General features: G+C 58.3%; 5 protein-coding genes and 1 long non-coding RNA gene across 11 annotated transcripts; 5 read left to right on the top strand and 1 right to left on the bottom strand.

Moving 5' to 3' along the window:
- Positions 1-3,874: 3,874 nt before the first annotated feature.
- Positions 3,875-14,397, top strand: ZNF8 (zinc finger protein 8). Its single transcript, XM_080643635.1, has 4 exons — positions 3,875-4,046; positions 8,224-8,350; positions 8,612-8,707; positions 9,945-14,397. The coding sequence occupies exons 1-4, from the start codon at positions 3,981-3,983 to the stop codon at positions 11,276-11,278; spliced, it is 1,623 nt and encodes a 540-aa protein (XP_080499761.1). The 5' UTR covers positions 3,875-3,980; the 3' UTR covers positions 11,279-14,397.
- A 4,826-nt stretch (positions 14,398-19,223) lies between these two features.
- Positions 19,224-29,067, top strand: ZSCAN22 (zinc finger and SCAN domain containing 22). 4 transcript variants are annotated; one of them, XM_080643640.1, is made up of 4 exons: positions 19,224-19,324; positions 20,803-20,986; positions 23,277-23,707; positions 25,779-29,067. In XM_080643640.1, exons 3-4 carry the CDS (start codon positions 23,305-23,307, stop codon positions 26,831-26,833), a joined length of 1,458 nt encoding a protein of 485 aa, XP_080499766.1. In that variant the 5' UTR covers positions 19,224-19,324; positions 20,803-20,986; positions 23,277-23,304; the 3' UTR covers positions 26,834-29,067. The 4 variants fall into 4 exon arrangements, with proteins under 4 accessions (XP_080499766.1, XP_080499767.1, XP_080499769.1 ...); XM_080643641.1 differs by having other exon boundaries at positions 19,312-19,435; XM_080643643.1 differs by lacking the exons at positions 19,224-19,324; positions 20,803-20,986 and adding an exon at positions 22,201-22,238.
- A 1,227-nt stretch (positions 29,068-30,294) lies between these two features.
- On the bottom strand, positions 30,295-32,396 carry LOC308235046. Its single transcript, XR_013959156.1, has 3 exons — positions 32,132-32,396; positions 30,780-31,049; positions 30,295-30,456 (listed from the first exon to the last, which is right to left on the bottom strand). It is a non-coding gene; the product is annotated as an uncharacterized lncRNA (long non-coding RNA).
- A 6,896-nt stretch (positions 32,397-39,292) lies between these two features.
- A1BG (alpha-1-B glycoprotein) lies at positions 39,293-48,308 on the top strand. Of its 2 annotated transcripts, XM_080643638.1 has the most exons (9): positions 39,293-39,660; positions 41,132-41,204; positions 41,288-41,323; positions 41,468-41,752; positions 43,232-43,504; positions 43,689-43,985; positions 44,773-45,069; positions 46,848-47,117; positions 47,439-48,308. In XM_080643638.1, exons 2-9 carry the CDS (start codon positions 41,171-41,173, stop codon positions 47,444-47,446), a joined length of 1,500 nt encoding a protein of 499 aa, XP_080499764.1. In that variant the 5' UTR covers positions 39,293-39,660; positions 41,132-41,170; the 3' UTR covers positions 47,447-48,308. The 2 variants fall into 2 exon arrangements, with proteins under 2 accessions (XP_080499764.1, XP_080499763.1); XM_080643637.1 differs by lacking the exon at positions 39,293-39,660 and having other exon boundaries at positions 41,151-41,204; positions 43,662-43,985.
- A 4,470-nt stretch (positions 48,309-52,778) lies between these two features.
- RPS5 (ribosomal protein S5) lies at positions 52,779-59,830 on the top strand. 2 transcript variants are annotated; one of them, XM_080643658.1, is made up of 7 exons: positions 52,779-53,112; positions 53,375-53,510; positions 54,202-54,310; positions 58,461-58,670; positions 58,768-58,896; positions 59,533-59,631; positions 59,710-59,830. In XM_080643658.1, the coding sequence occupies exons 3-7, from the start codon at positions 54,203-54,205 to the stop codon at positions 59,776-59,778; spliced, it is 615 nt and encodes a 204-aa protein (XP_080499784.1). In that variant the 5' UTR covers positions 52,779-53,112; positions 53,375-53,510; position 54,202; the 3' UTR covers positions 59,779-59,830. The 2 variants fall into 2 exon arrangements, with proteins under 2 accessions (XP_080499784.1, XP_080499785.1); XM_080643659.1 differs by having other exon boundaries at positions 52,785-53,112; positions 53,370-53,510.
- Positions 59,831-60,787: 957 nt separating this feature from the next.
- RNF225 (ring finger protein 225) lies at positions 60,788-61,750 on the top strand (the record flags this gene model as incomplete). Its single annotated transcript, XM_080643654.1, has 1 exon — positions 60,788-61,750. The coding sequence occupies one exon, from the start codon at positions 60,788-60,790 to the stop codon at positions 61,748-61,750; it is 963 nt and encodes a 320-aa protein (XP_080499780.1).
- Positions 61,751-62,264: the final 514 nt, after the last annotated feature.

The following is a 62,264-nucleotide window of genomic DNA, read 5'->3' as shown; positions in this document are numbered from 1 at the left end:
GTATTTCCCCAAGGTCCTTCAGGCAGTAACCTGGTACCTTTCATAAAATCCTTTAGGGAACAGCCCTCATGAAATATCGGGGACCAGGACTTTGTGATGGGCGGTCTGTACAGAGCTGGTGGGGACTCTGCTTCTTGGGACAGTTGGCCCTGCTGTTGCAACCAACACAGCTCTGTAGCTTTCAGAAGATGGAGCCCGGGAGGAAGGACCCGCCCAACAGATTCAGCAAAGTGAATGTTGTTTGACATTCTTCTCCAGACATCTAAGCAAGTTCCACTCGGTAAGTCCTGAGAGTAGCTTTGTTCAGGGAAGGTGCTACTGGAGTCCCAGGATGTGTGTCTGATGTCCCGGGGTACTATTCACGTCCCTGCTCTCCAAAACGGGGAGTCCACACGGGCTCTGTGGCCATGTGCCCCTGGAGACAACACCCAGTGGGAATCACACACAGGATGACATATGTGTGCAGGAAGTGGGAGGACAGCATATGTCTGCAGTGAGTGCACCCGGCCCTGCCCGAGAGGTATTCTGCCCCTTTTTTTTTTTTTTAAATATATTTTATTGATTTTTTACAGAGAGGAAGGGAGAGGGATAGAGAGTTAGAAACATCGATGAGAGAGAAACATCGATCAGCTGCCTCCTGCACACCCCCCACTGAGGATGTGCCCGCAACCAAGGTACATGCCCTTGACCGGAATCGAACCTGGGACCCTTCAGTCCGCAGGCCGACGCTCTATCCACTGAGCCAAACCGGTTAGGGCAGTATTCTGCCCTTAACAAATCATAAACCTGAGGCTCTTCAGGACCCAAGAACTGGGCTCATTTAAAGTGGGAACCTAGCCCTAGCCGGTGTGGCTCGGTGGATAAAGCATCAGCCTGCGGACTGGAGGTTCCTGGCTTCGATTCCAGTCGGGGGCACATGCTCAGGTTGTGGGCTCAATCCCCAGTGGGGAGGTATGCAGAAGGCAGCCAATCGGTGATCTCTATCATCATTGATGTTTCTGTTCCTCTTTCCTCCCTTCCTCTCTGAAATTAATAAAAATATTTTTTTAGCCCTAACCGGTTTGGCTCAGTGAATAGAGCGTCGGCCTACGGACTGAAGGGTCCCAGGTTCAATTCCGGTCAAGGGCATGTACCTTGGTTGCAGGCACATCCCCAGGAGGGGGTGTGCAGGATGCAACTGATCGATGTTTCTCTCTCATCAGTGTTTCTAACTATCCCTCTCCCTTCCTCTCTGTGAAAAAATCAATAGATATTTTTTAAAATATATTTTTAAAAATAAAATGGGAACCTAAGACCTTTCCACCTGAAATGATTCTCATAATGTGCATAGGATCCACCTGAAAAAGGTGTTGGAATTGCAGGTTTGTGGGCCCATCTTCAGAGAGTCCACCTGGTCAGGCTTATATATTTGTGTAGTTTGAGGACACTTTCTGTACCTATATTTGTAAACATTTTGTATTCTCAAAACTGTATATTTATGCTCAGCCAGTGTGGCTCAATGGTTGAGCGCCGACCTATGAACCAGGAGGTCACCGTTTGATTCCCAGTCAGGGCACATGCCCAGGTTGTGGATTCGATCCCCGGTGTTGGGCATGCGGAGGCAGCCGATCATGATTCTGTCTCATCATTGATGTTTCTGTCCCTCCCTCTCCCTTCCTCTCTGAAATCAATAAAAATATACTTTTAAAAATTGTATATTTATGTTTCCTTTTTGTTGGTTTCACTTGAAGTAACTTAGGGAAAAAGAAGACCCAGAAGAGAAATCACACCTATTTTGTATTACCACACGGCTGCTTTTACATATTTCAGAGAGGAAGGGAGAGGGGGGAGAGAAAATTATCAGTGATGAGAGAGAATCACTGATGGGCTGCCTCCTGCACGCCCCACGCTGGGGATCCAGCCCACAACCAGGGCGTGTGCCTTGACCGGGAATTAAACCGAGAACTCCCGGTTCATAGGTTGATGCTCAACCACTGAGCCACACCAGCCTGGAAGCAGGGCTGCTTTTGACAGAACAAATGCATCCTCCTTCCCCACCTATTGAAAATAGATATCAAAATAATCCTACACATAATGTGTGGGGTTTTTTAAATTATAAAGCAACTTAATTTTTGCCTCTATTCAATAGGAGTTCTGTCTCATGACCTTGCTGTTCACTTTTACTTTTTTATTTTCTTTAAATATATATTTTGATTTTTTTACAGAGAGGAAGGGAGAGGGATAGAGAGTTAGAAACATCGATGAAAGAGAAACATCAATCAGCTGCCTCCTGCACACCTCCCACTGGGGATGTGCCCGCAACCAAGGTACATGCCCTTGACTGGAATCGAACCCGGGACCCTTCAGTCCGCAGGCCGACACGACACTCTATCCACTGAGCCAGGCTGGTCAGGGCTCTGTTCACTTTTAGATAACTCAGCCTGGCAAAACACTTTTAGTTAAGGCGCTTAGAGTATCCAGTCCCACGAAATAGCTCATGAACTTCATTCAAAATCACAGCCCCTCTCCCTCCCTCAGCTTCCTGCCAGCCACGTGAGAAGGCACTTCCCTTCCTCTCCCTCCTCTTCCTCCATCTCTCTGGCTGTTGTTTCTGGCTCCACGGGGAATGCTGCCAGGGAAGAACATGGAGAGGAGAAGGGGACGGGATCACTCTTAATGCACTAACACGTGTATACGTTGGTTCTGTGCTTTCTGGGTACTGTAGATGGTTCAAAGTGACTCTTTTTCTCATGAGGGCACTTTTTTTTTTAAAAAAAATGTATTTTTTATTGATTTTTTACAGAGAGGAAAGGAGAAGGATAGAGTTAGAAACATCAATGAGAGAGAAACATGGGTCAGCTGCCTTCTGCACACCTCCTACTGGGGATGTGCCCTCAACCAAGGTACATGCCCTTGACCGGAATCGAACCTGGGACCTTTCAGTCCACAGGCCAACGCTCTATCCAGTGAGGCAAACTGGTTAGGGTTCATGAGGGAACTTTTATGGGTTTCTTAGGAATATTTCATCACTGGGGGGGCGTTTTTTACCTACAATTTTTTTTAAAGTATATTTTATTGGTTTTTTTACAGAGAGGGAGAGGGATAGAGTTAGAAACATCGATGAGAGAGAAACATCAATCAGCTGCCTCCTTCACACCCCCTACTGGGGATGTGCCCACAACCAAGGTACATGCCCTTGACCGGAATCGAACCCGGGACCTCTCAGTCCTCAGGTGGATGCTCCATCCACTGAGCCAAACCAGTCTGGGCCAAAAAATACATTTTTTTAAAAAGAGTGTGGGGGGGGGGGGGGGGCCTGACTGGTGTGGCTCAGTGGATAGAGCATCGGCCTGTGGACTGAAGGGTTCCAGGTTCGATTCCGGTCAAGGGCATGTACCTTGGTTGCAGGCACATCCCCAGTGGAGGGTGTGCAGGAGGCAGCTGATGGATGTTTCTCTCTCATCGATGTTTCTCACTCTCTCTCCCTCTCCCTTCCTCTCTGTAAAATATCAATAAAATATATTTTTAAAAAAGGGGGGGGAAGGGAGGGAGCCCAAGGCCCGACTTATCACCAGCTCATCCAGTCCCAGCGTATAGACTGTTCTGAGGGGTCGCCAGGCGAGAGCCGCTTACCCCGGAGGATGGGACGCCTTCCCCATCCCCCTGCGTCTCCCCGGGGTACACAAGCCCAGGTCGCCCCCCAGCCTCGCGTCACCGCAGCCCCGAGTCGCCTCGGGCCCCATTGGCCGGAAGTCGGTAAGCGGAGGCTCCCATTGGCCCGATGCCAGAAGCCTCCCATTGGCCGAAGACTCAACAAACGGAGATTCCATTGGTTGCGCGCTGCCCACGCGCCGCGCGGCCTTCTGGGAGTTGTAGTCTCGACCTCCCCGGTGCGGCCGCCATTGTCCCGCGGTGGGCGAGCAGTAGCGGACCCTGAGGCGGGGGCGGCTCTCGTGTTTAAGCGTCGCCCCGCGCTCTCGTCCTCGACCTCTAGGCCCGAGATGGACCCTGAGGAGGAAGCGGCCGCCTTGGCGATGGCGACGGGGCCGCCGCCGGGACGGCCTCAGGTAACGGTAACAATAGCCGTAACGACGGCGGCCGCGGGCCCGGCCTGATGGTCTCCCGCCGAGTCTGACCTTTCACCCCCGCAGCGCGCGGTGGGCGAGCAGGGCGCTCCTCCCGGTACCCGCGGGGAAACTGAGGCCAGGTCGGCGGGCGCGGTCTGGCGCGCTGCTAGGGGCCCCCGAGAGCGAAATCTCGGCCGCTCCGCCCGCTTCCCAGGTCTCGGATGCGGCTTGAGGGGTCCTTCCCGGGGACGGGCCGGCCCCGCTCCCCGCCCGGAAGGCTGACCCCGCGGCGACGGGTCCGGGGTCTTGGCGCCTGGAGATGCTCCGATGCGTGCCATCACCGGACACCCGCCGAGGGCCCGGCTCCGCGCATCCCTGGCCTGCGGGCTGGGCAGCACCTCGGGGGGCGAGGAGAGGTCAGGCTGCACCCCGTGAGGGGCGGAGACACCACCAGGGTCCCCGGCGCCCCCCCCCCCCCGGGGCTGGGGGACCGCAGTGCAGGGCGGCCCGCGCCTGCAGGTCGCTGTGGGAAGGCACCCGGCCCTCAGCCCCCGCGATTCCAGGCCAAGTGGCCGCTGCCTGTGTGGAGCGTGACCTATGAACCAGGAGGTCAAGGTTCGATTCCTGGTCAGGGGCGCATGCCCGGTGGCTGGCCCGTTCCCCAGTAGGGGGTGTGCAGGGGTCAGTGGATCCATGATCCTCTCTCATCCATGTTTCTCTCCCTCTCCCTCTCCCTTCCTCTCTCTCAAGTCAATTTAAGCCGAAACCGGTGTGGCTCAGTGGATAGAGCGTCCACCTGCGGACTGAAGGGTCCCGGGTTCGATTCCGGTCAAGGGCAATATATTTTATTGATTTTTTACAGAGAGGAAGGGAGAGAAATAGAGAGTTAGAAACATCGATGAGAGAGAAACATTGATCAGCTGCCTCCTGCACACCCCCCACTGGGGACGTGCCCGCAACCAAGGCACATGCCCTTGAGTGGAATCGAACCCAGGACCCTTCAGTCCGCAGGCCGATGGTCTATCCACTGAGCCACACCGGTCAGGGCTGTTTGTTTATTTTTATTTTTTTTTATTTATTTATTTTTTGTCTAAAGTTTTACATATGTCTCCTTTTTCCCCAATTGTCTCCCTCCTCCCCCAGCCATTCCCACCCCGGGCAAGTCCCCACTGCCCCAGTGTCTTGTGTCCATTGGTTATGCTCATACGCATGTATACAAGTCCTTTGGTTGCTCTTTAAACTACCCTCCCCCCCCCCACCCGCCATTTTTCTCTGGATCTATTCTTGTTCATCAGTTTATGTTGATCATTATATCCCACATACGAGTGAGATCATGTGATATTTATCTTTCTCCGACTGGCTTATTTCGCTTAGCATAATGCTCTCCAGGTCCATCCATGCTGTTGCAAATGGTAAGAATTCCTTGTTTTTTACAGCAGCGTAGTGTTCCATTGTGTAGATGTACCACAGTTTTGCGTTTGTTTGTTTGTTTTTTTTCTCAATATATTTTATTGTTTTTTTTCAGAGAGGAAGGGAGAGGGATAGAGAGTCAGAAACATCGATGAGAGAGAAACATCCATCAGCTGCCTCCTGCACACCTCCCACTGGGGATGTGCCCACAACCAAGGTACATGCCCTTGACCGGAATCAAACCTGGGACCCCCCAGTCTGCAGGCGGATGCTCTATCCACTGAGCCAAACCGGTTAGGGCTGTACCACAGTTTTTTAATCCACTCATCTGCTGATGGGCACTTAGGCTGTTTCCAAATCTTAGCGATGGTGAATGGTGCTGCTGTGAACATAGGGGTGCATATGTCCTTTCTGATGGGTGTTTCTGGGACCTCCTGGTTCTCAGGTCTATGCTCAATCACACTGATTTTTATCGAGAGAGGAAGCAGCAGGAGGGTGGAGATAGAAACATGGGTCAGCTGCCTCCTGCACCGCCTCCCACGGGGCATTGAGCCCCACACCAAGGCACAGGCCCTGAGGGAGGACCCAAGGGGCAGCCCTTCTGCGCAGGGGAGGGCGCCCAACCTGGGGGTGCACTGTCCAGCCCATTGGTGGGTTCTTGCACGTGCCCTGACCTGGGCTCACGCCTGCACCCTCGGCCTGTGGGGTCGGCGCTCTAACCTGAGCTCCCCGGCCAGGGCTCTGTCTCCTTGGCTATTTCCTTATAGCTCCCTCGTTAGTGTTATTATGCTGCCTTCATTATTGAGTTGTAAGAGTTCTTTGTGTCTTCCGGATGCAAATCTTTTATCAGATTAGTGTGTTTTTTCTGATTAGTATCTTCCATTTTTGGGTGTCTGTTCGCTAGTGTGTCCTTTGGAGCACAAAAGTTTTTCATTTTGAGGACGTTTGTTTATTTCTCGCTTGTGCTTTTTGCTGTCCTATCTAAGAATCCTTTGCCAAGTCCAAGGTTGTGGAGATTCATCCCTGTGTTTTCTCCTAAGAGTGTCATCGTTTCCGCTCTTAGTTTATGAGAGGTAGGGGACTGCTTGTCCTGGCGGAAGTGTTTCACAGCCGCTCAGTCCCCGCCACAGCCCCCAAGGAGACAAGGGAACGAGGCAGGTGTGGGTCCCTGCTCTGCTGCCTTTTGTTGTTGTCAGTTCTCCCCCGAGGATATTTTTTCTGTTGATTTTTAGAGAGAGTGGAAGGGCGGGGGAGAGACAGGAAGAGACTCACACCTCGATGGGTTGCCTCTGGCACGCACCCTGACCAGGCCCGGGCATCGAGCCTCTAACCGAGGTACGTGCCCTTGACTAGAATGGAACCTGAGACCCTTCAGTCCACAGGCCGATGCTCTGTCCACTGATCCAAACCGGCCAGGGCTGCTCCGTGCTTCTTGAGGGGTCCCGGATTGCGAGAGGGCGGTTCTCGGGTGACACCCTGGAATCATCCGGCCCCCTCCTCTCTGGCTCCAGGTGCATCACCCGAGAACGGCAGCTCCTGCATTGAGCATCTGCCCCCTGGTGGTCAGTGCGCATCATAGCTGCTGGTCGGACAGTCGCTTAGGCTTTTATATCTATAAAAGGATTATTTTTTAATCCTTATCGGAGGGTATGTTCAATAATTTTTATTTTTTTTATTTTTTTTATACATATTTTATTGATATTTTACAGAGAGGAAGGGAGAGGAACAGAGAGTCAGAAACATCGATGAGAGAGAAACATTGATCAGCTGCCTCCTGCACACCTCCCACTGGGGATGTGCCCGCAACCAAGGTACATGCCCTTGACCGGAATCGAACCCGGGACCTTTCAGTCCGCAGGCCGACGCTCTATCCACTGAGCCACACCGGTTTAGGCTGTTCAGTAATTTTTAGAAAGACAGAGGGGTGGGGAGAGAAAGAGAAATATTGATGGGTTGCCTCCCATACGTGCTTGACTGGGGCCAGGAATCCCACCCCCACTTGAACCCGGGATCTTTGAGTCTGTGAGAAGTCGCTCCAACCAACTGAGCCACATGGCCAGGGCTGTGGGACACATTTTAAGTGCATTGTATCAACTTACAAAAATTAAAAGTCTTCGCTTGAAAACATGACCTGATTTCCAGCTTCTCACCAGAGACTGGCAGTTCTGACCACTTGAGGCCCGTATTTCCCCACCATCAGTTGAGTTCAGCTGCCCCTTTACATGGGGCCCCTTTCCCTGTCCCCTCGAGGGTCACCCCTCAGGTCAAACACCCACACTGGCCACGCCAGCACCGGGGAGCCTGTTGGGTCCGAGGGCAGGGCTGTTTCTGACTCTCACCGGAACCCCCTTGTCAGAGAGGAGGACGGGCCTTGCTCTGAGTGTGAGGGCTCGTGTGTCAGTTAAATGTAGATGCCTGACAACCTGCCCCAGGCCCAGGGCCTTGGGACAGCAGCCGTCTCTGGGGCCCACAGATCTGGGAGTCAGGCGTGCAGACGGTCTCTGTCCGCGTCCTCATCTGTCTGAGATCAGTTGTAGGTCCGCTGTGGGTGGTTCTGATCCTGCTGGCGGCTCTCACACGTCCTCGCTTTGCCATCCACACGGATGTGTAGAAGCCCAGTAGGTGCCAGCAAGACCCGGCTCACATCCCCAGAACGTGCACCGTCTCAGGACCCTGGCTGCCCGTCTTCTTCTTCCCACCCCTCCTCCTCGTCCTGTGAGCGCTGATGGGGCAACCCAGCTGACTGAGCGTGTGTGTGATGTTTCAGGAACCTGTGACCTTCCGGGACGTGGCCGTGGACTTCTCCCCCGAGGAGTGGGGGCGGCTGGGCCCTGCGCAGAGGACCCTGTACCGGGACGTGATGCTGGAGACCTTCGGGCACCTGCTCTCTGTGGGTGAGGCCGCCGCCCGAGCCGAGAGCAGATTCCTGCACTAATTCTTCGTGGGTAACGGGGTCGTAGGGCCTTGGGCTGGTGACCAGGACCTGGTTCTCCTTCTCTGAGGGGCATGTGGACGGGGGGGTGTCTGCCCCATTGCAAAGCCTTCTCCTTGTTGTGAGACTCCCCGTCCTGGCCGTCAGGAGTCCGGGGCTGGGGGCGGGGCTGCTTCTTCGTGTCCCGAGCAGAACCCCACATTCCGTGTCTCCCTGTTTCCAGGGCCTGAGCTTCCCAAACCTGAAGTCATCTCCCAGCTGGAGCGAGGCGCTGAGCTGTGGGTGGTGGAGCGAGGACTCGCCCAGGGCTGCTGTCCAGGTGGGGATCCCTGTCGGGGCGCTGCTGGGAACGGGTGGTGAATCGGGTCCTCCAGACCATCTGCAGATCCAGTGGTCACAGTGAAACGTTAAGGGGAAAGGGCTGGTGAGGCCAAGTCCAGAGGAAGCCAGGCTCCAGGTCACTGTCCCCGTGGGCCGAAGGGCACTGTCCCTGTGGGCTGAAGGGCACTGTCCCCCTGGTGCTGAGTCTGTGGTGGTGGCTGCAGCAGCGAGAGAAAGCGGGTTCACCTTCACCTCAGTGCACTAAGCAGGGGGCCCTCCTGGGCCTGGAGGCCTGGGCACTGCAGCTCCCCAGGTGTCCTGAGACGGCACCCCGCTTGCCTGTGGCCTGTGACTCCGGTTTTCTAAGACGGAGCTGCTCCTCTGCCCTGAGCCCCCAGGCTGCTGCTCCAGGCTTGGTTCAGCGTCCGCCTCCCCGCTCCTGAAGGCAGGCTCTCCACCTGTTGGGGTCACTCCGTGATCTGTGCGTCCCGGGACTGAGGACCCTGGGTCTTTGCAGACCATCGTCCAAGGGCTGTTCTCAGCTCCAGGAGGCACCTGCCCTCCTGACTGATGCCCGCGCACGAGCGCGCCTCCTCCTCCCTCTTCCCGTAGACGCTGAGGGGGTGGCTTTGAGGCCACCCGGGTAACCCAGATTCTTTCTTTGTATTTTTTATTTTAATCCTCACCAGAGGATGTGTTTCCATTGATTTTTAAAGGGAGTAGAAGGGAAGGAGGGGGAAGAGAGAGAGAGAAACATGGATGTGAGAGAGGCACACCGATGGGTTGCTTCCTACATGTTCCCTAAATATGCTTTTATTGATTTCACAGAGAGGAAGGGAGGAGAGAGAAACACTGATCGGTTGCCTCCCTTACGGACCCTGACTAGGAACCACACCCACAGCCCAGGCATGTGCCCTGACGGGGAACCGAACCGGTGACCTTCGGTGCACGGGACGATGCTCAGCCAACAGCCACCCCGCCGGGGCCCATCTCCCTGTTGTAAGGTTTCGGGCCGGTGATGGTGACCTTCCTGTCACCTGCCGCACCCCACGGCAGCACCTCCGTGGCTGTGACTGGACAGCCGGCCAGAGCCTTAGAGTCCTGCCTGTGGGTGTTGGCACGAGAGCGCAGCTTCGCCTGCAGGAGGCGGGCAGGTAGCGGGCTGGAGGCCGAGCTGCTGGGGGCCGTCTCCCCGCTGTTCCTTCCCGGCCCCTCAGAGCCCTGCTTTCTTTCAGGCTGGGAGCCCGGACCTCAAGGGCCCGCGGGGCAGGCCCTTCCTGAGGAAACGCCGTCCGGCGCCCCCGGGGAAGGCTGGGGCTGTGGGGGCCGGGTCCCGGCGCCCGAGGAGGACCAGGGTGGCTCCAGGCCAGCCGAGTTGTGCCTCGAGGAAAACCCAGCTGAAGGGTGGAGCCCCGAGAGCCTCAGACTCGGGGGAAGCTGCGTCCCGAGCTCGGACCTAGCCCTGTTCCCCGAGATTCCTGGCAGCGCCCACTGCTGTGCCTCCGACTCCCAGGTCACAGACTCGGGGGGGCCCTCCCGCGCGGCCAGCCAGCAGGACCCTGGGGCCGGCCCCCTCGCGGAGCTCACAGCGGGCCCCGCCCCGGAGAAGCCCTACAAGTGCACGGACTGTGGGAAGTCCTTCAACCACAACGCGCACCTCACGGTGCACAAGCGGATCCACACGGGGGAGCGGCCGTACATGTGCAAGGAGTGCGGCAAGGCCTTCAGCCAGAACTCCTCGCTGGTGCAGCACGAGCGCATCCACACGGGCGACAAGCCCTACAAGTGCGCCGAGTGCGGCAAGTCCTTCTGCCACAGCACGCACCTCACCGTGCACCGCCGCATCCACACGGGCGAGAAGCCCTACGCCTGCCAGGACTGCGGCCGCGCCTTCAACCAGAACTCCTCGCTGGGCCGGCACCGGCGGACGCACACCGGGGAGAAGCCGTACGCCTGCAGCGTGTGCGGGAAGGCCTTCTCCCGGACCACCTGCCTCTTCCTGCACCTGCGCACGCACACGGAGGAGCGGCCCTACGAGTGCAACCACTGCGGCAAGGGCTTCCGGCACAGCTCGTCGCTGGCGCAGCACCAGCGCAAGCACGCGGGGGAGAAGCCCTACGAGTGCCGCCAGCGGCTCCTCTTCCAGCAGGCGGCCCTCGCGGCGCGCCAGTGGGCGGGCGCCCTGGGCTGCGACCCGGCTCTGGCTCCGGGCGAGAGCGCCCAGCGCAGTGACCGGCCCTTCCGCTGCAGCCAGTGCGGGAAGTGCTTCATCCAGAGCTCGCACCTCATCCGGCACCAGGTAACGCACACGCGGGATGGGCCTCGCGGGCGGAAGCGGCGGCGGCCGGAGCAGCCCCTGGGCCGCAGCTCGCATCCTCACCTGCGCACAGGTGAGCACCCCGGGGACGGGGCCGGGACCGGGACCGGGGCAGGGCCGCCTGCCAGCAAGGCGCTCGCCCTGTTTGACATCCACGAGATCATGCAGGAGAGAAACCCCGTGCACGTGATCGCGGTGGAGGAGCCGCCCGTGGGCGCGCCCGTGGTGTTCGACATCAAAGAGTCCCCCTAGGGAGACGCACCCTGCAGGCCACTGGACCTCGCACAGGCCTCAGAGGCCGCGTGGGGCTCTCCGCTGACACGGAGCTGGGGGGCCTCCCTCTATCGAGCCCGGTGCACCCTTTAACCCATATTTTCTACTGTTGCCTCTAGGACCCCGAAATGGGTTCACAGGTCATGTCAAAAAGCCAACACAGGCCCCGTTTGGTAAAGGAAAACTAAAGAGTGATCATAACGGAGTGACGTGTGCTCAGCGGGTGCGGCGTCTCCTGGCTGAGCCGCTGTGCTGGAGACCGGGCGGGGCCTGCGGGGGGTCGTCTGATCACGGGGTCTGAGGTTGGCCAGGAAGCATTGTGAGGGGCATTCCTGTCCGGGACGTGATTTATTATTATTATTATTATTTTTTTTTAATCCTCACCAGAAGAATGAGAAACAGGAATTTTTCCTATTGATTTTTTTTTTTAAGAGAGTGGAGGGGACGGATGCAGAGGGGAGAGAAAGAGAGAGAAACATGGATGTGTTAGAGAATTGCCCCAACTCGTTCCCCAAAGGGAGCTGCAGATTGAATCTGCAACCAAGGTCCGTGCCCTCGACCAGAACTCTCACCCTCGACCCTTCAGTCCACAGGCCGGTGCCCTGACACTGAGTGCCCGCCAGGGCGGGATGTGAATTTTCAGATTGCTGACTCACTCTTGGAAAAGTTTTGAGCAAAACAAAATGCCATTGCATTTCTGGGAAATTCTGTACAAAATCCTCAGCATGTAGGATTCATGTGCTTACCTGTGAGGTCGGCTGAGGGTCTCCGTTCACGCTTACAAACAGATGGTTTCATACGTACACGCGGGGTCCCCAGGGCCAGTTGGCACTTCACGGGCATTGGGGTAGCTGAGCCCCCTCCCACATCAGCCACTCCCATGCCCAAAGCAGAGGCAGGGCAGCCCCATGAGATGCCACTGCTCCTGGGAAAGCCACTGCCTCTCACCAGCCAGGGCTGCTCTGAGCTGGGGGCTGGTTCTGCACTGGTGACGTCTGGTGGTTATGACTGCGGGAGGGCAGGGACCTGCTCAGCATCCCAGAATGTCCACACGGCAAAGGCAGAGACACCGTGCCAGCACTAGCCGCCATTTCCCGAAATTGCTTGATCAGGGCTGTACTAACAATTTTTTACATTTAATTTTTTTGTTTTGTTTTTATTTCAGAGAGGAAGGGAGAGGGAGAGACGGAAGAAACATCAACGATGAGAGAGAATCATTGATCGGCTGCCTCCTGCATGCCCCCCACTGGGGATCAATCCTGCAACCTGAGCACGTGCCCTTGAGCAGAGTGGAACCTGGGACCCGTGAGTCTGCAGGCCGGTGCTCTATCCACTGAGCCACACCAGCGAGGGCTCTGCTTTAGTCTTATATTCGTTCTGGGGGGGATTTTGTCGTCATCTCCAGCCTGCCCATCAGCTGCTCCTCGCTTTGCCTGGTGGAATGCCCCCTGGTGAGGCCCGGGTGTGCTGGGGCGACTCGTGAATTGTGTGACCCCCACCTTGTATGGGGTCTCTGCTGGAGGCCCCCGATGTCGGTGCCAGACTTCTGAGAACATGGTTGATTTCTGGGTGACGCGGGGCATGCGCACGGGACCATTCGTGTTCACGGTTCCAAACTCCGCCTCGATCGTCTTACCGCGCCTCCAGTTTAAACCTGAGCGAAGCCCAGCACTCCAAGTTGGTCCCGGCTGCTGTTGACATAAAGAACACTGTGATCGCCTGGCTGGTTTGTTCAGTGGTTAGAGCATTGGCCCACAGACCGAAAGGTCACGGGTTCGATTCCTGCTCAAGGGCACGTACCTCAGTTGCAGGTTCCCCAGCCCCAGTAGGGGCATGTGCAGGAGCCAACCAGTCGATGTATCTCTCATGTCAACATTTCTCTCTCCTCCCATCCACTGTCTCTAGAAAGTAATGGAAAATTATCCCCGGGTGAGGATTTAAAAAAGCACGCAGTGTGATCAAGGTGTGATCCTTGCCCTAGCCCCGTGGTCGGCAAACGGCGGCTCGCGAGCCACATGCGGCTCTTTGGCCCCTTGAGTGTGGCTCTTCCACAAAATACCACGGCCTGGGCGAGTCTATTTTGAAGTGGCATTAGAAGAAGTTTAAGTTTAAAAAATGTGGCTCTCAAAAGAAATTTCATTTGTTCTACTGTTGATATTTGGCTCTGTTGACTAATGAGTTTGCTGACCACTGCCCTAGCTGGTTTGGCTCAGTGGATAGCACGTCGGCCTGTGAACTGAAGGATCCCGGGTTCGATTTTCAGTCAGGGTACATGCCTGGGTTGTGGGCTTGATCCCCAGTGGGGGGCGTGCAGGAGGCAGCCGATACATGGTTCTCTCTCATCATTGATGTTTCTATCTCTCTATCCTTCTCCCTTCCTCTCTGAAATCAATAAAAATATATATTTTTAAAAAGGGTGTGATCCTTGGTGTCTCAGAGGCCAGCGTTTATAAAAACCCAGGACTGAGCCCAGCCAGTGTGGCTCAGTGGTCGAGCATCGACCTGTGAACCAGGCGGTCACGGTGTGATTGCGGGTCGTGTTGCGCACTCGATCCCCAGTGGGGGGCGTGCAGGAGGCAGCTGAGCCACGATTCCCATCACTGATGTTTCTATCTCCCTCTTCCTCTCTGCAATCAATAAAACACATTTTTTATAAAGTGGTGACAGGAGATCTTATCCGGCGTGGTGGGCACACGGTGCAGTATATGGCCCACACCCGAAACCTATGTCATCATGCTGACCGTGTCACCCCAGTAAACGTAGTAAAAACACACCCGGGGCTTGGATCTCCCGCTTTCCAACCTAGAGTGAGGCAGAGTGGGCCCTATGGACGCAGCGCCTGCCCCGCGCTGGTTAAGTCCTTTGCTCCGAGATGCAGACGCGGCCTCCTTGTTTGCTGTTCCCCCTGCACGTGCATCGCAGTGAAGTTAGGTACTTCCATGCACATCCACAGGTGGAAGGAAGCAACACTGACCCTGCCAAAGACGGGGCGTCTGGACCCATAGGGCCCACAGGGCAGCCGCCGGGAGCTGGGGTGACGGCACGGCGTGGTGTCCGACTCTGGGTGCTGAGGTCACAGGGTGTGTCCCCGCACGGCCTCCCTGCCTTCTGGGTCACTCGGGCCGGGAGCCTTCCCTTCACCCCGGAGGGAAGGGTGCGTCTTGGGCAGGCGTGGCCTCGGTGTCGGTTCCCTTTCCCAGGGAAGGAAGGTGGGCACAGGGTGAGGAGCTGCCCACCGCTACAGCAGCGATGTCAGCAGCGGCTTCAACAGGTTGGGTTCCTTGGAGGCCGCCTGGGGTCAGAGCCACGTGCCCTGCAGCCTCTCCCCCTCCCTCAGCCTCTCCCCCTCCCTCGGCCTCTCCCCCTCCCTCAGCAGGTGAGACTGTGGCTCCAGCTCTTGCATTCACATCAGGAGAAGGGGAAGGGCGGACCAGCACCCACCCCGGATGAGTTTCAAAGGAAAGGCCTCCAGCTGACGCCCACTGTGTCTCGGGGGCCGAGGTGGGCCCGGGGCCACCCTCAGGACCGGGGGCTCGGAGAGCTGGTCGTTAGCTTCTCCAAGCTCCATGGTGCGGACCTGCACCCCGAGAAACGGGCTTGGGGAGCAGAGTGGGTAACAGGCCGCTGGCGGCCTCTGCGCCTCCAGCCTCACAGGCCCCTGGCCCCGGGCTCAGACGCCGCTGCCTCCCAGCCCATCCACTCACCCCTGGGTGGTCCTACAGGCTCTGTCTGCCCCCTGGCATCCTGGGGTCCTGCCCCTTCCGATCCCTCCCACCTCGAGGGGTCCTTGTCCTCCCCTCCCCTCTTAAATGTTGGGGCCCCAGGACAGTGCCCCGGGCCGTCTTGTGCTCCACACCCTCCCCACCCCACGGGTCCTCTCTACACCCACAGCCTTGGTCCAGGGCCCTTTCTCAGGGTCTGTCTACCCCCCCCCCTGCCCCGCCCCGCCCCCCCCCCAAAGCCAGAAGGTGAATGAGCTTTGGCCTCTGTGGCCTCCTGCTCTGCAGACCTCACCACCTGCTCTCCTCCTGCTCCCACTCCACCACCTCCAGCCCCAGAGGGAAGGGACCGGCCGCCAAGCAGGCCAGCGCCCTGAACCCCCTCAGACAGCCCCTTCTCGCGGCCCCTCAGCTGTGCAGGGTGCAGACCCAGAAAGGCTCCACCGGCCGGCATTCTCCGGAGGGGGACCCAGCTCTGGCTTCGTGTTCTCGGTGGCTCCGGGACTGGCCTGAGGCTGCCCCGTCCCCTCCTCCTGGCCCCCAAATGGCAGCACCTGAAGGGCGGTGTCTCCACGGTTCAGAGTGGGCGCTGGGCGGGCACCCACCTGCCTCCCAGGCAGCCGAGACCTCCGCCAATTCCCCATTTCTCATCTCATGTCACACGTCAAAAGTAAAAATGTGACCTTGACCGGTTTGAGCGTCGGCCTGAGGACTGAAGGGTCCCGGGTTCGATTCCGGTCAAGGGCATGTACCTTGGTGGTGGGCACATCCCCAGTGGGGGGTGTGCAGGAGGCAGCTGATCGCTGTTTCTCTCTCATCGATGTTTCTAACTCTCTATCCCGCTCCCTTCCTCTCTGTAAAAAAATCAATAAAATATATATATTTTTTAAAAAGTAAAAATGTGGAAGCCACCTTCGCGTCGACCATGGGGAGCCTAGCTGAGTGGTCTGTGGTGTACAGTGGAGAACTGCCGGCCTTAAAAATGTCCTCATGTACGAACGTGGGCAGAGCTCCAGGACGCGTGGTTAAGTGAGACGGTGGGAGCCAAGTGTGTTGTGTTTCCTGTTTGTGTTAAGAGGAAATGTTCGCGCTCACACACTCGCTGTGAAAAAGGGTGCAACGTACTAGCTGCTCTTGGGGAGGAGAAACGGGACGGGGTTGGGGGGGAAGGGATGAGGAATAATTTTCACTCTATATCTTTTTAATATATTTTATTGATTTTTTACAGAGAGGAAGGGAGAGGGATAGAGAGTTAGAAACATCGATGAGAGAGAAACATCGATCAGCTGCCTCCTGCACACCTCCCACTGGGGATGTGCCCGCAACCAAGGTACATGCCCTTGACCGGAATCAAACCTGGGACCCTTCAGTCCGCAGGCCGACGCTCTATCCACCGAGCCAAACCGGCTTCGGCATAATTTTCACTCTATATCTTTTGATGCTTTTGGAATTTTGAAACATGGAAAAGTGCTACCAGTTCAAGAAATAAAAAACTTTGCCAAAACCGGTTTGGCTCAGTGGATAGTGTGTCGGCCTGCGGACTGCAGGGTCCCGGGTTCGATTCCGGTCAAAGGCATGTACCTTGGTTATGGGCACATCCCCAGTAGGGGGTGTGCAGGAGGCAGCTGATGGATGTTTCTCTCTCATCGATGTTTCTAACTCTCTATCCCTCTCCCTTCCTCTCTGTAAAAAATCAATAAAATATATTTTTTAAAAAAGAAAGAAAAAACTCTCAAATGAAAGTAAGTTTAACCATGTGTTTCATTGTTTACTCTCTCTCTCGCCCATTGAAACATCCATATGACTGTGTCTTGGCCACACCGGCTCTATCTATACACAGGTGCACGCACGTGTGTGTGTGTGTGTGTGTGTGTGTGTGTGTGTGTGTTTCAGCGGAACCTGGTTCATGTAAAATAGCCACTACTCGCCCTGGCCGTTGAGCAGAGTGGTTAGAACATCAGCCTGCACACCAAAGGGTCTCAGGTTCAGTCCCTGGTCAGCGGCACGTACCTGGGTTGCAAGTTAGGTCCCCAGCCCCCGGTCAGGGTGCTGTGGGGGGCAACCGATCCACATGCACACACTCATCAGCCCTTCCCTCCTGCGAGTCTCGCCAGGACCTGGATGTAGGACAGCTGGGACCGCAGAGCGCTCCCCCACCTGACAGTCCCTGTGAAGAAGCATGATTGGGCCCTAGCCTATTTGGCTCAGTGGATAGACCGCCTGTCTGTGGGCTGAAAGGTCCCGGGTTCGATTTCGGTCAAGGGCACATGCCCAGGTTTCGGGCTCAATCCCCAGTAGGGGGCATGCAGGAGGCCGCCGATCAATGATTCTCACTCATCATTGATATTTCTCTCTCCCTCTCTGAAATCAATAAAAATACATTTTTTTTTAATCTTAAAAAAAAAAAAAAAAAGCATGATTGAGCCTCGACCTATGAACCGGGAGGTCAGGGTTTGATTCCTGGTCAGGGCACATGCCCGGGTTGCAGGCTCCATCCCCAGTAGGGGGTGTGCAGGAGGCAGGCGATGCAATGATTCTCATCATTGATGTTTTTCTCTCCCTTCCTCTCAGAAATCAATAAAAGTAATTTTGTTTTTTTTTAAATTTCTTTATTAAGGTATTATATATGTGTCCTTATTCCCCCCTTACCCCCCACCTCCCATTCATGCCCCCACCCCCCTCTTGTCCGTGTCCATTGGTTAGGCTTATATGCATGCATATAAGTCCTTTGGTTGATCTCTCCCCCTTACCCCCACCCACCCCTACCTTCCCTGAGGTTTGACGTTCTGATTGATGTTTCTCTGTCTCTGGATCTGTTTTTGTTCATCAGTTTATGTTGTTCAAAATTAAAAAGTAATTTTTTTTTAAAGAAGCAGCAGCATGCCCTGACCGGTTTGGCTCAGTGGATAGAGCGTCGGCCTGCGGACTGAAGGGTCCCAGGTTCGATCCCGGTCAAGGGCATGTACCTTGGTTGCGGGCACATCCCCCGTGGAGGGTGTGCAAGAGGCAGCTGATCGATGTTTATCTCTCATTGATGTTTCTAACTATCCCTCTCCCTTCCTCTCTGTAAAAAATAAATAAAATATATTTTTTTTAAAAAAAGAAGCAGCAGCAGCAGCAGCAGCAGGAGCATGCCCACAGGTGTCTGCGTGGAGCGGAGGCCTCTGGCTGTCACTCAGCAGGGCGTTCACTTTGATGTTCAGGAGCAGCTCCCGCAGCGCCGCCCCCAACCCACTGCGGGAGGGGCCGGGCGCTGTCCGAGGTGCTGAAACGTCCCGCGGTGGCTGAAAGGGGACTTGGCTGAAATGACTATTAAAATGACATCCGGTTTCCTGGCCACGCCTGCCTTTCTCCTGCCCGGGAGCCACCGGACTCCACGTTTCCGGGCAGGCAGTCCACGCGAGTTTCAAAGCTGCCAGGGGTCCCTGCTTCCCTGGCGCTTCTCCCGCTCGGGCCTGGTCTGTGGTCGCAGCCGCCAGGGAGCGCGCGTCCGGGGACAGGGAGTGCCCATCCCGGGACGGGGGCCGCGCATTCCGGGACAGGGAGTGCCCATCCCGGGACGGGGACCGCGCATCCGGGCACGGGGACCTTGCATCCCGGGACAGGGATTGCCCATCCCGGGTCGGGGACCGCGCATCCGGGCACGGGGACCGCGCATCCCGGGACCGGGAGCTCGTATTCTGGGACAGAGCCCTTGCCTCTGCCCCGGCAGCTCCTCCCTCTCGCCCTCCTCCTTCTCTTCTCACCTCAGGGTGGGGCTCAGGACGCTGTCACCAAGCGAGGGGGCAGATCTGGGACAAGGCTCCTGTGGCCACAGCTTATCAGCGAAAATCCAGAAAAAGGACGGAGCGGTGACACACACAGCTCACCCTCCAGGTCATGTGCAACCACACGACAGACACGTGGGGTCCTTTGTACATGGTCACAGTGACACACACACACACACACACACACACCCCTCACCCCCTCGCACTATGCATGCTTCAACCTCCCACGCACGGTCCAGCTAGATCCTGCACTCACCATCCCTCTGCCCCCCATAGGCCCACCTGGACTACCACCTGGACTACAACTCCCGGCAGGCCTCGGGCTGCTGGGGGGGCGGTTCTGCGTGGCGCTTTCTATGAACTGTAACCCAGGGCCACGCCCGGCCCGTGTGGCGCGGTGCACTCCGGGAGTTGTGGTCCAGGCGGGCTGCGCGGCGCATTCTGGGAGTTGTTGTTCCGGCGTGCGGACGCGCTGGCGGGCTCCTCCGTCGGGCACCTAGGCGTCCGCTCCCGGAAGTGTCTCCTCGTCCCACAGTGAGGTGGGTCGGAGCGGGGGAGTCCCGCCGGAGTCGGGCCCGGAAGCGCGTGAGCGTCCGCTGCGCCCCAAAGCGAGACGTGCTGGACGCGGCCACGGGCGGGCAGGCGGGCCGGTGTGAGGGGCTGACTGCCGGGCGCGCGATGGGCCTGCCCCAGCCCTGGGCGCGGGCGTCTGTCCGACGGGTGGGGGCGCGGGGTCCGCCCGGGGGACGGGGTCTGACCGTCCGGCCGGGTGTGCGGCGCCGACGGTGGCGGGGGCGTGGGAGGCCGCCGGCGGGGGTGTGACGTGCGAGGCTGGGCGCGTGGCTGACGGCGTGTGACCTCGGGTGACCGCGCCTCCCTTAGGGGCCTGGCGGAGGCGGTGACCAAGAAGGGATGTGACCGACCGTGGAGATGCCCCGAGACTGTGTGTTTATCTATTTCTTTTTAAATATATTTGTTGATTTCAGAGAGAAAGGGAGAGGGGAGAGAGAGAGAGAAACATCAATAATGAGAATCATTGATCCGCTGCCTCCTGCGCGCCCCACTTTGGGGGATGGAGCTCGCAACCCGGGCCTGTACCCTGACCCGGAATCAAACCGGGGACTTCCTGGTTCATAGGTCAAATCTCAACCCCGGGCAGGTTGTGTGTTTAAGGGTCTCGGCTGGTTGGAGCGGCCTCCCCGACACCAAAAGGTTGCAGGTTCGAACCCTGGTCAGGGCACGTCCCTGGGTGGCAGGTTCAGTATCCGCTCGGGGTGAGTTCGGGAGGCAACCAATACATATTTCTCACATCGATGTTTCTCTCTCCACCTCTCTCCAATCAATACATTAAAAAATAAAAATAGCCGAAACCGGTTTGGCTCAGTGGATAGAGCGCCGGCCTGCGGACTGAGGGGTCCCGGGTTCGATTCCGGTCAGGGGCATGTACCTTGGTTGCGGGCACATCCCCAGTGGGGGGTGTGCAGGAGGCAGCTGATCGATGTTTCTAACTCTCTATTCCTCTCCCTTCCTCTCTGTAAAAAAATCAATAAAATATATATATAAAATAAATAAATAAATAAATAAATAAAGAAAAAAGAAAAATAAAAAAGAAATATCCCTAGCCGGTTTGGCTCAGTGGATAGAGCATCGGCCTGCGGACTGAAGGGTCCCGGGTTCGAATCCGGTCAAGGGCACATGACCAGGTTGCGGGCTCGATCCCCCGTCGGGGGCGTGCAGGAGGCAGCCGATCCGTGATTCTCTCTCGTCATTGATGTTTCCATCTCTCTCTCCCTCTCCCTCGCTCTCTGAAATAAATAAAAATATATTTTTTTAAAAAAAGAAAGGAATTGTATGCGCCTGGGAATATTTTGGGGTATGACTGACAGGCCGCCTGAGATAGGGTGTGTGCATACACCTATGCAATGGACTGTCATGTTTCTCAGGGGGGGGACTGAGATGTGAAGGATTAGCAGTGTTTATCAAGTGTACAAAGAATTTGTGTTTGCCTTGTCTGCAGCTGAAATTGTGTGGCCCGTGGTTTATGGATATGTCCCCCCGCCCCCTGCCTTCTGGGAGCTGATGTCTGCGAAGGGGCCGCAGAGACATCCTATTGGACGTTCGCTGCATGTTTGCTGTGAGCCTGGCCTGTGCAGGATACACATCATGGATCGCCTTGCATAACCTCACCACCACCCTCTGAGGTGGGTGCCATGATCAGCTCGGGTACGAGTAAGGAGTGAGAAATGAAAAAAAAAACACACTCTGTCCTCGCTGGTTTGGCTCTGGATAGAGCATCAGCCTGCAGATGAAAGGGTCCTGGGTTCGCTGAAACCGGTTTGGCTCAGTGGATAGAGCGTCGGCCTGTGGACTGAAGGGTCCTGGGTTCGATTCCGGTCGGGGGCATGTACCTTGGTTGCGGGCACATCCCCAGTGGGGGGTGTGCAGGGGGCAGCTGATCGATGTTTCTCTCTCATTGATGTTCCTGGCTCTCTATCCCTCTCCCTTCCTCTCTGTAAAATATCAATAAAATATATTTTAAAGAAAAAAGAAAAAAGAAAGGGTCCTGGGTTCGATTTCGCTCAAGGGCATATGCCCGGGTTGCGGGCTCCATCCCCAGTGTGGGGCGTGCAGGAGGCAGCCGATCCATGATACTCTGTCATCATTGATGTTTCTATCTATCTCCCTTCCCTTCCCCTCTGAAAAATAAATAAATAAATATGGAAAACAAAAACACCCCCTCTCCCCCAGCCAGGTGGCTCAGTTGGTTTGAGCATCATCCCATACACACACGTGTGCACGCACACACACACACACACACACACACACACACGTGGCTACCTGCGGAGTGTGTGAGAGAGGAGGGGGGAGGCGTGCACTTTAAGCAGGCTGGCCATAGAGTCGGGCTGCCTGCATTGTTCAAACGGGCCAATGTTTTTCTCCTCTGTGTCTGTTTTCATACCTGTTGGTTGGAAAGGAAGTTCCCACCCTCTGAGTCTATTGTGAATTTATTTTTTTTATTTTTTTTAACAAATGAGGTTTATTTTATTTTATTTTTAATCCTTACCCGAGACTAGTTTTCCATTGATCTTTTAGAGAAAGAGGAAGAGCGAGGGAAAGACGGAAACATCGATGTGAGAGAAACACATCGATTGGTTGCCTTCTGCATGTGTCCTGACCATGGCCCGGGCCAGGGTGGAGCCTGCAACCAAGGTACATGCCCTTGACCAGAACCGAACCCGGGACCCTTGGGTCTGGAGGCCGAAGTGCTATCCACTGAGCCAAACTGTCTAGGGCTCTATTGTGAATTTCAAATGAGTTACTATACGCAAGTATTGGGCATGGTTCTCACCACATGGGTACTGTCTTGTTTATTTTCTTACTAGAGGCCCAGTGCACAGATTCATGCACCAGTGGGGTCCCGTAGCCTGGCCTGTGGGGATCGGACCTAAACCGGTAGTCAGACATCTCTCTCACAATCTGAGACTGCTGGTTCCTAACTGCTGGCTCCTAAATGCTCACCTGCCTGATTGCCCCTAACTGCCCTCCCTGCCAGCCTGATCACCCTTAACCGCCTCTGCCTGCTGGCTTGATCGCCCCCAACTGCCCCCTCTGCTGGCTTGGTCACCCCCAACTCACCCCCTGCCAGCCTGGTCGCCCCCAACTGCCCCCCTCTGCTGGCCTGGTCGCCCCCAACTGCCCCCCCCCCGCTGGCCTGGTTGCCCCATGCAGCCTGCTGTTCAGTCATTTGGTCGTCCCTCACTAACCCCCTTGCCGACCTGTTCACCCCACGTAGCCTGTTCGGTCATCGGTCCGGTTGTTTTGGTCGTGACAGCCCCTGGCTATATATATATATATATATATATATATATATATATATATATATATAATTTTTTTTTTTTTTTTTAATCCTCATCCAAGGATATTTTTCCATTGATTTTTAGGGAGAGTGGAAGAAAGTAGGAAAGACAGAAATATTGATGTAAGAGAAACACATTAATTGGTTGCCTCCTGCACATGCCCCGACGAGGGTCCCGGCTGGGGAAGTGCCTACAACCAAGATTCATGCCCTTCACCGGAATCGAACCTGAGACCCTTTGGTCCACAGGCCAACACTCTATATCTACTGACCCAAACCGGCTAGGGCTGATTATCTTTTTAGTATATTTTTATTGCTTTCAGAGAGGAAGGGAGAGGGAGAGAGAGAGATAGAAACATCAGTGATGAGAGAGCACCACTGATGGACTGCCTCCTGCACGCCCCACCCTGGGGATCTAGCCCACAACCCGGGCATGTGCCCTGACTGGGAATCGAACCTCGACCTCCTGGTTCAACCACTGAGCCACGCCACCCGAGCTTCCCTGATTATTTTGAGGATCTGTTTCCTGTGAGGGTGAGTCTCATGTCCCAGGCCCCCGGCCAGCGTCTGCCCTGCTCTGCAGGTGTGAGGCAGCAGCCAGGTTCCCTGCAGACAGCGTTCTGATTTCCCTGCAGACCCAGCTCCCAGGCTCCCTCCTGCCCGATGGCCGTCCCCCAGGCCCCCCTGAGCCCGGTGCCCTGGGAACTGGACGGCGTCCTGCGGGTGAAGGTGGAGGAAGAGGACGCCAGCCTCTCCCAGGCCCAGGTGTGTGGCCCTGGCCACGTGGCCCACCCGGAGGAGGCGGCGCGCCTGCGCTTCCGGCGCTTCTGCTACGAGGAGGCGTCCGACCCACACGAGGCCCTGACCCAGCTCCGCGAGCTCTGCCGCCAGTGGCTGCGGCCGGAGGTGCACTCCAAGGAACAGATGCTGGAGCTGCTGGTGCTGGAGCAGTTCCTGGGCGCACTGCCCCCCAAGGTCCAGGCCTGGGTGGGGGCCCAGTGCCCCAGGAGCGGCAAGGAGGCTGCCATGCTGGTGGAGGATCTGACTCGGGCGCTGGACCGGAAAGGTGAGGGGCGGCGGTGGGCAGGTGTTCACAGGACACCCCAGGCAGGGGCTGGACTGTATGGGGGAGGGCAGGGGTCAGAGTTCAGGTCGCTCAATACATGCCCCCCCCCCTTTGTAATTCACTCAAATGCTCACACTGTGCGAAGCACACCTTTTTTTTTTTTTTTTAATGTTTTTATTCATTTTAAAGGGAGAGCGATATAGAGAGAGAAACATCAATGATGAGCCCTGGCCAGTTTGGCTCAGTGGATAGAGCGTGGGCCTGCGGACTGAAGGGTCTCGTGTTCGATTCCGGTCAAGGGCATGCACCTCGGTTGCAGGCTCCCGGCCCTGGTCGGGGGCAAACGGGAGGCGGCCAGTCAATGTGTTTCTCTCACATCAGTGTCTCTCTCTGTCTTTCCCTCTCTCTTCCACTTTCTCTAAATATCAATGGAAAAAATATCCTCGAGTGAGGATTTAAAAAAAAGAAGAAATATCAATGATAAGAGAATCCTGGCCCTAACCCGTGTGGCTCAGTGGATAGAGCGTCGGCCTGCGGACTGAAAGGTCCCAGGTTCGATTCCGGTCAAGGGCATGTACCTTGGTTGCGGGCACATCCCCAGTGGGAGGTGCGCAGGAGGCAGCTGATCGGTGTTTCTCTCTCATCGATGTTTCTAACTCTCTGTCCCTCTCCCTTCCTCTCTGTGAAATATCAATAAAATATATTAAAAAAAAAGAGAGAGAATTCTGCACGCCCCACACTGGGGATAGAGCCCGAAACCCAGGCATGTGCCCTGACTAGGAATCGAACCGTGACCTTCTGGTTCATAGGTCAACACTGAACCGCTGAGCCGTGCAGGCGGTGGCCGTGTGACTTCCTTATGCCTCAGTTTCCCAGTCAGTGAAATGGGGTTTGCGGTCGTGATCTGCCTGCCCCGGAGCCGCCGACAGCGTTGCCTCTGCAGCACGTGAAACAGCCACTGTCGGGGCAGTTGGTTCAGCTCCTCGAGAAGCAGGCGTTTCTGGAAGAGGTCGGCTAGGTGCCCGCCCTTGGCCCCGGCGCCTGTGCCCACTCGGATGTCACAGGGCCGGGGAGGGGAGGGGGGAGGGAGGGAGTGGCCCTGTCCTCGGCAGCGTTGAGGACGTCTTCAGAGAAAAGGCAGCAAGGTGCTGGAAGGAAGAGGGAGAGCCATAAGGAGAGGTGGGGCCGAGGCCCCGTGGTGTGTATGGACCCGGGGGTTCTGGGAAGAGCAGGTTCTTGGAATAGAGGAAGAAGCGGGGGGAAGGGGGGCAGCACGTGGCCGGTGGGGTTGGGGGAGCTGAGGGAGTCCTCTCTGGGATTCAAGGGCGAGATTCTTCAGCCGAAGCCCCAGCTTGGCCACTTGCTGTGTGACCTTGTACAAGTGACTCAACCTCTCTGAGCTAATGATGCGATCTTGCACCAGTGACACCCGAAGCCTGATAGCGGTCAGCAGCCCGGGGTGGGGGTGGGGGGCCAGTGTGTTCTTCCTCCCTTACAGATGAGGAAACTGGGGGCTAGACGGGGGGGGGGGGGGCAGATCGCCAGGGCCCAGGGGCAGGCCAGTGGCAGAGCTGGGGCCCCCTCCTTGCCCCTCCTTCCTGGGATCCTCCAGGAACCCAGGCTCTGTGCTCCCATCAGGGGTAGGCCAGGGCAGGTGCGCCAGCACGGGGACAACCCCCGGCTGCCCTTAGCCACACTCCGCCCGCCCAGCACCTTGGAAAGGCCAGGCCTCAGACCCAGGCTGGTGTTGCTCAGTGGTTAGAGCGGGGCCTGCGCACTGGGGGGTGGCAAGTTCCATTTTGGCCAAGGGCACGTACCTGGGTTGCATGCTCCATCCCTGCCCGGGGTTGGGGCATGTGAGGGCAGCAGCCAATCGATGTGTCTCTCTCACGTCAATATTTCTCTCTCTCTCTCTCTCTCTCTCTCTCTCTCTCTCTCTCTCTCTCTGCTTGGAATTTGGGGGGTGAGGGGATTGGAGGCTCTCAGCAGTGATGTGTCAGGAGCGGCCCACGTGTCCCCTCACAGAGGGAGGTCAGTCCCGAGGCCTGACGCTGCGGCTCCCATGTTTCAGGCTGGAAGCCGGGAGCCGAGCCCCCAGGGGCGAGCTGCAAGCACAGCGACTCGGAGGAGGCAGACACGGCCGCCCAGGCCCTCGCGGGGGGCGCTTCCTTGGGACACAGCTTCGGTGACGCCTTGGGACCCCAGGGCAGCTCGGAGAAGACGGTGGGGCTTCCAGGGGACGTCTGGACCGAGCCCTGCGCCCCGGAGACAGGTTTCAGGGCCGCTCCAGGGCCTCCCGAGGCGGCCCTCAGGGACCAGCCCGGCTGTGACTCCGGGGCCTTCGGGAACATCCCCAGCGTGTGGTCAGAGGTCAGCTGGCCGGAAAAGGCCCCCTCCACGGAGGAATCCGGTCCTTTGGACGGTGGTGGCGCAGGCCCTCTGCGGGCGCCCTCCAAGTGCGGGGAGTGTGGGAAGACCTTCTCCAGCGCCTGGGCCCTGGACGCGCACAGGAAGGGCCACGCCCGCAAGACGCCCTACACCTGCAGCGAGTGCGGGAAGGCCTTCGGCCGCAGCACGCACCTGGCCCAGCACCAGGTGGTGCACACGGGGGCAAAGCCCCACGCGTGCCAGGAGTGCGGCAGGGCCTTCCGCCGGGTCACCCACCTCGCGCAGCACCGGCGCATCCACACCGGGGAGAAGCCCTACGCGTGCGGGGACTGCGGCAAGAGCTTCAGCCGCAGCACGCACCTCACGCAGCACCAGCGGGTGCACACGGGCGAGCGGCCCTACGCGTGCGTCGCCTGCGGCAAGGCCTTCAGCCAGAGCGCACACCTCACGCAGCACCTGCGCACGCACACCGGGGAGAAGCCCTACGCGTGCGAGGCCTGCGGGAGGGCCTTCAGCGACTACTCGGCGCTGATCCGGCACCTGAGGATCCACTCGGGGGAGAAGCCCTACCGCTGCCAGGTCTGCCCCAAGGCCTTTGCGCAGAGCTCCTCCCTCATGGAGCACCAGCGCGTGCACACCGGGGAGAAGCCCTACAGGTGCGGGGACTGCGGCAAGGCCTTCAGCCGCAGCTCCGCCCTCCTGGCGCACCTGCGGGTCCATGTCCCGGTGCTGAGGTGACCGCCGGGCGGAGTGCAGGGGGGACCCCGAGTTCCCAAGGAGCCCAAGTAGAAGGGGGTGGGGCATCGAGGACTCCCCCCGGAATGAGGAGGTTCTTAAGGGCAGACGTAGGGCTGTCTGGGAGCAACTCTGCATTGGGGGACCCGGAAAAGGCAACGCCGTCCAGCTTCCGGAAGGACCCCGCTGTCCTCCGTCCCCACCACAGCCGCGCTGCGGGTGGTGCTGGTCCTCAGCCAGGGCGGGGGGTGCGCCTCTGTCAGGACTCGGTGGTCTCCGGGCGACGATCTGGGCCGGGCCTCCGGGTTCGCACTCGGGGTCCTCGCCTGCCTAGCCCGGGGGGATGCTGCCCACGCTACCTCTGTGCCTTCCGTTTCTTATTATTTATTTTTATTTTTCTGGTTAATCCTCGAAGATACTTTTTTCATTGATCTTTAGAGAGGATGGGAGGGTAGGAGGGAGGGAAGGAGAGAGAAACATGGACGGGAGAGACATGGATTGGTTGCCTGCCGCACACGCCCAGACCAGGGCCAGGAAGGAACCTGCAACCTGGGGACGTGCCCTTGACGGGGAGTCGAACCCTCGGGTGGAAGGGCCGGCGCTCTGACCACTGAGGACACCGGCCAGGGCTGCGCCTTCCCACCCGCTGCTGCTCCACGTCACGCCCCACGCGCAGGCCGGCTGGGGAGGCCGCCTCTTGCTCCCACCGCCACCCGGGGGAGCTGCTGTCACTCCCTCCCCGAGAGGCATTCCTTTGTGCTTCCGCCCCTCCGTCCACTTCCCACCAGCCAGCGGCCCCGTCCGTTCTGCCTACGCTCACCGCTGCTGTTTTCTCCGCCGCCGGGACCTCGCGTGCGGCCTCCCCGGCAGGGGCCCCCTCCTGCCTTCTCCGCACCCGCCTCCAGGCCGCTCGTCCCACTCCCTGCAGCTCATCTCGTTCTCCCTGACGGGACGCGCTCTGGTGCTTCACCAGCTACAGCAGCGCTTCCTGACCGGGGTACGGGTTTGCCAGGACGGGCGTCACTCTGGGCCAAACCACCTCACCCTCAGGTGCACCCGCAGGTGGTCGCCTTTCTGAGCGTGCGCAGTGATAGGACATGGCTTCCAAGTCCCGCCCTCAGGGGTGATGCCCAAGCCCCTGTGCCTGCCATTGGAGAGCATTCGTGATGCGGCCCCACCGGCCACGTGGAACGACTTGCAGCTCTTCAAGAAGCCGTGTTTGCTGCCTACGCGCCTCTGTCTCTGTGTCTGCAGCTCCCCTCTCCTAAGCGCACCGCCCCGCAGTCACGCCTTTTGGAGCGCAGCGTGTTTCCCGGGGGGAGGCCCTGAGCTCCCAGGAGCAGGGCCCTGTCTTACTCTGACCACCAGGTGTCCCTGCAGGACACGGCAGGCCCCGACTCCCTTCTGTGGAACGCACGGCTGGGGCTGACTCCTTCCCGGGCGGTTGCATGTCCTTGTGTGTGTGTTCTGGGCTCTCTCCCACCACCATGGGCTCTACAAGGCGAGAGCCACCAGATTCCCCACGGTCCCAGCACTCAGTGGCCTCAATGAAACGTTACCAGCCCCGCCCGGCCTGGCCTGGCTCCGTGGTTGAGTGTCAACCTATGAACCAGGAGGTCACAGTTCGATTCCCTGTCAGGGCACATGCCTGGGTTGCAGCTCCATCCACACTTTTGGGGCACGCGGGAGGCAGCCCATCAATGATTCTCATCACTGATGTTTCTATCTCCCTCACCCTTTCTCTCTGAAATCAATAAAGACGTACTAAAAAAAAAGAAAAAAAAAAAAAAGACCAACCAAGGAGAACAGGAAGGCTAAGCCCCCAGGAGACAAAGATCTTGTGTCAGTATCTCCACCAGAGTCCCAGAGACACCCGGACTCGGACAGACACCCACCCACAATGCCCTGAGGTAGACAAGCGGAGAGCAAGTTGGTGGACGTAGGGAGAAATTCCAAGACGTGGGACATACGATCCCAGGGACATGGCCACTCGGGCCTGGGGCAGGCTGCGGGGAGTGGAGGAGACAGACATGAGCCTGCAGTCCAGTTGCAGAGGGACCTGGAGAAGGGACTCCGCTCGACCTGGGGGACCTGCTCTGTGTAGCACCTGGCCCAGGGCCGGGCCTGGCTCTGGCTGGCACGTCCGTCTCCACCTCCCTCTCCCCGGCTCGCCCATCTCTGTCACCGAGGAACGCACGCTCCCTTCGCTGGCACTCAGCATCTCCGGAGCCCGCTTAGTCCCCAGGTGTGTGTCTGCCCACGTGTGTCTAAAGCAGGAAGAGGGTGGGTTGGGGGAGAGGGAGGAGCCTTTGTTGTTCTTAATGCTCACCTGGGATACTTTTCCATTGATTTTTAGGAGAATGGAAGGAAGAGAGAGAGAAACATCGATATGAGGGAGAGACACCGCTTGGTTGCCTCCCACAAGTGCCCAGACCTGAGGCTGGGCATTGAGCCTGCAACCGAGGAATGTGCCCTTGAACCTGGGACCCTTCGGTCTCCCGGCCGATGCTCTACCCACTGAGCCAGACCGGCTAGGGCTGAATCTTTATTCTTTTTTTTTTTTAATATATTTTATTGATATTTGACAGAGAGGAAGGGAGAGGGATAGAGAGCTAGAAACATCGATGAGAGAGAAACATCGATCAGCTGCCTCCTGCACACCTCCCACTGGGGATGTGCCCACAACCAAGGTACATGCCCTTGACCGGAATCGAACCCGGGACCCTTCAGTCTGCAGGCCGATGCTCTATCCACTGAGCCAAACCGGTTTTGGCTGAATCTTTATTCTTAATGTTTTCATTGATTTCAGAGAGTGTCCAGCGGGCAAAGGGGGCTCAGGTCGCAGGGACAGAGAACAGAGGAGTCCCATCCCTCCCACAGCTTCATGCTCCCCCATGGGAGACCTGGCCTTTGGCTGGGACACAGCCCAGCACCGCCCCCTGATGGCCGCTCAGCCTGTGGACAGAACAAAGTGCAGCCTCTGAACTGCCTCCCTGGATGGGACTGGTTTGGTCCAGGTGGGAGGGGTTGGGTGTGTCTGGAGCCTCAAGCTCCCTACCCACAGGGGAGGGAGGCATCTGGGGGGAGGAAGAAGGTCTTGTAAAAAGGTGGGCTCTAGCCGGACCGGTGGTGCTCAGTGGTTGAGCATCAACCTATGAACTAGGAGGTCACAGTCCAATTCCTGGGCTGTGGGCTCCATCCTCAGTGCGGGGCGTGCAGGAGGCCGCCGGTCAGCGATTCTCTCTCATCCTTGATGTTTCTCTCTCTTCCTCTCTGAAATCAAAACATGTTTAAAATAAAAAAAAAGAAAATGGTGGACCCTGGAGACAATCCTCGGCCCCTCTACCCTGAGGCCCCAACCCAGCACCCGCCCACCCTCTGGACACAGGATCCCGGCCCACTTCTCTCAGCCCTGGGCACCCAGCCCCTGCAGCAGGGCTGCCGCTGGCAAAAGACACGTTTTAAAGTCGTTTCACATTTATTAACTCCCAGGAGGCATTAGAGAGACGTCCCCCTCCACACGCTCCCCGCCCAGGGGGAGTGCAGCCTGGAGCTGCAGCAGGAAGGAGCAGGGCCGGGGAACCAGGAGACCCTCAGCAGCACGGGTCTGCAGCTGGATCAGCGTTCTAGACAAAGTTGACCAAAGAGAAATGGTAGGAGGGGGAGGCGCCCTGGGTGCAACCCAGGCAGACCTCCTCCAGCCCCCGCAGGAAGGAAGCAGCTGAGTCAGCTGACCCCGACCCCAGCCCAGGCCTCCCTCCTGGCGCTCCAGCTGACCCAGCCGCTCGCTGCCCCAGGGCCTTTGCACCTGCTGGTTCCCCCACCAACCCCAGCAACACACTAACCCATGTGCTGGGCAGGGCACGCCCGACAGAGGGCGCAGGCTGGGCAGAGGTGGGGGGTGTGGAGGGGGGAGGAATCCAGCTCTCAGAGCCCAGGGGGACCTCACCTGCCACCTGCAGCTCCACGGGGTCGCTCAGCTCAGACACCAGGGGCCACCGGGAGCGGTAGCGGCAGCTGTAGTTGCCGGCGTGCTGGGGCCCCACGTAGGTCAGCACCAGGTCCTCGGAGGGGCCATATGTCGAGGCCACCACTTGGCCTGCTCCCAGCAGCTCCAAGGATTCGTGGGCCACAGGGGTCTCGCAGCGCAGGGCAGCGTCCCGGCCTGGACTCACCTTCCCGCTCCACAGGGGCCGGAGCCGCGGCTTGGGGAGGGCTCCTGGGTGGGGCGGAGGGTCAGGCAGGTCAGTCCCCCTGCCAACTGCAGCCACCCCGGCACCAGGCCCTCCCCTACCCCCACTGAGGCCCAGGCCTGCGGGCTGGCCCTCCACACCCTTCTCCCCTTTCCTGGCCCTGAAAGGAGACAACCACCCTCACACCTGGTCCCTGGAACAAGAGGAGTCCCGGCGTCACCCTATTCCTCAGGACCCTGAGAGTCCCCCAGACCTGGGGCTCTTTGGGGGGGGGGGTCCCCTTGTGTGGCCCCAGGTGAGGGAAGGAAGACTTGATGGTGGAAATGGTGTCCCCGCAGAGCAGAGCGCGCCCCAGCCGAAGGTCAGGAGGTGAGACCTGCGCGCCCAGCCCTCTGCCCCGTGGGGTCCTTGGTGAGGAAATGGGAGGGACAGACCGACCCCAGGGGCCCCGGGGTGACACATGAACCCTTCAACCTGCGCACAGGCCCCGGCGGCGGGGGGCTAATCGTAAGACACCACCACCGGCTGGGTGGCTCAGTGGAGTGTGTCCTCCCAGGAACCCAGAGGTCCCGGGTTCGATTCCCGCTCAGGGCACCTGCCCGGGTTGCAGGCTCGATCCCCAGTAGGGGGCGTGCAGGAGGCAGCCGATCCATTATGTTTTCCTCTCTCTCTCTCCCTCTCCTTTCCTCTGTGAAATCAATAAAATATATTTAAAAACATATCCTCCAGGCCTGGCCAGTTCGGCTCAGTGGATAGAGCGTCGGCCTGCGGACTGAAGGGTCCCGGGGTCCATTCCTGGTCAAGGGCACAGGCCCGGGTTGTGGGCTGGATCCCCAGTGGGGGACACGCAGGAGGCAGCCGATCCATGATTGTCTCTCATCATGGATGTTCCTCTCTCTCTCCCTTCCTCTGAAATAAAAAAAAATGTAAAGGGAAAGAACAGACTGGGGGAGGGGGTCGTGTTTTGGCCTCAAGCCCGGGGCAGCCCCCTCCCCTGCTCCAGCGGGATCCTTCACCCCGCACCCCAAAGTGACGCTCCATGTCCGATCCCGGGCAGGTCCTGCAACCCCAGCCCGACCGCCTCCTCCAGGGGGCCCTCCGCGCCCACCTGCACCCGTGTCCCCTGTCACCCGGGGGCTGGGGGTCCCCGGGTACGTGGCGTGGCATCTGCTTGGCCGGGGCCACACGGGAGTGTTGACCCAATTACTCTTCCCCCTGAGGCCTCCAGGTTGCTGAGTTCATTGGGAAACTGAGGCCCGGCACCTCCGTCGTGACCGGGGCTGGCCCAGGGCCCCCGCAGTCCCGAGGGCCCCCTCCCCTCCCCGCTCCCCGGGACATTCCGGAGCCCTCCAGGCGTTCTCCATCCCAGCGAGGCTGGGAACGCCGATAGTTTCTGGGTCCAGACCTCCCAGAAGTCTGACTGGGGGCAAGGACTGTCAATCATCCTAATAGCCAATCACCGGCTTAGTGGGACCTGGAGGGCGGGGCTTCCCTATAGGTCTTGGACGCTATCTCCTTGGCGACGGTGCAGATTCGCGCCTCCCTCTTTGGGCAACGGTCGCGGTTGCCAGGACAACAGGGGACAACACGGCGGGACTACGTTTCCCAGCGGTCCCCGCGAGGGACCCCTTGTGGTGGCACCCATCTACTCGGTGCCGCGGTTTCCGGCAGGAGGAGCAAGGAAGACTCCTCGCTGCGTGCGAGGCGGGGACCGGAGGACCCGTGCGGGCCTCTCCCAGCGCATAATGGACATCCTGAGCGCACCTGCTACCCCAGCCTGCGAGGCGACAGCCTCCGGGGAGTCCACGCAGGAACCACCCCCGTTGCCCCCCCTATCCCCGCGCTCGGTCCGGCTCTAAAGCCTGACCGACACACTTCCGGTCCTCAGGCTCGGGGTCCGGGCTGCCACCGCGCTTCGAGCCTTTAGTTCCGTGCGGGTCTGTGTGCTTCGGCGTCCCCCATCCTGAGCATGGATTCGGGTCTCGGAATGCAACTCGCCTCCTCCGTGGCCGACAATGGCCGCCCTGCTGTCTGGGGTGCTGCCTCCCCGCCTCTGCAGTTGCCAATCGCTTCTCCCAGGCCCGGCGGCCTCTCTGCCTCCTGCAGTCCCGCTTCCGACCTGCCCTCCTCACGTCGGGGCCTCCCTCCCTTACCATCTGGCGCCGCCCCGCGTTTGATGTTCGCATCACCTCCCTTTTGTCCTCGTGCATTTCTGCTGGATTCAGCTTCTCTCCCCGCCTCGGAGCCCCGTTTGCGCCCCGCCCCCCACCCCAGCAGGTGGCCTGTGTTTGCCCACGAGGATATGTCATGGGGCATCCAAGGGGTTCGGGCTGCCTGTGACCACCGGAGCCAACTCAGCAGACCCGGGGTTGAGTCCATGAGCTGAGCGTTTATTCTGAAGCATCCATCTTCTATAAAAACGGCTGTTTGACATGTTAACCCTGCAATTGGGCTTCTGTAAACGCTTGCTTGCTTAAATAATAAGGAAAATAAGACTACTCCCACTTCAGAGAGGCCATTAAACCTTCCCTGGACAAAGTTATCGGTGCTGGCACCAGGCCAGGACTGTGGCTGAGGTCTCAAGGCCCCAGCACATAGGGGCTCTTTAAGAAGTTGCCAAGGGGGCCGGAAACACCTCATATGTGGGAGACAAAGAAGGTAAAAATATATAAATAGGGGAAGTTCCTCCATGTTGGGGCCCAGGATTGGAGAGACATTTTCCTCTGGACCTGCGCATAATAATAATAATAATAATAATAATAATAATAATAAATTGCCGAAACCGGTTTGGCTCAGTGGATAGAGCGTCAGCCTGCGGACTGAAGGGTCCCAGGTTCGATTCCGGGCAAGGGCACGTACCTTGGTTGCGGGTACATCCCCAGTGGGGGGTGTGCAGGAGGCAGCTGATCGATGTTTCTCTCTCATCGATGTTTCTAACTCTCTATCCCTCTCCCTTCCTCTCTGTAAAAAATCAATAAAATATATTTAAAAAAAAAAAAAATAATAATAATAATAATAAATGTAACTCCATCTCTCTTAAGTATTGCTTGGTTCTTCTCCGGTTTTCTGTAACAATTCCAATCCTGCTGGCAGTAGGGGAGCCCCAGGTCATCCCCATGACCGTCTGCTCTGCCTGTCCCCCGCCCCCCATAAGCCAGCTGCTTATATAGGGTAGAAGGACAAGGATCACATGGGGAAGTAGCCCAAGGGTGTGCCAAATGGGCAGTGGACAGGTCTGGGAATTTGCAAAGGCCTAGGGCTCGGGGCCTTCCAAGGGCTGATGATTCTGCTTTCTGCAACAGGCTGTTCATCTTCCCCTGATAACAAGCAGCTCCCTGATGGGGAGGATGGACGGGCTGCATTTCCAGGTGAGCTCCCAGGTGCCAGTGCAACTCCTAGCCAGGTTAGAATATGCCTTCTTTATTTAAATATATTTTATTGATTTTTTACAGAGGAAGGGAGAGGGATAGAGAGTTAGAAACATCGATGAGAGAGAAACATAGATCAGCTGCCTCCTGCACACCCCCTACTGGGAATGTGCCCGCCACCAAGGTACATGCCCTTGACCGGAATCGAATCTGGGACCCTTCAGTCCGCAGGCTGACGCTCTATCCACTGAGCAACACCGGTCAGGGCAGAATATGCCTTCTTTAATCAGAACAAAAACAACCACAGTGAACAGAGTATGTTTCATATTTCTTACAATTGTAGCTGCGCCCCGATATTCTCTTTCTGCCCCTATCAGACGGAGGCTCAGAAGGGAGGACAGGCGCAGGGGGAGCTGTGCCCCCCCCCCGGGGCACCCCTGCCACACAGTAAAATAGGACAGACGGAACGGACTGTGCTCCCCAGGGCTGTCAGTGAGGGTCAGGTCGGCTTCTGACCTCGACACTGATAGATCCTCCCTTCTCCCAACTGGTGGGCGGAGTATGACGTAACCTGCACCTGCGGCCTGGACCTACCTGACCACCTAACCAGGCACCTTATAGGGACTGTACATTGAACCACCCATCAGCACCTGCCAAATACCCTAAGCCCTTGTCCCTACGTACCTGGGTGACTAACTATGCACCTTATATGGACCATACATTAAGCCACCCATCAGGACCTGCCAAATACACTAACCAGGGGTCCTCAAACTACAGCCCGCGGGCCACATGCGGCCCGCCGAGGACATGTATCCGGCCCGCCGGGTGCCGCTGCCTGTCCTGCTTCGCAGCCGACGCGTCCCGGGCCTGCAGTGCGCATAGGAATTTGTTCATAGTTTTTTTTTTAAACTATAGTCCGGCCCTCCCACGGTCTGAGGGACAGTGAACTGGCCCCCTGTTTAAAAAGTTTGAGGACCCCTGCGTAAGCCCTTGTCCCTACGTACCTGAGTGACTATGTACCTTGTATGGACCATACATCAAGCCCCCAATCAGCGCGTGCCGAGTACACGAAGCCCCCATCCCTTCCCATTCCTCCCCTCGAAAGGCGTGTTCCCCTCCGCAGGTGCTGCTGTTCCCCCCTTGGGAGACAGCCCGGCAGGTCCTTCTCCTCGAATAAAGCCTGTGGTCCTGGTTTCCGGCCTCTGTCTCATCTCTCAGACACCACCCTCCTCCGTACCTCAGAGCTTCCTCTGATGGGCCTCAGGGGCCCGGTCCAAGCTCTTTGGCCCTTCCACCTGACGAACTGCTTTCCCATGTGGCTCTGCAGTGCGTGGGAAACGCCTGGGGTGTTAACGCCTGGGACACGTTAACCTCTCCGCCCCCCCTACCAGCCCGAATGTGGCTGCCCCGTGTCCTATTCCCCACCCACCAGCAGCCCCTGGACATTTAGGCTGGGAGAGCGGTCAGGGTGCATGGCAGGGTCAGGGACAGGTCCTCAAGGACCTTGGACCCCGGGCCCACGGCTGGAAGGTCATCCAGGTACAGGCTGGTAGTGTGTGGCCTTGCAGGCTGGGTCCAAGTCAGGAGAGGCAGAGATGCAGCACGGTCTGCAGCGCCCCCTGCTGGGGCTGGGGCTGGAGCAGCCGTGGGCAAACTACGGCCCGCAGGCCGGATCCGGCTGTTCTATCCGGTTCTCTTGCTCTCCCCTCCGCTCCTTTACTTTGAATTTATATTAGTTCACACAAACACTCCATCCATGCTTTTGTTCCGGCCCTCCGGTCCAGTTTAAGAACCCATTGTGGCCCTCGAGTCAAAAAGTTTGCCCACCCCTGGCCGCTGGAGGCTGGTGTGGTCACAGCAGCTTGGCCCAGGAGCCCTTTGGGAGCGGGGTTTGGGGCGAGAGGTGCGGGGGGGGAGGGGAACAGTTCCTCTGCAGATGCCCTGTGCACGCAGCTGCCTCGCCCCTATCGGCCCCCATCTCCTGTGAGTCCAGGGTCCCTTCCTGCCAGGCGGGAGCTGCTGCTGCTGCTTCCTGGGCCCACCCAGTCTTCCCGACCCTCAGACTCAGCATCTGACGCCACATCAACAGAGACCAGAGGTTCCACCCCCCCACACCCCCCCCCCCCCCCGGCAACCCACCCATCCTGCCCAGGGTGCTGGGTTGTCTGCATCCATTTCCTGGGGCTGCAGCTGCCAACTGGGTGGCTTAAAAGGACAGAAATGGCCCAGCGATGTGGTTCAGGGATTGAGCATCGACCTAGGAACCAGGAGGTCACAGGGTCAATTCCCAGCCAGGGCACATTCCCCGTAGGGGGCGTGCAGGAGGCAGCTGATCCGTGATTCTCTCTTATCATTGATGAGCGGCCTGGTGCACGAAATTTGTGCACTTGGGGTGGGGGTGGGGGGAGGCCATCAGCCCAGCCTGCGCCCCCTTGCAGTCCCGGAGCCCTCGGGGGATGTCTGACTGACGGCTTAGGCCCACTCCCCACAACTGGACATCTGGACATCCTTACCGCCGCTGCACTGGCCAGCCATGAGCCAGCTTCTGGCTGAGCGGCGCTCCCGCTGTGGGAACGCCCTGACCACTAGGGGGCAGCTCCTGTGTTGAGCATCTGCCCCCTGGTGGTCAGTGCGCAGCATAGCGATTGGTCATTCCGCGGTTTGGTCAATTTGCATATTAGCCTTTTATTATATAGGATGTTTCTCTCTCTCTCTCCCTCTCCCTTCCTCTCTGAAATCCATACAAATATATTTTTAAAAGAAAAAAAAAAAAGAGCCCTGGCCGGTGTGGCTCAGTGGATAGAGCGTTGGCCTGCGGACTGAGGGGTCCTGGGTTCGATTCCGGTCAAGGGCATGGACCTTGGTTGCGGGCACATCCCCAGTGGGAGGTGTGCAGGAGGCAGCTGATCAATGTTTCTCTCTCATCGATGTTTCTAACTCTCTATCCCTCTCCCTTCCTCTCTGTAAAATATCAATAAAATATATTTAAAAAAAAAAAAACAAATATATTTTTAAAAGAAAAAAAAAAAAGAGCCCTGGCCGGTGTTGCTCAGTGGATAGAGCGTCAGCCTGTGAACTGAAGGGTCCCGGGTTCGATTCCAGTCAAGGGCACATGCCCGGGTTGCAGGCTCGATCCCCAGTGTGGGGCGTGCAGGAGGAAGCCGATCCATGATTCTCTCTCATCATGGATGTTTCGATCTCTCTCTCCCTCTCCCTTCCTCTCTGAAATCAATACAGAAATAGATATAAAATAAATAAATAGAATAAAATGTATAAAAAAAGAAAAAAAGGAATGTGTTCTGTGTCCGTGCTGGAGGCCAGAGTCTGCAGTCTCAGAAGGGTCCCAGGCGGAACCCTGTCCTGGCTCCTGGCTGGTCCAGGTGCTCTCGGCTGCTTCCCTCCAATCTCGGCCTCTTCCTCTTCTCCCTACACCTTCCTCTTATCTCCCCACGGCCCCCACTGGGGATGGAGCCCCTGACCCAGGCATGTGCCCTTGACCAGAATCGAACCTGGGACCCTTCAGTCCACAGGCGGACGCTCTATCCACTGAGCCAAACTGGCTAGGGCCGTTTTTATTTTTTATTCTTTTTATTATTATTATTGATTTTTCACAGAGAGGAAGGGAGAGGGATAGAGAGTTAGAATCATCGATGAGAGAGAAACATCCATCAGCTGCCTCCTGCACACCTCCCACTGGGGATGTGCCCACAACCAAGGTACATGCCCTTGACCGGAATCGAACCTGGGACCCTTGAGTCCGCAGGCCGACGCTCTATCCACTGAGCCACACCGGTCAGGGCTGTTTTTTATTCTTAATTTAGTTTTTTTTATGCGTCCTTTTTTTTAACCTATTTTATTGATTTCAGAGAGGAAGGGAGAGGGAGAGAGAGATAGAAACATCAATGATGAGAGAGAATCATTGATCGGCTGCCTCTTGCACGCCCCCTACTGGGGATCAAGCCCGCAGCCCAGGCTTGTGCCCTTGACCGGAATCGAACCTGGGACCTTTCAGTCCGCAGGCTGACGCTCTATCCACTGAGCCACACCGGTCAGGGCTATTTTTTATTCTTTTTTTTTTTTTTTAATATATTTTATTGATTTTTTACAGAGAGGAAGGAAGAGGGATAGAGAGTTAGAAACATCGATGAGAGAGAAACATCGATCAGCTGCCTCTTGCACGCCCCCCACTGGGGATGTGCCCGCAACCAAGGTACATGCCCTTGACCGGAATCGAACCTGGGACCTTTCAGTCCGCAGGCTGACGCTCTATCCACTGAGCCACACCGGTCAGGGCTATTTTTTATTCTTGATTTAGTTCTTTTTTATGCGTCCTTATTATCCTGATTGCTGAAGTTCCTAACCCCCCAGGGGTTCTCCCTGTCACCCCCTCTCTGCACTGCCCACCCAGGGAATTCCCCACGAGCCCATCTCAAGATCCTCACCTCCATCTGCGAATGCTCTTTCCCCGAAGAAGGTCCCTCCACAGGTTCTGGGGATTAGGGTGCGGAAGGCCCTTCTGGGGGTGCGGGGGCCATTCAGTTCCCACGGCCTCCGTCAGGCGCGGGTGACTCGATGCCCAGGACACCTGTCCACTGAGCCCATGGCGATGGGCCGTCTGGCTGCCCCGGGCGTTTTCTCCCGCCCCGGAGGGTCCTTGGCCTCCGGATCTCTGGGGATCCGGGAGGTCACGCTGGGTGCTGGCCGGGAGCCGGCTGTTTGCAAACCGGGACACAAGGCCAGCGGCCATGACCCCGGATTCCCTGGAAGCCCTGGGGCAGGGTCGTGGCAGGTGGCCAGGCCCCATCGTCCCTCACGCCCGGAGCACAGAGAGCTGGCCTCCTGAGGGCGGGATCTGGGTCTCAGCTCGGGTAGGGGGGGGGCGGTTTCCAGGATGCGCTGTTACCCAAGCCCTGGTGCCCCCCAGGGGTGCCGCTGAGAAACATGGGCACCTGCCCTCCCGCTGCTCAGTGGCCTCTGTGTGAGGGACCACAGCTCACCCTGGGATCCCAGTTGTACCAGGAGGAAGGGGGTGCGAGGGCCCCCCACATCCGTGGTCCTGCCTGAGGGGCCCCTTTCCCCGTGTGGGGACCTCGGACCTCAGCCTGGCATTGTCACACATTCGTGTGGACGGTGGCAGGGAGCCACGGGCCACCTGGGTGTGGGGGACAGGGCTGCCGGTGCCCGTCCTGCTGAGCCTCGCCCTTGCTGAGTCACAGCTGCCCGTCTGGAATTCAGTGCCGGCAGCACCCCAGGACTGGGACTCCTTGAGGCATCGTGGGCCATGGCCCAACACGCTGCCCGGGATTCCCACAAAGAGTGTCCGGGGCCCTGACCGGTGTGGCTCAGTGGATAGAGCGCCGGCCTGCGGACTGAAGGGTCCCAGGTTCGATTCCGGTCAAGGGCATGTACCTTGGTTGCGGGCACATCCCCAGTGGGAGGTGTGCAGGAGGCAGCTGATGGATGTTTCTCTCTCATCGATTTTCTAACTCTCTATCCCTATCCCTTCCTCTCTGTAAAAAAAAAAAAAAATCAATAAAATATATTTAAAGAAAAAAAAAAATAGTGTCTGGGGGGAGAACTCATAGTTTAAGTGTCTGATGTGAACACTGGTGTGCGGGCCCCTGGGCCAGGGTTCACGTTTTATTCTTACCCAGCGATTCTGAAGACCTTGCTTTCTTTCTTTCTTTTAATTATTATTATTACTATTTTTTTAAATAAATTTTATTGATTGTTTGACAGAGGGAAAGGGAGAGGAATAGAGAGTTAGAAACATCCATCAGCTGCCTCCTGCACACCCCCTACTGGGGATGTGCCCGCAACCAAGGTACATGCCCTTGACCGGAATCGAACCCGGGACCCTTCAGTCCGCAGGCCGACGCTCTATCCACTGAGCCACACCGGTTAGGGCTCTATTTTTTTTAATATATATATTTTTTATTTTGTTTTATTTTATTTTAAATATATCTTTATTGATTTCAGAGAGGAAGGAACAGGGGGGGAGAGACAGAAACATCAATGACGCAAGAGAATCATGGATCGGCTGCCTCCTGCACACCCCCTCCTGGGGAGGGACCCCCCAACCCGGGCATGTGCCCTTGACCAGAATCAAACCCGGGACCTTTCAGTCCACAGGCCGACGCTCTATCCACTGAGCCAGACCGGTTAGGGCTCTTTTTTTTTCTTTAATTAAGGTATTATATGTGTACATATCTTACCATTGCCCCCCCACCCCACTCCCATACATGCCCTCACCCCCCAATGTTTTGCATCCGTTGGTGACTCTTATATGCATGCATACAAGTCCTTCGGTTGATCTCTTATTTCCCCCACCTCTCCCTAACCTTCCCGCTGTAATTTGACAGTCTGTTTGATGCTTTACTGCCTCTGTATCTATCTTTTTGTTCATCATTTTATACTGTTTTTCATTATCCCCAAATGAGTGAGATCATGTGGTATTTTTCTTTCATTGCCTGGCTTATTTCACTTAGCATAATGTTCTCCAATTCCATCCAGGTGCCTACAAATGGTTCATTCTTAATTTAGTTCTTTTTTATGCGTATTTATTATTGCTGAGGTTCCTGGAGCCGCAGGGATTCTCCCTGTCACCCCCCCCCGCCCCCTGCTCTGCACACACACCCCCTCACACACACATCGCTGGCCTTTGAGAAGGACAAACAGCAGGAAGGGGTCAGTGACCGGCTCCACCTGCTGCCCCCTCCCTCCCTCCCTCCCTCCCTCAGGCCTATGACCACCCTCACCCGCTGGACAAGGCTCACACCATGTCCACGCTGGCCGCCTTCCTGCTGCTCTGGGGTGAGGCAGCCTGGGCCTGGGTCCCCTGGGGCGGGCGGGCGGGAAGGGGCAGGAATGGGGGCCTCACGGGCCTGTCTCCACAGGTCTCTCCCTGAGCCCAGCGGCCGAAGCGGCCACATGTGAGTCGGGGCCTGGGTTGGGACGGTGTGTGGGGGGGTGCTGGTCTAGCGGTGGGGGGATCCCTGGGTGCACAGGGACTTGGGGAAGGTGGGCGCACCTCCTGCGTGGCTCTGACCTTCGCCCCCCCCCCCCCCCCCCCCCAGTTTTTGAGACCCAGCCGGACCTGTGGGCCGAGGCCGGCTCGCTGCAGGAACCCTGGGCCAACCTGACCCTGGTCTGCCGGGCCTGCCTGGTCACCACGGACTTCCAGCTGTTCAAGGATGGGGTGCTCCAGGAGCTGGCCCACCTCGAGGAGGGCGCCACGGAGCAGCGCTTCCCACTGGGGGCGGTGACGGGGGACACGCGGGGCCTGTACCGCTGCCGCTATGCCATGGACAGCGTTGATGGATGGACCTCGCTGAGCAACCTGCTGGAGGTGACTGGGCCAGGTGAGTGGGGGCCTCCCTCCCTCCCTCCCTCCTCACTCTCCTTGTCGGCCCCTCCCCTGAGCGGCTAGGGGACTTTGGGCAAGACCCTGACATTGCTGAGCCTCGGTTTCCCCGTCTGTAAAATGAGGGTGAGCCCTAGCCGGTGTGGCTCAGTGGATAGAGCATTGGCCTGTGGACTGAAGGGTCCCGGGTTCGATTCCGGTCAAGGGCATGCACCTTGGTTGCAGGCACATCCCCAGTAGGGGGTGTGCAGGAGGCAGCTGATGGATGTTTCTCTCTCATCGATGTTTCTCACTCTCTATCCCTCTCCCTTCCTCTTTGTAAAAATCAATAAAATATATTTAAAAAAATTAAGGGAAAAATATCCCTGGGTGAGGATTAACAAAACACACACACACACACACACACACACACACACTAAAGGGAGGGTGATTTTTGTACTGACCCCAGAAGGCTGTGAGGAATACATGACTGAGTTCCCAGAAAGAGCTTACAGGGCGGGCCTGGCACACAGTAGGCCTGGCACACAGTAGGCCTGGCACACAGTAGGCCTGGCACACAGTAGGGCCTGTCCATCTCTCTGCCTCCCTCACATTTTCTTTTTTTTCTTTCTTTATTTCTATTTTTAAAATCTTTCTTTTTAAGTCTTTATTTATTTTTATTTTTTTAAAAAATATATTTCTTTATTAATTTCAGAGAGGAAGGGAGAGGGATAGAGAGATAGAAACATCCGTGATGAGAGAGAATCATGGATCTGCTGCCTCTTGCACGCCCCCTATTGGGGATCGAGCCCACAACCCGGGCATGTGCCCTTGGCCGGAATCGAACCCGGGACCCTTCAGTCCGCAGGCCGACGCTCTATCCACTGAGCCACACCGGCCAGGGCGAAGTCTTTATTGTTGAAAGTCTTTATTTTCCCCCCGCATTAACCTCTTCCAGCCCCAGGCCCTCCCCACCCCCTACGTGCATACAAGTTCATTGGTTAATCTCTCCCCGCCCACCCTCCCCTGCCTGCCCTCTGAGGGTCAACATTCTGTTCCTGCCTCTATGTCTCTGGGTCTCTTTTTGTTCATCCGTTTATTTGATTCATTAGATTCCACGTGGGAATGAGATCCTGTGGTCCTTGCCTTCCTCTGACTGTCTCATTGATTTTGGAGAGGAAGGGAGAGGGAGGGAGAGAGAGAGAGAGAAAGAGAGAGAGAGAGAGAGAGAGAGGGAGAGAGAGAAAATCCATGATGAGAGAGAATCATGGATCCGCTGCCTCCTGCACGTCCCCCCCACTAGGAATGGAGCCCGCAACACGGGCATGTGCCCTTGACCTGGCATTGAACCGTGACCTCCTGGCTCCTAGGTGGATGCTCAACCCCTGAGCCACGCCGGCCGGCCTCCCTCACATGTTCACGAGTGTGTCACTCCAGGGCCAGCCGGGCCATCCTGCCGCCTCGGTCACGCCAACCATCCTCCCCGCCCCGCCCGCAGGGACCCTGCCCGCACCCGTGCTCTCCAGCAAGCCCGTGTCCTGGATCACGCAGGGCCTGACCACCACCCTGCTGTGCCGAGCCGGACTCCGGGGGGTGACCTTCCTGCTGAGGCGGGAAGGAGACCCCCAGTTCCTGGAGGTGGCGGAGGCCCCCCAGGCCGTGAAGGCCACCTTCCAGGTCCACCGGGCTGGCAACTACAGCTGCAGCTACCGCACCCAGGAGGCAGGCCCCGCCTCCAAGCCCAGCGCCACCCTGACCATCGAGGAGATGGGTGAGCCTGGGGGCCACCCGGAGGGCTTCCTGGAGGAGGCGGCTCCCGGAGGCCAGAGCTGCCTTTTCCTGGATCCCCCCGACTCTGAACGGCCTGGGAAACAGTTGCCCACGCGGGGACCGGGGGGGGGGGGAGGTCGGGGTGTGGGGGACCCCAGCGCCCCAGCTGCCCTCCTGCCTTGCAGCCAGGCCGCCGCCGCCCAGGCTGAGCGTGGAGGGGGAGTCCGCCGCCGTCCTGTCCCCGGGGGCGCAGGTCTCGCTGGGCTGCGTGGCGCCCGTGGAGGGCGTGGAGTTCCAGCTGCGGCGCGGGGACCGGGAGCTCCGGGTCAACAGCTGGAGCACCACGCCCGGCCGCGTCTTCTTCCAGTTTGAATCCCTGAAGCCCCGGGACAGCGGCCTCTACACCTGCCGCTACCAGCTGCGCGGGGCGGGCACGCCCTGGTCCTCCGACAGCTCCCCGGTGGAGCTGCTGCTGAGCGATGGTGAGCGGGGCGCTGCGCCCCGGGGCGGAGGGGGGGGCGCTCAGGGAAGCGGGGGGCACCCAGGGGAATAGGGTGGGGGGCTGCCCCGGGCTGGACGACAAAACAAGACTCCCTCCCCCCACCCCCCCACCCCCGTCTGTTCGTTCTTTTTCATATTTTTTTTACTGATTTTGGAGAGGAAGGGAGATGGAGAGTCTGAAACATCCGTGATGAGAGAGAATCACGGATCGGCTGCCTCCTGCGCGCCCCCCTCCTGGGGATGGAGCCCGCCACCTGGGCATGTGGCCTTGGCCGGAATCGAACCCGGGACCCTTCAGTCCGCAGGCGGAGGTTCTATCCACTGAGCCACACCGGCTAGGGCTCTTTTATTTTTTATTTTTTAATCTATTGTCATTGATTTCAGAGAGGAAGGGAGAGAGAGAGAGAGAGAGAGAGGAACATCCATGAGGAGAGAGAATCAGGGATCCGCTGCTCCTGCGCGGCCCCTCCTGGGGAAGGAGCCCCGGGACTTGACCCTGTGACCTCCGGGGTCCTAGGTCGGGGCTCAGCCTCGGAGCCACGCCTCGGGGTTACAGACAAACAAAGGAACGAGGGAGCGCGTAGGAGGCCCGAGGAGGACGGGGCGGAAGGCGGGCGGGCGGGCGTCCGGGAGGGGCGGGCGGACAGTTTCAGACGGAGGGGGCGGGGCCAGGACCCTGGGCAGCCGCAGCCGCAGCCGCAGCCGCAGCCGCAGCCGCAGCATCAACGGGCGCCTGGGTCCCCCGGTGACCCCCGCCTCGCCCCGCAGACACGCTGCCGGCGCCCGAGCTCTCGGCGGAGTCCGCCACCCCGAACCCCGGGCCGGGCTCGCTGGTGAAGCTGCGGTGCCGTGCGCCCCGGGCCGGGCAGCGCTTCGCCCTGCTGCGCGAGGACGCCCGTGGGCGGCGCCGGGTGCGGGCCCTCCAGAGCCCCGCGGGCCACGAGGCCCGGTTCGAGCTGCGCGACGTGTCGCCGATGGACTCGTCCAACTACAGCTGCGTCTACGTGGGCCCCACGCCGCCCGTGGGCTCCGCGCCCAGCGCGCGCCTGGACCTGCGCCTGGAAGGTGAGGGGGTTCCCGTGGGTTTCCCCGGGTTGTGGGCGCGGAGGCTGCTGAGATCCCCGCCGGCTGGGCACCGGCCCGAGCCTCAGTTTCCCCAGCCGGTGCTGCTCAGTGGATAGCGCGTCAGCCTGGGGACGGAAGGGTCCCCGGTTCGATTCCGGTCAAGGGCGGGAGCCCAGGTGGCTGGCTCGGTCCCCGGTGGAGGGGGGGGGGGGGTGTGCAGGAGGCAGCCGATCCATGATTCTCTCTCATCGTGGATGTTTCTGTTTCTCTCCCTCTCCCTTCCTCTCTGAGATCAATAACAATATTAAATATATATTTATTTTACATTATTGTTTTATTATTTAGGTATGTATTTTTTAATCCTCACTGGAGGATATATTTTTATTTTTATTTTTTTTAAAATATATTTCATAGCCGAAACCGGTTTGGCTCAGTGGATAGAGCGTCAGCCTGCAGACTGAAGGGTCCCGGGTTCGATTCCGGTCAAGGGCACGTACCTTGGTTGCAGGCACATCCCCAAGTGGGGGGTGTGCAGGAGGCAGCTGATCGATGTTTCTCTCTCATCGATGTTTCTCACTCTCTATCCCTCTCCCTTCCTCTCTGTAAAAAATCAATAAAATATATTAAAAAATAAAGATAAAAATATATTTCATTGATTTTTTACAGCGAGGAAGGGGGAGAGATAGTTAAAAACATCGATGAGAGAGAAACATCGATCAGCTGCCTCCTGCACACCCCCCACTGGGGATGTGCCCGCAACCAACGTACATGCCCTTGACCGGAATGGAACCCGGGACCCTTCAGTCCGCAGGCCGACGCTCTATCCACTGAGCCACACCGGTCAGGGCTGCAGGATATATATTTTTAATATTTTAATTTGTATTGATTTTAGAGAGGAAATGAGAGGGAGAGACAGATAGAAACATCAAGGATGAGAATCACTGATCAGCTGCCTCCCCCACGCCCCGCACTGAGGATCCAGCCCACAACCCGGGCCTGTGCCCTTGACCGGGAATGGAACCCGGGACCCTTCAGTCCGCAGGCCGACGCTCTATCCACTGAGCCGAACTGGCCAGGCCTGGAGGATATGTTTTTAAATATATTTTATTGATTTCACAGAGGAAAGGAGAGGGAGAGAGAGAGAGGAAAACATAATGGATCGGCTGCCTCCTGCATGTCCCCTACTGGGGATCAAGCCCGCAACCCAGGCAGGTGCCCTGAGCGGAAATCGAACCCGGGACCTCTGGGTTCCTGGGAGGACACACTCCACTGAGCCCCCCAGCCGGTGGTGGTGTCTTACCATTAGCCCCCTGCCGCCGGGCCTGTGCGCAGGGTGAAGGGTTCATGTGTCACCCCCGGGGCCCCTGGGGTCGGTCTGTCCCTCCCATTTCCTCACCAAGGTCCCCACGGGGCAGAGGGCTGGGCGTGCAGGTCCCGCCTCCTGACCTTCGGCTGGGGCGCGCTCTGCTCTGCGGGGACACCATGTCCACCATCAAGTCTTCCTTCCCTCACCTGGGGCCACACAAGGGGACCCCCCACAAAGAGCCCCAGAACTGGGGGACTCTCAGGGTCCTGAGGAATAGGGTGACGCCGGGACTCCTCTTGTTCCAGGGACCAGGTGTGAGGGCGGTTGTCTCCTTTCAGGGCCAGGAAAGGGGAGAAGGGTGTGGAGGGCCAGCCCGCAGGCCTGGGCCTCAGTGGGGGTAGGGGAGGGCCTGGTGCCGGAGTGGCTGCAGTTGGAAGGGGGACTGACCTGCCTGACCCTCCGCCCCACCCAGGAGCCCTCCCCAAGCCGCGGCTTCGGCCCCTGTGGAGCGGGAAGGTGAGTCCAGGCCGGGACGCTGCCCTGCGCTGCGAGACCCCTGTGGCCCACGAATCCTTGGAGCTGCTGGGAGCAGGCCAAGTGGTGGCCTCGACATATGGCCCCTCCGAGGACCTGGTGCTGACCTACGTGGGGCCCCAACACGCCGGCAACTACAGCTGCCGCTACCGCTCCCGGTGGCCCCTGGTGTCTGAGCTGAGCGACCCCGTGGAGCTGCAGGTGGCAGGTGAGGTCCCCCTGGGCTCTGAGAGCTGGATTCCTCCCCCTCCACACCCCCCACCTCTGCCCAGCCTGCGCCCTCTGTCGGGCGTGCCCTGCCCAGCGCATGGGTTAGTGTGTTGCTGGGGTTGGTGGGGGAACCAGCAGGTGCAAAGGCCCTGAGGCAGCGAGCGGCTGGGTCAGCTGGAGCGCCAGGAGGGAGGCCTGGGCAGGGGTCGGGGGCAGCTGACTCAGCTGCTTCCTTCTTGCGGGGGCTGGAGGAGGTCTGCCTGGGTTGCACCAAGGGTGACCCCTCTCCTACCATTTCTCTTTGGTCAACTTTGTCTAGAACGCTGATCCAGCTGCAGACCCGTGCTGCTGAGGGTCTCCTGGTTCCCCGGCCCTGCTCCTTCCTGCTGCAGCTCCAGGCTGCACTCCCCCTGGGCGGGGAGCGTGTGGAGGGGGACGTCTCTCTAATGCCTCCTGGGCGTTAATAAATGTGAAACGACTTTAAAACGTGTCTTTTGCCCGCGGCAGCCCTGCTGCAGGGGCTGGGTGCCCAGGGCTGAGGGAAGTGGGCCGGGATCCCGTGTCCAGAGGGCGGGCGGGTGCTGGGTTGGGGCCTCAGGGTAGAGGGGCCGAGGATTGTCTCCAGGGTCCACCTTTTTCTTTTCTTTTTTATTTTTATGTTAAACATGTTTTGATTTCAGAGAGGAAGAGAGAGAAACATCAAGGATGAGAGAGAATCGCTGACCGGCTGCCTCCTGCACGCCCCGCACTGGGGATGGAGCCCACAGCCCAGGAATTGGACTGTGACCTCCTAGTTCATAGGTTGATGCTCAACCACTGAGCACCACCGGTCCGGCTAGAGCCCACCTTTTTCAAGACCTTCTTCCTCCGCCCAGATGCCTCCCTCCCTGGCTGTTGGGTAGGGAGCTTGAGGCTCCAGACACACCCAACCCCTCCCACCTGGACCAAACCAGCCCCATCCAGGAGGCAGTTCAGAGGCTGCACTTTGTTCTGTCCCCAGGCTGAGCGGCCACCAGGGGGCGGTGCTGGGCTGTGTCCCAGCCAAAGGCCAGGTCTCCCATGGGGGAGCATGAAGCTGTGGGAGGGATAGGACGCCTCTGTTCTCTTGTGTCCCTGGGATCTGAGCCCCCTTTGCCCGCTGGACACTCTCTGAAATCAATGAAAACATTAAGAATAAAGATTCCGCCCTAGCTGGTCTGGCTCAGTGGATAGAGCATCGGCCGGGAGACCGAAGGGTCCCAGGTTCAAGGGCACATTCCTTGGTTGCAGGCTCAATGCCCTGCCCCAGGCGACCGATCTGTGTCTTTGTCACATAGATGTGCCGGAAGCCACTTCCAGCAGGTCATAATTGCAAGAGTTTCATCAAAAGGTTGATGGGACTTGGGGACTCAGCGAGGGCTGAGTCACATATGTTGTCACCTGTTGGTGTGGCTGAGGGGCACTTCCCTCAAACCTGAATAGGATGATTGTTTGCTGCCAGACAGCTCAGGGCATCTCAATCTACATGTTATTGCCTCCGACTGGCCGAACACCTGAACAGCTGTAGGCTATTCCCCAAAGGGACAATGCTTCTGTACCCTACCCTTGGAAGTGTATTATCTCCACCTTGCTTTAGGACAAATTGTGTTAATAAAAAGCAAGGGTCCTAAGACAAGGAGAACTAAGAATGTAGCTCCTTTAGCTAAAGCTCCTCTGACCCCCAATGCCTTTCAAAATTATCTTTCATCTTTGGACTCTTATTTAAAATACTAGTGGTCCGGTGCACGAAATTCGTGCACATTAAAAGGGGATTAATTAGAGGAAATAATTTAAAATACTGCTATTTGCCTTTTCTCTGTAATAGAAGTGTCAGAGATGAAAGAAAATTAGTAAAATGTATATGAAAACCTTTCTCCTGTCAGAGTCTGGGGCTCACCTTGGGACCCAGAGTCAAGTCCCCACCCACCCACATGAGCCTCAAAATTGAGTGAGACCCAGACCTGGCTGCCCTCCCCTGCCATTGGGCTAGATCCAGTCCCGGCCAGCCCCACCCTTGTCAAGCCCTGCCTGGCAGGGGGCGTAGCCTCAGGTCCCCTGGCCTGGCACCAGGACGGAGGGTGTGGCCTGAGGTCCCCCAGCCAAGACTGGGGGTGGGAGCATGCCTTGAGGTCCTCCATCAAGCCCCACCAGGTGGGGGGTGCAGCCTTAGGTCCCCCGGCCCAGCACTGGGGGTGCACCTTGAGGTCCCCTGTCCAGCCCCGCCGGTGTGGGAAGTGCACCTTGAGGTCCCCCATCAAGCCCCGCAGAGTGGGGGGCATGGCCTCAGGTCCCCTGGCCTGGCACTGGGGTGGGGGCGCGGCCTGAGGTCTCCTGTCAAGCCCTGACGGGTGGGGGAGGGCGTAGCCTCAGGTCCCTGCTAATTGCTTGTTAAGGCTCCTTATGGGAACTTGGCCTCAGCTGTGGGTGCAGCCATCTTTGTGATGGAGTGATGGTCAATTAGCATATTCCCTCTTTATTAGATAGGGTGTATTTTATTGATTTTTTACAGAGAGGAAGGGAGAGGGATAGTTAGAAACATCGATCAGCTGCCTCCTGCACACCCACCAGGGATGTGCCCGCAACCAAGGTACATGCCCTTGACTGGAATCGAACCCGGGACCCTTCAGTCCGCAGGCCGACGCTCTACCCACTGAACCACACTGGCCAGGGCCACCTGCGCCTGTTTTGTAAGGAATTTATAAAATGGGCTGTTCACCGGCTCCAGACCCCACCGGCCATCTCCCATCTCGGGAATTGGGGCCGCCCACGCGAGGCAGGAGGGGCACAGCGCCCTGTCCACAGCCTGACCTCACCCAGCAGGCGATAGGCCCCCCGAGGGCCTTAGGCCAGAGGCGGCCCAAACCCGGGCCCGCCAGAGTCCGGAACCAACACACCAACCCGCCTTGGCCCCGCCTGGACCTGAAGGGCAGGGGTCCAGCCGGGCGGACCTGGGCTCCCAATGCAGTTCCGCCCGGGGTCCGAACCGGACTCTCCACCGCCGGGTGGTTTGTGGTTGAAAATCTGGCAGGAGAGGCACGAGCGATTGCGTCCAGACTCAACTGAGTGTCGCGGTTACCATGGCGACCGTGGAGCCCAAGCCTTCCCCGGCCTTGGTGGCGGGCGGGGAGGAGACGGCGGCTTGCGATTCGCCGTTGCCTTGGAGACGCCCCACGTAGTCCCGCCTTCTAGGCACTTGGATGCTGGTGATTGGTCGTTCCCAGGAGAGGGCGTGGCTTCAGGCCAGGTACCTGGCTTGTGCCGAGCTGGGGAATGCCTGAGTGCCCTCTTAATGCTGGGACCCCCCCAAAACCCCGATGGCCAGGTCCCCCCGTCTTCGTGACCTATCATTTTCTAAATTCCCGTCCCTAGTGCCTCGTTCTCCCCCTATATTCATTTTCAGTCGTTCTCCCAACTTCTGCCTCTGGGTCCCCCCCGCCCCCCTAATCCAGGTCCCTGTTTCTCCTCCAGGTAAGGTCTTGGATTCCCCCTCCTCAAGTGCAGGTCCCCGTTTCTGCCCTGCCTTGTGCCTTGCACCCCCAAATCGTAGCCACCACGAATCCGTGTCCGTGAGACTCCTGAATTCATAGCCTTCCAATGCAAGGAGGGTCACTCTTGTGACGTCTAGATTACGTCAGTTACCAAGGGACCACCCGTGGCCAGGTCACAAGCCTCAAACTGGCCTTATCGGATTCTGTTCTCATTTCCATGCTGCAGGGGGGGGGGGAACTGAGGTTCCGAGGGGGAGCCCCTGTCTGCCTTTGAAGAGAAAGAGGCAAGGTTTGGGGGCCCGCTGGGTCCCGCTGAGTGTGAGGGTCCTTCAGTCAGCACCTCGCCAGGGGCAACCCCATGACCAGGCAGGGCCCCCAAGGGTCAGGGAGGGTCCCTCCAGGACCAGAAACCCACCAAAGCCCCTCTCCATCCCCAGAGACCCCCGTGGGAGGCCCAAGTCTGGTCATACCCGTGGTTAGGAGGGCAGGAGCATGGTGTTGGGATGTTGGGGTGCAGCTCCTGTGCCTCCTGCCAGAGACTGAGATCTAACCCCTTACCCAGCCCAAGGGTACCCAGAGTCTCTGAGATGCTCCTTGAATTGGGGGGGGGGGGCAGGGGTGAACCTTTGAAGCAGCGTAACCTCCATCTTGTATAAAAACTGCTGTTTGAATTCTCTGCTCTTGTTAGATAGTCCCTTGTCCTGTAAACTCGGTCATTGTAAACTCTGTCACTTTAAGACAGTCTCTTATTCTATGACTTTGTTTTTAGTTTGAATAACAGAAAAGGATAACCTTAACTTGTCTGACCTTGCAGGCCAGCCATCCAATGTAATAGACTAATACTGATAATAATCTCCATATTCTTATGCCAAGTACTAACTCATTATGTGTTCAAGGTTACAGACTGTCTGTAACAATAACCCACTCAGCGCTCTTTGTAAAATCTGCAAAGAAGCTCAAAAGGTATAAATACGGGAAACTTCCCGTGTAACTTCACTCAGAGATTTTGGGGTTTTTTTTTTTTTTAATTTTAATTTTATTGATTTCAGAGAGGAAGGGAGAGAGAGAGAGAGAAACATCCATGAGGAGAGAGAATCATGGACCAGCTGCTTCCTGCACGCCCCCTACTGGAGGGGACCCAGCCTGCAACCTGGGCATGTGCCCTTGACCGGGAATCAAACCCAGGACCCTTTAGTCCGCAGGCTGGTGCTCTAACCACTGAGCAACACCGGCTAGGGCCACTCAGAGATTTTGAAGAAACTCCTCCCTCTGGGCCAGTGATCGGCAAACTCATTAGTCAACGGATCCAAATATCAACAGTACAAACGATTGAAATTTCTTTGGAGAGCCACATTTTTTAAATTTAAACTTCTTCTAATGCCGCTTCTTCAAAATAGACTCGCCCAGGCCGTGGTATTTTGTGGAAGAGCCACACTCCAGGGGCCAAAGAGCCACATGTGGCTCGCGAGCCGCAGTTTGCCGACCACTGCAGTCTGGGCTGCGTGCAATAAATTCCTAATTAATTGGTTCATTAAGGCATCTTGTATCTCACTCGCTGATTTACCACACACCACCTTAATAATCAGTCAGTAAACAAGCAGTACAGCCGATGAGCACCTGCTAGGTGTATGCCCGAGGGTGTGGGCGGGGTGAGGGTGGGGGGCGTCGCTGGGGACAAAATGTTGGCCCTTCTGGCTGAGGGCCCTTGGGGTCTGGGAAGGGGGAACAGTCCTTGGATGCGGAGATGGGCACCGGGAGGTGGGGAGCCCCAGGTTCCAGTAGATGCCCACCCAGGCCATCCTGCCGGCCAGCGTGGGTGTGCAGCCACAATGGTCGCTGCCTCTGAGAAGCCCACCTGGGCAGCGTCCACGTCTCAGCTCAGCTCCATCCAGGGTCTCGGCTTAAGAGGCGCCTAAGAGGTGGGGGTGCGGGTGAAGAGCTGGCACTTGCTCTCCACGATGGCCTCCGGGGTCACTGCGTAGGGCTTCAAAGAGGTCGGGGTACCCACCACCGAGCCGACTCCCTGCGCCCGTCCAGTGACCTCCGCATCAACTCAGGCTCCAGATGGACCCAAGGGGGCGGGGGCTGTTCCCTAGGCAACCTCGGGGCGCAGCCCTAGGCCCGCAGTACAGCGCTTCTCCCCGCCTCCGCCCGCACCTGGGGATGGAGGAGAAGCGATGGAGGGGCCCCGGACTGGGTGATGGGTGAGGCTGAACTGGAAAACGTCTCCTCCCTGGGACGCAGGCCCGCAGCAGCCCCCAGCCCGCGAGTCGCGGGGGGGTGGGGGGGAGGAAGTGGGCCCCACGCGTGGTGCACGCGCACGCGCACATGCGCGCGTGCCCAGCAGCCAGGACCAGCGGAGGGCAGTCGTCATCACAGGGCCCCACGCCGCCGCCCGAGCCTGTGGCGTGTGTGTCCCGGCGAAGCGGACATCACGAAAAATGAGACGGTGCCCAACCGACTGGCCCCGCTCGGAACCTGCAGCAGGTGGGACGTGAAATTAGCGGCCGAAAACAGCAGGGAACGCTAGCGGGACATGTGCCCTCAGTAGCCATGGCGGCGCTGGCCTCAAGGTGGCCTCTGCGCTTGCGCAGGATCCCTCGAGGCCGGGCCAGTACTAGATGTCAGACTTCCGCCAGGCTTTCTAGTGGGTACGCTTCTGCATGTGCGCATGCGTCCGGAATTTACGCGTCCCGCGTTCGCTGAGGAAGCCTTTACATTCTTGCTCCGTATTGGTTCGTAAGTACAGCCCGGTGACCCGGAAGTGTTCGTCCCTGTTAAAAGCGTAGGCCCGCGACCCGCGGCCTCTTCCTGTCTGTGTCAGCGTAGCGCGTGGTCCACGACGAGCGACCAAGACGCCCCAGACGCCCCGGCTGCACGCTAAGGTGAGGCCGCCGCGGGGTCGGGGGTCTGATGGGCGTTCCAGAGTTTCCAGGGGAGCCGTGGGCTGGCCCCGAGGCCTGGGGGTTCCCTTGGGAGCCCTCACCGCTCTTTCCGGAAAACGTGCGGAGGGATCCGAGGAGCGCGGGGAAGTAGTGGGAGCCCGGCCGGCCGCCGTAGCTTTGCTGGCAGCCGGGCAGCGGATTGTGGATCGGCCTCTGCCACCGCACGTGGACGTAGGGAGCCCCCGTTATTCTGAGGTGCACGATGCACCCTCCGCTCTGCACACGGTTTTCTCCTTAATAACAGCGCCCCCGTGCCCGTTAGTGCCGGACGTGGCCATCGGCTCGGCCTGGCTCTGCGCAGCGTGCGCGCAGCCATCCTTGATGGCAGAGAATATGTCGGTTCTGCTGATGGGGAAGCTGAGTCCGTGCTGCTGACTCCCCCAGGGGCGCAGAGCTCGTTAATCCCGGGGATGGGATGGGCACTGCAGCGGATGCGATGCCGGGGCCCTGGGCATCACCGGCCCCGCTGTGGTCCGTGCAGCAGCGTGGACCCCAGGGGTCCTTGTAGTTGACCCTGGAGTGGCCCTCCCTCCAGGGCTCCGGAAGTGGAGGCAGGTTCCCAGGCCTCCAGGGCCCCTCGTTGCTTCCGAGTTCACAGGCAGTGAGCTGGGCTCCGCGCTTCTGCCCCCAGGATGAACGAGTGGGAGACGGCTGCCCCCGCGGTGGCGGAGACGCCCGACATCAAGCTCTTCGGCAAGTGGAGCACCGACGACGTGCAGATCAATGACATTTCCTTGCAGGTTAGGGCGGCTTGGGGGTGGGGCCCCAGCTCGGGGTGGGGGGCCCTTCCCCGAGGGTCACTTGGAACGTGGAGCTGTCCTGCGGGTCCGTCCTGAGCTGAAGAAATGACGGGTGAGAGGGAGATGCCCGGACCACACCCCCACCCCCACCCCCACCCCGTGTCCGTTTTTCCTTGTGTCCTGTACAGAGGCTGCTACAGTTTCGTGTTTTTTTAATGCTCACCGGAGGATATGCTTATCGATTTCATTGTGTGTTTTTTTAATATACTTTATTGATTTTTTTTACAGAGAGGAAGGGAGATTAAAAACATCGATCAGCCCTAACCGGTTTGGCTCAGTGGATAGAGCTTCGGCCTGCGGACTGAAGGGTCCCAGGTTCGATTTGGGTCAAGGGCATGTACCTTGGTTGCGGGCACATCCCCAGTGGGGGGTGTGCAGGAGGCAGCTGATGGATGTTTCTAACTCTCTATCCCTCTCCCTTCCTCTCTGTAAAAAATCAAAATATATTTTTTAAAAAATCAATAAAATATATTAAAAACAACACAAAAAAACATCGATCAGCTGCCTCCCGCACACCCTCCACTGGGGATGTGCCCGCAGCCAAGGTACATGCCCTTGACCCGAATCGAACCTGGGACCCTTCGGTCCGCAGGCCGATGCTCTATCCACTGAGCCAAACCGGTTAGGGCTTCATTGTTATTTTTTAAAATATATTTTTATTGCTCTATCCGGTTTGGCTCAGTGGATAGAGCGTCGGCCTGGGGACTGAAAGGTCCTGGGTTCCATTCTGGTCAAGGGCACAGGCCCGGGTTGCAGGCGCCATCCCCAGTAGGGGGCGTGCAGGAGGCAGCCGATCCATGATTCTCATCATTTGCTTCAATCTCTCCTTCTTCCTTCCTCTCTGAAATCAATAAAGATGTATTTTAAAATATATATATATATATATATATATATATATATATTTTTTTTTTTTTTTTTGCCCTAATCGGTTTGGCTCAGTGGATAGAGCGTCGGCCTGCGGACTGAAGGGTCCCGGGTTCGATTCCGGTCAAGGGCATGTACCTTGGTTGCGGGCACATCCCCAGTGGGGGGTGTGCAGGAGGCAGCTGATGGATGTTTCTCTCTCATCGATGTTTCTAATTCTCTATCCCTCTCCCTTCCTCTCTGTAAAAAAATCAATAAAATATATTTTTAAAAATATACATATATATATTTTTTTATTGATTTCAGAGCGGAAGAGAGAGAAACATCAATGATAGAGAATTATCATCAATCAGCTGCCTCCTGCCGGTCCCACACTGGGGATGGAGCCTGCAACCTAGGCCTGTGCCCTGACCTGGAATTGAACCCTGACCTCCTGGTTCATAGGTCAACGCTCAACCACTGAGCCACGCCAGCCGGGCTGCGTACTGGTTTTAGAAATAAGGAAACACCCATGGTTGCCTGCTGTGCGTGCCACCCACCACCAGGGACTGAGCCACAGCCCTGTGGGAGTGGAGCTGAGCGTCAGGCCGGGGCGCTGCAGCTTTGTCAGGAGGTGGTTCCTTCCTCGGAAGGAGCATCCCATCCCAGGGGTCGTTATTTTTGTGTGCGTTTTTTTTTTAGAAGATATATTTTATTTTATTTATTTTTTTACATCTTTTATTGATATTTTACAGAGAGGAAGGGAGAGGGATAGAGAGCTAGAAACATCCATGAGAGAGAAACATCGATCAGCTGCCTCCTGCACACCTCCCACTGGGGATGTGCCTGCAACCAAGGTACATGCCCTTGACCAGAATCGAACCCGGGACCCTTCAGTCCGCAGGCCGACGCTCTATCCACTGAGCCAAACCGGTTTCGGCTGTGTGCGTTTTTTTGTAGTAAAATGCACATAACCCAGAATTCACTGCAACCATTTTGAAGTGCAGGGCTCCAACATCATTCTTTTGCACGTGGAAATCCATTTGTCCCAGCACCTTCTGGTTTGGCTTGTTTTTCAGTTCTGCACGTTTTATTTAACAAACGTAGGCCACAGGATGTTTGTCGTTTAAATCTTCTGTTTGCTACAAGCATGTTTTCAAGCAAACTTTGCTTTCTTGGGAAGTGTCTGTTTGTTAAAGGGCATTTCCCCTGTTGAATGGTTGTGGCACCCTTCTTATGTATTTTTTTAAAAATCCTCACCCAGGATATCTTCTCCATTGATTTCTAGAGAGAGCGGAAGGGAGAGAGAGAAAAATATCCAAGTTTGAGAGACACATTGATTGGCTGCCTCCGACACGTGCCCTTGACCTGGCATCAAACCCGAGACCCTGAGCAAAGGGCCAGAGTGATTCCCGCTCCCTTGATTCTTCCCATTTGACTATAAGTCTGTCCTCACACCTGACAGTCTGTCTGCTGCAGCTGTTCTGGGTTCTGAGATTGGAAATGGGAGGCCTCCCGGTCCCTCACCCACACACGTTGTACACGTGGCCTCAGTATCGCTCTCGTGGGCCCTTCACACAACAACACAATCTGCTTTGTGACTGCATTTGTGCAGAGATGAAGGAAACCCAGGCTGGATTATATGTTACTTCCCCTCTCGTTTTCAAAGAAGCACTTTTGTTGCCTCGGCCTGCGTTGTGGGCCGAGGCCCCCCACCTCAAGGAGAACCAGCCTTTTCACCCTGAAGGTCTGGGGGTTGTGTCCCTTCATGGGCTGCTCTGCAGGTCTGCACACTTAAAGAACAGCGTGTTAGTGTTTCCGTCTCTGGTCGCCTGTGGGCTCTGTCATGTGTGCGTTAGCTTCCAGACTTCCTTCCTGGGAAAACGTTACACCTGTTTCCACTTTTCCCTGGTGCTCTGACGGGACGCAGGTGTCCTTGTGGGCTCCGGGTTGTCTCTGTGCCCTGGGCCGGGGCACGTGGACCAGACCCTCGATGGCACAGCCGTGTCCACAGGTCTGTCTGCACAGTCATCTGCCTGCTCGTGCGGGTGGTCCGCTCCGGCGTAGACACCAGCCTCATGCCAGTATCCGCATCCCCTGTCCTTTCCCTGGTCCTGCTTGTATTTTTATTTTATTATGTTTTAAAATTTTTTTATTGACTTCAGAGAGAGAAACATCAATTGTGCCAATTTTTTTTTAAGTATATTTTTATGGACTTCAGAGAGGAAGGAAGAGGGAGAGAGAAACATTGATCCGATGCCTTCTAGTTCGTTGATTGATGCTCAACCACTGAGCCATGCCAGCCGGCTGTTCCAATTATCCATTCATTCATTGGCTGATTCCTGCATGAGGCCTGAACAGACATCGAACCCTCAGCCTTGGCCGATCGGCTGAGATGCCAGCACTGCCTGCATCGTTAGAAAAGCATTGTTGGGATATGTCCTCATGTGTGAGTCACAGGCCTTGGGTATGTTTCATGGAAGGACTATTGAGAGGCCTGTAGACACAAGTTCCTGGTCCCAACCCCCCCCCCCCCCCCAACACTTTAGTGTTTTCTGGACATTTTCTTGGGAAGTGTCTGTATAGGAAGGGTTTCTGTGTGATTCTTAACACAACGGCCTGGGCCCTGCCCAGGTAGCTCGGTTGGTTAGAGCATCATACGCCAAGGTTGCGGGTTTGATCCCGTCAGGGCACACAGGAGGATCAACCGGTCAGTGTTTCCCTTCTCTCTCAAATCAGTCCATTAAAAGCAAAACACACAACACATTGGAGCCTTGGCTGGTGGGCCCCTTGGTCGAGCGTCGCCAGTTTGCTTCCTGGTGGGGCACATGCCCGAGTTTCGGGCTCGGTCCGGGGTGGGGAGCACGCAGGAGGCAGCTGAGCAGTGTTTCTTGGCCGCATCGATGTTTCTTAGTCTCTTCCTCTCCCTTTCTCTCGATAAAATTAATAAAAACGTATTTTAAAAACCAGCAGTTTGAGAGGCTAGAGGGATCCTGCTAACCATCCCTCAGCGCACAGGACAGCCCCAAACCCCAACAGTGTCTGATTCAAAACGTCCATGTGCGGTTTGAGGTGCTTTCCAAGCAAAACTGGGGAGTGTGGTTGCGTTCTCTCTAGTCCGCCCCCCGCCCCCCATTCCCCCCTCCCCCGCCCCCACGGCAGAGTCCTCACAGCCGACCCGACAGGTGAGGGGCCGCCTGAGTGGTCGCCTGTGCCTCTGCTCCTGACGGGCCCTCCCTCTGCCCAGGACTACATCGCGGTGAAGGAGAAGTACGCCAAGTACCTGCCCCACAGCGCCGGGCGCTACGCGGCCAAGCGCTTCCGCAAGGCGCAGTGCCCCATCGTGGAGCGCCTCACCAACTCCATGATGATGCACGGCCGCAACAACGGCAAGAAGCTCATGACCGTGCGCATCGTCAAGCACGCCTTCGAGATCATCCACCTGCTCACGGGCGAGGTAGGCGGGCCAGGACGGTGCGCAGGGGTCCTTCGGGGTCTCGGGGTGACCATAGACCTCCCGGCCTGCCGTGGGCTCATTCGCTCCCCTCTCCCAGAACCCCCTGCAGGTCCTGGTGAACGCCATCATCAACAGTGGCCCCCGGGAGGACTCGACCCGAATCGGGCGCGCTGGGACCGTGAGGCGACAGGCCGTGGACGTGTCCCCTCTGCGCCGCGTGAATCAGGTGGGCCTGGGCTGGTGGCCCCCGTGGCTGGGCAGGCAGAGCAGTCAGGCCTCGGTGGAGTCCTGCCCGGGGCAGAGGCTGGCCAGTGGGAAGGTTCGCCCAGTCGCATGCTTTACTTGGCGTGTCACTTCCTCCAGGAAGCCTTCCTGGATTCCTGCCCTGTGCAGCTGGGATTCCTATCCCAGCTCTGGACCTTTGGGGCGGCATTGGGCTGAGGTGCCGTTGGATTCTGGTGTGTGTGTTGTCACTGTGTGTGTGTGTCTTGGGCTATTGGAGGATCCATTGCTGACGTTCTCGGAGAACGTGGATGTTCTAGCCCCGCTGTCTCCCCGAGGAATGTAACAGCAGCCGAGCATCGCGGGCTCCCTCTGTCCTGTTTGTGCAGCCGCCCCGTCGCTGCTCCTCCATCCAGGGCCCAGGCCGGGGCACACTTGTTTCACTTCCTGTCTGCAGGTCTCTGGGAATCGGGGACCCTTTGTGCCTACACTTACTTTGTGGCCCCAGTCTGACCCCAGACCTGGCAGCATGCACGCTGGGCGCCAGTGTGGTCGCCAGCATTCCTTGGGGGCCCACGGCCGGCCCTGCCCGGTGTAGGGAGTCCTCGGCCCCAGGCTTAGCCGGCCCTGTGCTCCCCAGGCCATCTGGCTGCTGTGCACGGGTGCCCGCGAGGCCGCCTTCCGGAACATCAAGACCATTGCCGAGTGCCTGGCAGACGAGCTCATCAACGCGGCCAAGGTGGGTGAGGACACGGGGTGGGGGTGGGGGGTCCAGGGGGCCTGCCGCATCTGGAGCTGACCCTGTGCCTCCCCGCAGGGCTCCTCCAACTCCTACGCCATCAAGAAGAAAGACGAGCTGGAGCGCGTGGCCAAGTCCAACCGCTGATCCCCGGCTGCGGCTCTAATAAACCTCCTGCCTTCGGGCAGCGCTGCCTGCCTGTGCCGCTGTCGTCCTTGGGGGTCTCGGGAGCTGGGGGTCCCCGAGTCCTGAGGAGCTGATCACATTCTTGGCACTTCTTGGGGCCTGGATTCCCCAGGGAAGCACTGACTCAGAACCATGGCAGCGGGGTGCAGGCCCGGCCACCTGGCGTGTTCCTGCTGGTTGGAAATAGGGGTGGAGGGCTGTGGGGTGCGCTGTGACCACTTCCAGCTCCTCTGCAAGCTGGGGGAGGGGGGCGGGGGACCCTGTCAGCCCCCTGAGGGTCTGCTCGCCTCCCACCTGCACCCTCCAGTCCCCCTCTGGCTGGTTGTCCCCTTCCTGTGGTCTGGCTGCAGCTTCCCCTGCACAGATGTCTCCGGGTGGGGAGTTCACCAGGAGGGGGGCGGGCATCGCTCACCTGGGCGCCCTGGGCCTCAGGCTCAGCCTGAGCCATCACCTGCCCACCACCCCCAGACATCCGGCTGGTGGGCGTGACGAGCAGTCCGACGAGTCAGGCAGGAACCCGAGGGCGTGGCTCCGCCTCAGGGCCCCTCCCACAGGGCGGGGCGCGTGGTGTCCCTTGGCCACTAGGCCAGGGATTGGGGTCAAAACTGACTTGCCAGTCAGAGGGAGGAGGCTCCAGCAGGTAGGAAGGCACCTGGCACCTTGGGGTCTCTGGGGGCCCTTTCCCCTGTTGTGGGCTTCACCCCTGCTCTGTTCCTGGGGTCCCTGTGCTCCGGGGTCTGGGTCCCGCTCTCCCCACGCCTGTCAGCCACCCGGTCCCCTCAGCCCCCATCTCCGGGGTCTCCAAGTCTGGCTTAACCTGCGCTGACCCCTGGGTTCGTCCCCGGTCCCCAGCCCTTTCCAGAGCCCGTCAGTCTTCCCTTCTCCCCCCTATCCCGCCTCTGCTCCATGTTGGGGGGACCCCCTGCGGCACCGCCATCCTCCCACCGCCTTCCCCGCAGGCCCGGTCCGGATGCCCTGCCCCAGGCCGCCCTGGCTACGCCGCCCGCGGGTCCCGCAGGGCTCCAGCCCCAGCTCCCCCGGCGCGCTCTCCGCGCCCCGGTCCCCGGACCAGGGCGAGACTGAGGACGAGGAGGACGGGGACGGCAGCCCGGGCGCGAGCCCCATCCTGCCGCCCGCGTCCCCCGTCGAGTGCCTCATCTGCGTGTCGCCCTTCGACGGCGCCTTCAAGCTGCCCAAGCGCCTGGACTGCGGCCACGTCTTCTGCCTCGAGTGCCTGGCGCGCCTGTCGCTGGCCACGGCGGGCGGCGGCGACGCGGTGGCCTGCCCGGTGTGCCGCGCGCCCACGCGCCTGGCCCCGCGCAGGGGGCTGCCCGCGCTGCCCACGCAGGTCGGCCTGCTGCCCCGCGAGGCCCGTGCCCAGGGCTCCGTGCGCTTCGACCGGCGCCGCGGGCTGCTCTACCTGCGCCCGCCGCCCGCGCCCCGCAAGACCCGCGCCGCGCGCCCGCCGCCCCCGCCGCCGCCGCCGCCGCTGCGCCTCGGCCGCCCGCTGTCGCGCCGCCTGACCCTGGACAGTCCCACCTGGGCCTTCAACGCGGCCGTGGCGCTCGCCGCGCTGGTGGCCGCGGGCCTGGTGGTCTCCGGCGTCTACATCTTCTTCCTCATCCCGCACGCCGCCTCGGGCTCCGCGCGGCCGCAGCTCGTGGCGCTCGCCCCTGCGCCTGGATTCTCCTGGTTCCCGCCGCGGCCCGAGCCCGGGGCGCCCTGGACCCCCGCCTGGACGCCGGGCCCCACTGGCCGTGACCTGGATGCCACGCTGCCGGGGGCTGCGGAGGACACACCGGAGCCCCCAGGGAGCCCCGAGGACGCGCCGGAGGCAGAGGGGGTGCTGGACAGGCCCTCGGACCGCGCGTGGGAAGGAGAGGGCGGCCCCGGCTGGGTTCGGGGCCGGAGGCGGGTGTGGGGGTCGCAGTAAACACGCCTCTGGCAGATCTGGTCTCTGGTCCCGGGCACCGCGCGTCCTCCTGGGGTCTTGCCAACCCCTCGCTCCCTCATCCCCCCAGGAAGCAACCCCTGACCCTGACCCCTGCGGGCATCCCGCTGAGGGCACCCCGGCCCCATCTTTGTGAAGACTCTGCTGGGCCCTGGCCGGTCTTGCTCCTCAGTGGTTAGAGCCTCGGCCTGCGGACGGCAGGGTCCGGCGTTTGATTCTGGTCACGTGGACGTGGCTCAGGGCGCGCTCCTTGTGTGCAGGCTCCCCGGCCTGGGCCCTGTCGGGTGCCCTCGTTGGGGGCGTGTGCAGGAGGCAACCACTCCATGCTTTTCTCACATGGATGTTTCTCTCTCTTTCCCTCTCCCTTCCACTCTCTCTGAAAATCCATGGGAAAATGTCTTCGGGGGAGGATTAAAATAAAAGACTCTTGCAGGGGGCCTGCTAGTGGCACCCCAACCCTGACCCTCACATGGATCCCACAGAGTGTACCCCCAGT

Source organism: Plecotus auritus (genome assembly GCF_963455305.1).
Source record: "Plecotus auritus genome assembly, chromosome: 10".
In the NCBI taxonomy this organism is placed as follows: domain Eukaryota; kingdom Metazoa; phylum Chordata; class Mammalia; order Chiroptera; family Vespertilionidae; genus Plecotus; species Plecotus auritus.
This window is presented reverse-complemented; position numbering and strand designations above follow the sequence as displayed.

What these genes read in the sequence shown, in the direction of transcription:
- A1BG (XM_080643637.1), top strand. Translation starts at nt 41,171, where the DNA reads ATGTCCACGCTGGCCGCCTTCCTGCTGCTCTGGG. An exon ending in GCTGGAGGTGACTGGGCCAG is followed by an intron (nt 41,753 to 43,231) that starts GTGAGTGGGGGC and finishes CCCCGCCCGCAG; the next exon opens with GGACCCTGCCCGCACCCGTG. An exon ending in GGAGCTGCTGCTGAGCGATG is followed by an intron (nt 43,986 to 44,772) that starts GTGAGCGGGGCG and finishes CTCGCCCCGCAG; the next exon opens with ACACGCTGCCGGCGCCCGAG.
- ZNF8 (XM_080643635.1), top strand. Translation starts at nt 3,981, where the DNA reads ATGGACCCTGAGGAGGAAGCGGCCGCCTTGGCGATGGCGACGGGGCCG. An exon ending in CGCCGCCGGGACGGCCTCAG is followed by an intron (nt 4,047 to 8,223) that starts GTAACGGTAACA and finishes GTGATGTTTCAG; the next exon opens with GAACCTGTGACCTTCCGGGA. An exon ending in CGCCCAGGGCTGCTGTCCAG is followed by an intron (nt 8,708 to 9,944) that starts GTGGGGATCCCT and finishes GCTTTCTTTCAG; the next exon opens with GCTGGGAGCCCGGACCTCAA.
- ZSCAN22 (XM_080643640.1), top strand. Translation starts at nt 23,305, where the DNA reads ATGGCCGTCCCCCAGGCCCCCCTGAGCCCGGTGCCCTGGGAACTGGAC. An exon ending in TCGGGCGCTGGACCGGAAAG is followed by an intron (nt 23,708 to 25,778) that starts GTGAGGGGCGGC and finishes CCCATGTTTCAG; the next exon opens with GCTGGAAGCCGGGAGCCGAG.
- RPS5 (XM_080643658.1), top strand. Translation starts at nt 54,203, where the DNA reads ATGAACGAGTGGGAGACGGCTGCCCCCGCGGTGGCGGAGACGCCCGAC. An exon ending in TCAATGACATTTCCTTGCAG is followed by an intron (nt 54,311 to 58,460) that starts GTTAGGGCGGCT and finishes CCCTCTGCCCAG; the next exon opens with GACTACATCGCGGTGAAGGA. An exon ending in CTCTGCGCCGCGTGAATCAG is followed by an intron (nt 58,897 to 59,532) that starts GTGGGCCTGGGC and finishes TGTGCTCCCCAG; the next exon opens with GCCATCTGGCTGCTGTGCAC.